We start from the raw sequence: 51,076 nt of genomic DNA on the forward strand, positions 1-51,076 counted from the left end.
ACTAGTTTCACTTTCATATATGGATCTTTTGTGTTTTGCCCTTTTTTTTTTTTCTTCCCAGCACTACCAGAATACTCACTTTTCTGTCTGACAACCATTTTAAATCTAACTTAAAGGAAATAACAAATTAAACATTTTGTATACAAAAAGCAATCACTGTTAGACACTCGGATGCTGACTGAGACCCAGACAATAAGAAACTCAGAGCCTCACAGCAGTAAGGCCAGCGAATGGTGTCATGCAGCAGATGGAGAACTCCTCCTTAGACACTAAGGCTAAATAGCAGGACTCAAGTAACATAAAGTTAATGGGACAGCTGTTGTAGGTTGTAAGTTATATGTGTCATAAGCCAAGGGCTACCTGTATGATAATGTGCTAATACTGGTGTAATTTGATGTACTGAGGAGCTCATAGATATTGTAGCAACCCCCTACTCCCAACAATGCAACTGGAGTCAACTCTACACAAACAGTGGAACGAGACTATTTTTCTATGACTCATTAAAATTCTAATTTATTTCATTTTTTAAAAAATGGCTGAATTTACGAAACACAGTGATAAGTAGAGAAAAGGGTGAGACTTCAGGTGAAAGCAAAACCAGCCAAACTAGTCTGACTGAGTACCAGTACAGAAAGTTTAGCAAACTGATGTTTGTACTGTTCTTAATTTAGGTAATTTTTTTCTTTGTTGAAACACAAGACAGGTTGTGAGAAAAGGTTCCAAGAAGTGTTTAATCATTTCGAAAACCTTTATCTTTTTTACGTAAAGTGAGACACATTAAGGGACTTTGTTCGTGATTACAATAATTATTTGGCACACTTCTTTCTTTCACCATGTGATTTATGGGACATTCATTCAAATTCATAGTAATTGGAAACAATTATACATATATTTCATGGCTTTCTTCAATGACAGAAGACTACTTTACTACTAAATTAATTATGATTATAACAGAACAACAAAGCATAACAAAACAGATATTCTTAAAATGTTTAGACACATACTGTGGTACAATGATACTATATACTGGCTGTATTGAAGACTGACTAATGGTACATGGGGAAAATACAGTATTTCAGTTCTTGCCTGGATTCGTTTATGCTGTTTCTGATGCTTTATCTTGAAGAGGCACTTCAACACCTTTTGTTTCCTTCAGTGTGCTTTTGGACCTAAAATCACAAATCATAAAAACACCCTTGCTTACAGTCCAAATGTCAGATTGCTTAACCTTCAAGGCTACTATGTAATTGATTCATAATAGGCTGAAATTCACAAAAACAGAATGTCCATTATCAATACTTACTTTTTGCTCTTCAGTGCTAATACAATCACAACTATAAGTATTATTGCTCCAGCAGAACCCATTAAAATTCCAATAATTAACCCTGCAACAAAACAGTAACAGTTAAACAACAGTTAATCAACATTCATTTAAATACTAAAAATGGGTATGGAACCCATGAAGGATGTATTGCTTTTTGTCTCATTGTTTTCCAAGCATAAGTTATTTGTGAACAGTATTACAAAAGACACAGCATTATTGTGTCCCTGGAATTTAAAATGTGGTAATACATACAGTATAATACTGTGCATATAATCTGAAAGACTGAAAACTAAATGTTTCTTTTTTTGTAACAGGAAACTTCAAGGGACATGCATATGGTGCTTACCGATTGGTGTATCGCTTTCAGTGTCAGGCTCTAGAGTGCCATCAAAATCATCTATGCGCAAACAGAGGGGGAAAAAATAATTATACTTCAGCAAACCCATTTTCCCTTAGATATTTACATTTTCAAAGTTCCTGTAGACACATTCATAAAGTAAATCAAAGAAAGTTGCATAATATCATGTATATAGAGCTGCATATTGCACAATAAATTATATTGATATGATTAATAATCTCAGCCATAGTCTGTCATGAGTAGTGTGTTCTTGGTGGCATGCAGTAATCTAGGTCACATCCCATTTCCCAGAATGTGAGTTTTACTCACTTAGGATTTATGAGGCTTATTCCAAAAAAAATCAACTGCCCAACCTTGTTATCCAACGAAACCAGTACTGAGCCAAAAAAATCATAATTTTGTAGTGTTGCATATTAGTTCTTCTAAAATATAAATATTTGTCCGATAAATGTGTTTGTTTTTTGGTGGTTGTCACCAAAGAGGGATTTTCCTTCGAGGCCTGTTTTTCAGTAGTGTAAATTGTTGTATAATCTTGCTATCACTGGCTATAAATTACACAAGTACAATAAAACCCATAATTCCATCTTTTGCCAGCTCATGCCAGGTCATTTCTCAGACCATACATGCCCCAGTATTTCACACTGTACTTTTTAAAAAATTATTAAGTTTGCATAAAATACAAATATACATTTTCCCATTCCAGCTACATGTTTACTGGCATGGAGTATGAAGTTTATTTAACTGGTGAAAGTGGGCACGTCTTAATGCATAACCTACCATGGATTCCCGAGCAGGTGGCGTTGCAACTGAGTTCATCAATGAAGCGATTTCCGTTGCCTCCGCAGCCAGAATATTTGAAATGTGTGCACCTCTCATTAATGGAATCATAGTGCCAGAGGATATAGTTATTGAAGCAGTGCCCATAGCTCTTCTGGAAATGACAGGCTTTGGTTTCTAAACAAAAGAAAGGTAATGTACAAGCACATAAAAATGAGATTCATATGTATAAAACCATGTCAGACCTCAAATTGTATTTGTAGTCAGTTGTTGCAATAATAACCAGACCACTGCATCGTTTAATCTAAATATTATGTAATGAACTGACAAATCAAAGAATAAGTCCACAAAGCACAATTGTAAAAAGTATGCTGATAACTATGATGAAAAATGGAAAAGACAGCAAAGTTACGATTCCTGAGAAGAGAACATCACAGTACAATGATTACAATTATTACAATATTCAAATGTTTTTTGCTTAAAGTTTATTGCCTTTGCCAACAAAATTGCATGTAAGCAGATATCAGTGTAGAATGACAATATTATGTCCCTGTTGTAAATTTCTGTGCTTTTACAGATTAAGATTAGTGGTTTATTCCAAGATGGGTTCGTTTAATATGGGATGCCCTCCCCAGATCTATCGATCAAACTGGACAACTCACTCATTTTGCCCACCTCCTCGACTAAGAGTCTGTGAGTGACGACTGACTCAAATCTGTCTTTTTCTCAGCACAAGCCACAACCCGGTCTTACAGATACATCCTGCATAACATCCTCACCTCACTACTGACTCTGCCCAACTACTTGTCCAGACCATGGTAACTTCCTATCTGGACTACTGCAACTCTCCCCTGTGTGGCCTTCCTGCTACTGCCATCAAACCTCTACAGCTGATACAAAACGCTGTTGTCTGAGTTGTGTTTTATTTGCCAAAGCATTCCCATGTATCTCTTATACTCATTTCCCTGCACTGGCTTCCTATAGTTGCCCAAATCAAATTCAAGACCCTAGTTATTGCCTACAAATGCATCAATAGAACTACTTCTAGCTATTTACAAGATCGATCAACTGCTACACCCCAACCAGACTGCTTTGCTCATGTACTTCTGCTGGCTTGGTGGTCCCACGCACGAAAGGTAAAGCACGGAGGTTCTCAGTTCTGGCTCCGTTGTGGTGTAACGACCTCCCTCTCTCACTCAGAACTGCTGGAACTCTGTCCGCATTTAAAAAGGGTCTGAAAACTCACCTCTTCCACACTCACTTCGCCCCTGATCTCTTAAGCTCACGTAAGGTGTAAACGTTCATGCACCGTAACTTTATAATCATCTCCAGATAAGCCTTTACACAGCCGCTACTCCTGTACTGTATGTAAATGTTTGTGTACCATAAAAAAAGAAAAATGTAGGAAGATTATTAGGATTCATTTATCCTGCATTTTATGCACCTACTCGAGTGATGAACATCGGTGCTTCAAGTGGAAAGAAACTAGGTTTACTGAAGAATGTCTGCAACTATGTCTCTTTCTCCTAACGTTATGCACAAATTGTATTTTCGCTGAGATGTACGTTGCTTTGGAGGAAAGTGTCTGCTAAATGAATAAATGTAAATGTAAATTATTATATTTTAAATATGATTCTGGATGAAAGATTAAATTCTTAACGAAAGCACAGGATTATCAGAACTTGGAATCTGGAAGGAAAACCACAAGGAAAGCAAGCACAAAAAATAGGACATCAGACTGTGGCCATTTACAATTCTATTAATATCACAGTAACAGTTTCTAACAGTATTTTTAAATATAGCATTATGCAAATGAGTATGAGGCTAGAAAATAGCTCACTGTTATACAACTGGATCTTCTAGCAATCTGTCTTACTTCACTGGTCCATCACATAGACTTTTTCCCCTTATCATGCCACTTTGACACAATGTCCACACACACATTGTCTGAAACCGCTTGTCCCGAGCAGGGTTGCGGTGAGCTGGAGCCTAACCCGGCAACACAGAGCGTAAGGCTGGAGGGGGAGGGCACACACCCAGGACGGGAAGCCAGTCCGTCGCAAGGCACCCCAAGTGGGACTCAAACCCCAGACCCACCGGAGAGCAGGATCCGGTCCAACCCACTGCGCCACCACGCTTCCCACTGCACAAATAAAATAGCCATAAGAGATATTGATTCTATTTGCAGTCCCACGACATGGCTTCATTGTGGCTCACCACAATCATATTACAAAGGTAATTCAGTCTTGAAGTGCCCTTTGTGAGCTGAACTCTCATAAATCGGGTGGCACAGCAAGTAGCGCTGCTGTCTCACAGAACCTGGGTGGTGTGAAAGGACATGGGTTTGATCCCCTGCTTAGTCTGTGTGGAGTTTGCATGTTCTCCCCGTGTCTCTGTGGGTTTCCTCGGGGTGCTCTGGTTTCCTCCCACAGTCCAAAGACATGCTCTTCAGGATCACCCATAGTGTGTGAGTGACAGAGACAGTGTGTGTGTTCTACTGATGCATGGATGAGTGACCCATTGTAAATAGTCTATCTAGCAATGTAAGTCACCTTGGTGAATAAGGTGTGTGGGCTGATAACACTGCATAGAGTTCATTGGAAGTCGCTCTGGAGAAAAGCATCTGCTAAATAAATAAGTGTAAATCATACATGTAATTACCATTAGTTTTAATGGTAAAATTTTTTTATGCATTCCTGAGTCTCAGAACTGACACCCATTTATGCTGAAACATCACCAAATCACGTTAAAATGGAGAGGTACTTCAATAGTTCACATTAATTTTCACAGCACAACATAACAGTGCACTTTCTTTTCATTCATTACTTGGTAAGATTGCATATCCAACTGCACTTGTTCAGCTATTTTGTAACTGTTGGCGTATCTGGGGTAAGGACTAATGAATGTTTACTCACTGCTATAAAAACCTATCCCTTAAGTAAGCAAAAATATACATGCCTGCATTTGATAACTTGTGGATAACTGACCAAAGCCCATATGACTGTATTCTAAGTTGACAACTTTACTACACACTTGTTAAAGGTGTAATTATTTTACTGAAGGATATACTTTAAATCCCAAAAATTATTCATCCTTTCTGAACTCCAGTTTTTTCAAAATCCTCTGTCACACTTGAAGCTTCACTAAGTTGCTGTTGTGTTTTCTAAACGAATCTTAAAATGACAATAAACTTGAAACGTGAAATAAATTGTTACTGTTGTAGAATTTTTTTCCTCACCATCCATGGGATAGATATCACCAGCTGTAGCGGAGCAGTTTCTCATGCACAGCTTGTCAGTGAAGAAACGATTTCCATTGCCGCCTTCCCCTTTGTACTGAAATGGTAGACATTTGTCTTGTGCCTTGTCGTAATAAAGACGCACTAAAGCTTTAGAGCCAGTTCCTGGATCCATGGGCAAGTCGCACAATGCTGCAAGAGTAACAAAGATGATCAAGTTAGAGGCGATGCCTTTATAACGTTTAAGTTTGACTTAAACTGGATATCCGCACTTCAGAATGTCAGTTGACGTTGTGTTCATGAAGCGATCCTGATTTTGGCTTTATGATACTGAATATAACACAGTTGATCCTCCCACATCGCGGGGGTTGGGGGCTCAGCCCCCCGCGACATGGAAAAACCGCGTAAAATTTTCAGGCCCGAATGTAGCGAAACAAAGGTAGCATCTCCAGTTGGGGGAGAACTTTTTTGAGATTTAACTAGTTTTAGGACATTTTTCAGGCTATTTGGTACTCGGTCATATATTAAAGTCAGTGTTAAGTAAGATCTCCTTTTCTTTTTTTGATAGATGGGCTAGTCGACTCATTAAGTTAACTCCATAATGGCGGCCAGCAGCAGCTGACATACCCGAAAAAAACTTATCAAATAACTTGATGATTTTCCCCTAAGTTCATCACTTTCCTCGATTTCTTGGAATCACTTTCTGAAACACTAGTAGCTTTACATTTTGAAGCCATGACTACGTCAGGTAGAACACGCAAAGTTTGCGAGATAAACGCGGGACACAAGATCACTAGATGGGAGGAGATGTTATACACGTGTCACTGACACCATTTTGATACTCTGAAGTGCAGATATCCAGTTTTTTTGCAAAGTCTAACTTTTTACAAAAGTTAATTTTTAAAAAAAATTGTGTATATTCATGGTATTAAAATGCATTAATATTATACATATTTTTTATGCATTTATGACTCACTAAACTTTTACGTTTTCTTTATCTGCTTTATCTCTTTGTCTGCTACGTGCGCCGTCGTCTGCAGTGCTACGCGGCTTCCTGCACAAGGTCACAAAGCTCTTAAAAATCCCCATGTAATTGTTTGTTGCCGACCCGCGAGAAAAATCGAAGCCTCAATGTGGGAGGGTTAGCTGTATTATGCTTTCCTAATATTATAACTTTCCTTCAAAGTGCATATGTGTATGCTGCATTACCTTGTGATAATGACAGAAGTAGGAATCAGAGGGTTTTTTTAAGTTCTAATATGTAGTACCCTTTTAAAATGAAAAATACATGAAAATTCCATGCAATATATAGTACTAGTAATTTCCTGCTTTCATTTCCACAATTAGGGCAGATAGGATAGAAGCTCAAATGGCACTGTGGGGGAGGGATGCATAGTGTCTCAGAACAGTACAAGTGTGATTTTATACAGTGTTTTTTTAGGAATTTAGCTGCATCTGCAACTTTTACCGAAACTACTCAGCAACTAAAGAGATCTGATTGCCTATTACTGTGCTTTTTTGATTGAACACCGATAAACAGGTGATGCACCAATCTCGATATTATGAGACAATTGATTGGTATTACAGATTAAACACTTTGTAAAACATTCTCCCAATTTAAATGTACACTGTCTCCCATGTATAAAGCACAACAGCAACACACTGAATAGGAGGTTGTGGAGATTATGTATTTTATTTTCAGTCATTTTAAAATAGAATTTAATGTTGCTTTGTAGCCGGGGGTGCGGTGGCGCAGTGGGTTGGACCACAGTCCTCCTCTCCGGTGGGTCTGGGGTTCGAATCCCGCTTGGGGTGCCTTGCGACGGACTGGCGTCCCGTCCTGGGTGTGTCCCCTCCCCCTCTGGCCTTACGCCCTGTGTTACCGGGTTGGCTCCGGTTCCCCGTGACCCCGTATGGGACAAGCGGTTCTGAAAATGTGTGTGTGTGTGTGTGTTGCTTTGTATTAGTCAAAATGTGTGTGTGTGCGCTACAAACTCTGTTTTCCTCTGCATATTAGCTGGGCTTCGTATTCTAAATGGTATATTTACATATAACACAATAACCTTTCATGTTTTCATAATTATTCCGTGAACCTTGTGTTACAAACATTTGAATGACAAAATTTTAAAGATATAAAGATTTGTCATGTTATGTATTTTTAATTGAATTTTTTCATCGTTCTATTTTCCACGGCCTCTCTCAAAACAAGGAATGTATTTCCTCTTGCCAACCATAGGGGCTATGTCCAAGACATTTACAGAAATTGTCCAACGAGTAATTAAAGGTATTGTCTGGTTATAACAGAGGTATTATTTCTATTATCACATTCTGTTGCAAAAAGGAATTTTTCTACATCTGTCAAAAGTGTTTTTGTCAAACAGATTCACCACACTACATGTAATGTATTTATTTATTTCCAGACATTTAAAAGTCTACATGGTAAAAATTAAGTTCTAGTGCAGTGGCAAATGGTGTTTGACATTTTTCAGGTGCTGGAAATTTACAAGAAAGCATTTTCCAAAATTTCTTTCAAAAGATTTCATGTTGCATTTCCAAAAACTGGCTAATATTATTGAAGCATAATTGCTACTATTGTCAGAGTTTCAGGAGGCCTTATTTTAAAAATTCAGCAAAGAAGTTCTGTATGTTTTACAACATAATAAATGAACATAAAACACAAATTGTCAAACCATTACTTGCAAAACCATTCGTTTCACAAGTATTACACTAAACCAATATACAACCTTCCTTAAAATGATTATCAAACAACACACAAACATATAAATGAAAAAAATGACATCAAAAACTTACACTCTTGAGTAAAGCCACTGTAGAATGTTGTAAAAACTATCACAAAAATAGGGAGCAGTTCCATTTTGCTGTTATAACAGGGAAATTTCTTTAAATGAACGTACAGTTGAAAAGCTGACAACGGGTGGGTGGGACATTATAACCTTTGTACTTTCCCTTGATAAGAATACTCGTTATAGAATGACTGATGTTTTATGGTTATTATCTACAACGTCAGTGAAATCTTTTATCATGGTTTAACATTTAACTGAATTATAGGTCTTGATATCCAGATGTACTGAACAAATGTGTAAAGGCATCATTCTAAATATTTGTTAATAATGTATTTCGATCCATATACATAGGGAAGGCAGGGACTGAAGTCACACCCCTCTCCTAGACTGATGACTGCGCCTCCAGAAGGCTCATAAAGATGAGCACAAAGTCCAACTAGCTAGCCCAACTCACGTATGTGAGCAGAGAAAACAAAAGAGTTTGAAATTTTTGGTTTTGAATTTCAGAGTTCACTTCTGTTATTAAAGAATACTGCTTTGGTTTTTCTGAAAATTTAAATTCTGTTTTGAGCACTGTTGTACATTTCAGTTCTCCATTCATTTTTTTCTTTTAGGTCATGTGCTGTAATGTCTGTGAATTATAGCAAAGTAGTTATATGTGGACACAGTAATTTTGGGGATACGGCGCAATCTGTAATTATTTGGACAGTAATGCTGTTTTCCTTTTGGCCCTGTACTCCTGCACATGAAATCTGTAATGAAACAATCACTGTTGAGGTTAAAGTGAAGACTATCAGGTTTAAATTGAGGGTATTTTCATTTATATTGGGTGAACTCTCTAGGGACTAAAGCCCCTTTTATACATAGGACCCCCATTTTAAGGATACAAAAGTAACTGGGCAATTGACTTCTCAGTTTGTTCCCCCACCACATTTAACTCTAGCGGTTAAAAGCACCGTAAATAACCCTGCATTTGATTCATGAACTTACATGCCTACATTTCAACATGACAATTAGGTTCTCCAAGAAACCTCAGACAAAACTAAAATGGATTAAAAAATACATCCATCGGCTCCATCTCCATCCGTCACTGTTAGACACATGGATTAAAATAGAGGTGGTTGTATGCCCCAGGTGTGACAAGTCCACCCCCAACCCCCCCACCGACCATGTCACAGTACACCATGTGGAATAAAGATTAACCCTGTTTCCGCATTACTGTACATTGCTATTGGCTGGTTCATCGCATAGGCATGTCCAATGTTCATCAGCTTTTAGACACTTTTGACTTCTATTATCAACCCAAGTAATAAAACATTTTTATCACTATATAGTAAGGTGAAAGAAAATTTGCCTGCATGTTCCTCTTTATTTACTTGAAACAATACTGGCTGACAAGATGAAAATGTTTCCCTAGTTTTTGTAGCAATTATATAGTTTGACATATTTGTCTGCTGAATTCTTAAAAAAATTATACCTAGATTACTGGATTCATGGCTTAAAATTGTTACAACCCCAAGGTTGTCTAGTGGTGTAACAAAGGTGTTATGAGTTATGAATGTACCAAGTTATGAGTTATGAACTGACAAGATAACAAATAGGTTGCATAAACAGGAATGTGTGTTTAATGTTTTGGTGAAAGGGCAATTAATCAAAGTGTACAAAAAAGAAAGAACCTGGGTGATGTGAGAGGACATGGGTTTGATCCCTTAAAACTGTTAACATGCACATTTTATTCAGTTGTTCTGTTTTACATGAAAATTTTGTGATGTCCAACACTCCTGTTTCCCGGAGAGACATGACATAAGGAGATATATGGGAATCTCACTTGGACTATCATTATGGTATCCTATTGACCTTCACCCAGATCTCCCCTCGATGTTTAGACTAACTGCAATTGATGTCTAAAAAGGTATGATGCGGTGACAAACAAGCTGACAAAGACATACTTAGGTGATTACATTTTTTAATGTTGGACAGTTTTCATTTGTCAAGATTTTCCTGAGAAAATAGCAGTGTGAGCTAGAACTCCAAATGTGATTTCAGTTTATTCTTTTCAGAGAATGAAATGGTTAATTTATTTAGCTAACATGGTTTATATTTTTATTTTTCACATTATTGTGTGTCACATGGAAGAGCCTGATTGGTTAGTGTGTGGTGCCATGACAACTACATTACTCACAGTGTTTCACTGTTCAGTAGTCAGTACTATTAAAGACTGCATCAGGCTGAAAGTCCGTCTCCAACCCTAGCACCTGCTATAATTAACTCAAATAATTTTAACATATATAAAGTGTGAGCATATAGTTTACATTATCATTACATAATCATTTCCCTGCAACAAGACCTGAGGAGGCCGGACCGCTGCGATACCAGCAGTGGATGCTGACTGAAGCCAATGACTGCCAGCCATGGATAAGACATGCCTATGTGAACAGGGACATCAAGTTAACAGTCATCTGCAATGCTATTATTAGTTGTAAACTGTCTTAAAAGTCTTTTGTAAACTAAAATGTCCAGGAGGGATGAGCAGCCACTGACACTTGAACCCCCAGAGGTTTTTTTTCCCCTTGACTTTCAGTTGGGAGTTTCTTGTTCCTTTCCTTCGTGGCCAATAGCATTACTTATAACTTTGATTAATGCATGGACAATGTAGTAATTTAGTATTATATCTAACTATCCTATTTGTTTGTCTTATCCCTTTGTTCAGCACACTGTGCCACTGTGTGAGAAGAGCACTCTATAAAAATTAATTGAAATGAATAGTACAAACTATCTATTTCATTATTGCTCTTTTGAATCCAGCTCACTGGATTGTGTTGGTCTGTCCCAGTGGACACAACACGTGGAAAAAAAGGTCATAAACAAGTAGAATATATATGGACATTTGGCGTAAAAGGCAATTCGAAATTACGTGGATATCAGAAGATTACAGCAGGTAGTCCGGACGGCTGGAGGAATCATCGGGACACCCCCCCCCGACTCTCCAAGAATTGTACTCGTCCAGAGTGAGAAAAAGGGCTGGCAAAATCATCCTAGACCCTTCGCACCCAGGCCACTTCCTCTTCGAACCCTTGCCATCTGGCCGGCGCTACAGGGCACTCAGTACCAGGACAGCCAGGCACAAGAAAAGTTTCTTTCCTCAGGCCATCTACCTCATGAACAGCTAAATGCCCCTATGGAGTAAACCGGTGCAAAAAAAAATGCTATTTATATTTATTTTTCACATCATATCTCTTATTTACTTTCCCTTGCATTGTATATAACATACCTGTACAAACATATAATATCTAGTGTCTATTTTGTATATTGTGTACTTTATATATTTTCTTTTTTTTATCTTTTATTAGCCCACTCTACTTTTATTATCTGTGTCTTGTCACTGTCATTCTGTCTGTGCTGTGGAAGTTTCTGTCACCAAGACGAATTCCTTGTATGTGTAAAAATACTTGGCAATAAAGTTCGTTCATTCATTCAGTATGTGTGTGATTTAAAATTATAGAGACAGTCTGCAGTTATATTTAAAAAAAAATCCGAGTTTTCCCTGGGGGAAAAAAAAAGTGTGAAACTGCGCAGTCTAGAGGTCAACACGCTTTTTGCGCAACAATTTGCCGCAATTACTCAAGTATTTACCTTCATCGTGTTTTACTCAAAAACTACGAAACAACGGCGGGGACTGCGACTTTACGATAAAGAAATGAAATTCTATTAACAAAAATAAGCCTGCGTGTTAACACCCAACTTTCTACTCGACACCCTTCCTGTATCGTACCTTTTATAGGTGTGACCCGACCGGTAGGTGGGCGTTCCTCTGCGCCCGGGACACCTATAAAGCCCGATGTAAGGAGGAGGGGCAGTTTGGCGGGGCAAACGAATGTGAATAACGTGTTGCCAGCTGTAACTCGCGGTAGCCGAATGGTTCCCGGAACCCTGTAATTTGGCTTTAGTCTAGTTTAAAGACAAAATGCTGCCCAGCGCAGGATTTTTCGCCACCGTCACGTGTCCTTTCCACGCGCGGGGTTTCTGCGAGCGACCCTTCTGCCCTTTCAGACATGATGATGCCGCAGAGCTGAGCAACTGGAAAATACAAGGTTCGTTCAACAGCTGGATTCTTCTGGTATTTCGGTCAGTGGACACCGATGTCTGTCTGTCTATGCCTGTGCGTCTTTGCTTGTTGTTTTGATTTGTTTGCTTCGCTTTGTAAAGAAGCCAGGCTGTTTTTCTTTATTCCTCTGTGTAAATTTTTGAAAATGGGCTGGTTGCTGTACAGAGAAAGGCTTTGGTCATGCATCTGAATTTTATAGCAGATATAACTTTTTTTTTCCTTCTAATCACTTATTAAAACACCTTTGAATTTCACTGATATACACTGCAGACTCCCCCATGTAACTGATCTGAAAAGATGTATAACCCCATGATTTCTACACAGGAGGTGGAAAAGCTCCTCTGCCTCTCTGCAAAGAAGGCTGTTGGGTAACTACAGAGAAAAACAGCTGCTTTTTGGAATTGGAGAGGATCAACAAAGAGATTGAAACAGTCAAGTGTGAGGTGGAGAAGGAGCAGCGGCGGCTATCCCATTACCAGACTTTTCAGGAGGACTGTGCTGGTAATGGCTCAAGCAATGATTTGAATCTGCATAATGGACTCAAAGGTAACTGTAATAAGATATTGCACTGTGTTCTAATTATATATAATCTATTGTAATTTGTGTAATGTGTAGGATGTATATGATGGACTGTTCCACACCACAGAAAAATCTGGACTATGACATTATGTCCAACTATTCTGCAGAATTACAGCCTAAGAGCGCTGTAGAATTCCCAAAGCCAACCTGCGATGGAGAGGAAAGGCAGAATCTTAAAAGGACACGAAAAAGCAGTTCTGAAAACCAAAGTGGGTCAAGAACTGATGTGGATTCAGATGAGGAAGGAGTCTTAATAATTGATATTCCAGCACTAGAAGAGCACAAGAAGAGGCCTAGGTCCACGAAGTGCAAGACCAACACAAAGGTACTGCTGGAAAGATCTGAAATTGATGTACCAGTACCCTTGATGTCTGAAGTGTCAGCTTCAACAAAACCTGACTTGGATGTTTTGACTTCTGCTATGGAATCTGGGTATTCTAACTGTGCAGACTCAGCAATAGTTAATCAGGGAGATTATGGTAAAGGAAAGCTCTTTGAAGATGTATCTCAGTGTCTGGAAAAACTTGAAAGTAAAAAAATGGCTTATTTGCCAGAGCATGAGCTTGTTAAAGGGAGCAAGATGTATGGTGTTTCAGAATGTTCTGGACTGATTTCAACCTCTTGGCCTGAGAAGACTCTGCTAGTCAAGCATACTTCTACTCCACCAAGCAAAATGGAGACTGTAATTCAGAATATAATTCCAGCTGATCCTTTTGATAAGGACTACTGCTTACAACAGAAACCAGTGACAAGTCGAGCTGCTTCCGAGGCTCTGAATGACGAATATTCCTCGGCTTCAGCCCTTAAGGCTAAGCATGAAGAGCAGCAAGACACGCAACAAGCTATCCCTTCAGCTGAAACCACTTGGGTGCCTGTGCTACCAGGTGTGTCGTGTGATCAAAAAACGGTAACACCGTTGAACTTTGCAGGGGCTCTTCTAGTAGGTACTGGTGATCACCAAACTGCTGATCACCAGACCACTAACCAGCTGACTCCTACTAATGTGCAACAGATCAAGCAACTTGCTGTTACTAATTACCAAGGTGCTGACATACCAGCAAAAGATTACCAGCCCATCTACAATCAACCAGTGGCTTCTACAGATGTTTTCCAACCAATATCCAAATCTTTGACGAGCACTCTACAACCAGCTTCTTGTGACTTTGGACTGTATGCTACACAGCCAAACAATATACCTGGAAATGCCAATCAAGCTATTGGAACAGGTTTGAGCTCTGAGGAGGACAACTGTTCTGACGTGGAGCTGTCGGACAGTGATCCTATGGAAGAATGTTACCGCATATTCATGGAGGCCAACCAAACTGAACCAGCACAAATCCAAAATGACATCCAGGTAAGTCAAATAACCTCCAGGGTAAATGGACCCTGTAAATGTAGAAATAACTCTGCCTCCCCCTGCAGACAGAGACTGTAGTTGTGGAGAAGACTGAAATGGAGAAGAAACCTCTTCCAGTTTCAGGGCCAAAGAAAAGAGTAGCACATGTGTCCAAGCATGAGGTATGTTGTGGCAGTGGGTGGAGTCTAGTTCCTTACTGTGGAACAGAAATTTTCTGTTATTTATAGTTGGAAATGAGTCATAAGTAAAGATGTGCTAGTAAAAATCACTGTTGTAATACTTGGCTGTATATATGGATAATATACTGGAAGCTGTATGAAACTCAGCTGAACTTATTAAAATGGCAGTTTTGTAAGACTTTCTGATTATGGGAAAGTGCCAGATAATCATAAATATTTCTGATGATTGGTATATTCATGAGCCAGTTCATTGTCACTACAAAATAGTAGTAGGAAAAGTAGGCAAATAGATTTAATTTATCATAATTGAATCTTTACTATATTAGAAGGTGGTGCCCTTTTTGTCAAATTTTGAACAGTTTGGATTCCAGCACCCAAAATTAATCACTAGAGCTGAGTGTCTTGAATTCTTGCTAAGGAGGCAGAAGAGGAAAATGCTATTTAATGAGTAAGAGGTATGCAGTCACACAGGTGACAGTTCATAATGGAACATGTGCTCATCCTGGACTGTCTGAGGGTTTGTTTTACAGGTGAGTAAAAGCAGGCAGCAAATGCTTGTTCCCTTTCAGAGAGCACACCTTATGTTGTCCACCTCCAAACTCCAACAGCTGGAGCAAAAAGCCACAGTGGCAATGGCCAGTGTCAAAGGGGGACAGACTTTCACTACTGTCACAAGTCTGCAGAAAAATCTGGAAAATGTAACTCCTTCCCCGTCGAAGATTCCTGTGCAAACCAGTAAGTGTGGGAAGCTTGAATCCTCAGAAAGGAGAAATGGTGGGTTATCACGAGATAGTCAAAAGAAATGTAAAGTCTTACAATTAGGGTGTAATTATCTAAATTGAATTTAATACTGACAGAGAAGTCATTGTTTCTTACATCTGTTTTTTACAATACAAACAGAATACCTGCACTTTTTTGGATATTCTTAATGTGTGGTATTAAGACTATGGACACTTTTGCACACTCTGAATATGGTGAAGGTAAATCTTTGTTTCAAGCACTTTGATTTTTGCCATATGCCAAACTTTTGTCTCCTTAGCCTGTGTAAATATCCTCCCAGTTGGAGCCACTATACAGTGGGCCAATGTGCACTTCATCCTCCCAGAGGGCACAATTGCTCTGCCCCTGAGTTCTGTCCCCACCCCACCAAGTGCTTCCAGCATTCATTCCCCTATGCCACTGCCTCAGCACCCTATTGTTACCCCTGCCAAGGTATTGTCACTTCACCTACATTAATATGCAGTGTTCAAGAGTCATGTAGTGTCAAAATGGGGAAATATGTCATACAACTGCACATGTATTTGAATACGTGTATATTTTGTGCATCTTTGGGAATTATAGCCCCTGCCCCAGCCAGCTGCTTCTAAGCGGAGGCCTAAAGTCCGTCCAGAGGCCAGTACCAAAGTTCCCCATGATCTTCGGCAGCGCTATGTCAACTTGTTTGTTGAGGAATTCCTGAAAACATCTTTTACTGTCCAAGATGCCTTTGAAAAGGTCTGTACACAAATGGCAATGTTTAATTTCAGTGACATCTATATTTTGTCAGTGGATAATCTACAGTATGTGGGGAGAAGTACCCTGCCACATTCCAACAGTTAATAGTTTAATACCAAAAAAGTAACAATGATCCCTGTACACTTGTAAATCATTCAATGTTCCTTTCTCTTGTTCCTGTCAAACCCCAATCCAAATTACCTTTTTTGAAGATATGAAATGCGGCAAATTACGCTTCTGTACTTGGTAGTGGCATGTATGTTGGAGTGGTCAATACCTGAAGTTATTTGCTCTATAAATAAAGCTAATAGATGATGGTTTTAAACTCAATTCTCATAATGGAAGAAATGTGATCTGCAGAGTTTCTTGGTTACACCTGTAATTTTGTCTTTATGTACATGAATTTAGTTGCAATTTCCCAATGTACAATTTCTCTTTCTATGACCCAGTACTTAGACAAAGTCAGTTGACTGCTACTTACATTTAGGCCCTAGCTGAAGAGAAGACCATATATGACCGAAGCATAAACAAGCTGAAGTATCTCAGTGTGGCTGTTAATGTGCTCAAGAGGCTCAAAAACCAGTGTGTGAACTCTCCTAAAAGTAAGTGTAAGGATAAATGTGTCTTCTGTAAACTTGTTCAGGTATGTAGTTTTAGAAGCCTTTTTTCCTTATGAAAAACACATTTTATTAAATATGTATTAAAGAAAATTGGTATATTGTAAAAAGCTAATTTCCAAAGGCCTAATGCATTGTTCTTGTTTCAGCCAGTACTGAGGCCACTGTTCTGGGGTCAAGGGGCCACATTTCTCTTAGTCCTCTACTTCTGCTGACCAGTGGTATGATCCTAGTCTTGTTTACCTTTGAAAACCAGATTTACAATGTAACACTTCCCATTGGTTTTAAATTGAATGACTTGAATTACTTTGTGCTGTTTAACTTGTTTTCAAATGCCATTTAATAAAACAAGATGCCCATAATTTCAGATACAGCGGTGGTTGCTTTGTACAACCAGCTGAAGGATTATACCTTATCTGAAGCTCTGCTCAAGGAGAATAACTATGCCTTTGCCCACCCGGACATACCTGGAAGGGCCATTCAGTATGGTAGCATCAGAAAGGGAGGCACTGACTGTAGGTACTTTTCCCAATTTCTCAGTTACTGCTAAACAAAATTCTAGGTTGAAATGAAGCTGTCTTTGAAATAGCACTAAAGAAGATCTGCTGTCGATGTGGAGCAACATTCTCTGTGAGCTTGACGGGGACCTATACCAGAAAGGAGGAGTGTAACTATCATTATGGGAAAGTAGTAGAAAATAAAGGTAAGTGGCCAAAATTTCATGTTTAGTACCACTTCACAGAAGTAATGTCTAGCTACCATGAGCTAGATACTGCTCCACTGTAGACTGACTGCAAATAAACACTTACTACAGACCAAAATAAATTCTAGTAGGCAAAAATTGTTTAGCTTAAACCTGTTGTATGTTAAATGCATTCAGATTTAGATCTTTCAGTAAGCAGAATTCTAAAAACATAATTGAAGGAAGAATCATCCATCAATGGGCAAAGAGCTGTGTGAAGAGTCCAGACTGTATATAATCACCTTTTAGTGTTTGATCTATAGCATGAGTACTCCAAGCAACACTTGTGGTATCAACTTTCTGGCATTTCAGTACCTGGTGGAGTAGAAACACGCTACAGTTGCTGTGAAGGTGCTGTTGGGACCCCTGGGTGCCAAGTATTCAAGGTAGTAGTCATGCAGTTTATAGTTCTCATGAGGCAGGTAGCCTCACCAGGGCTTTTAGGAAGCTTCATGATCTGAAGTCTGTTAATGCCTTGACTTCCTAGCTGCATGTGCATGATGCTCTCAGCCTTGATGGCTTTGTTAGGAGCATCCCTAGCCCTTCACTGGACAATGGCTGCCCTGGTGTGTTTGCACTGGACTGTGAGATGGTAAGGATTTGGCCACTTGACATATTTTACAAGACTGTTACAATATTTTGGGTTTTCTGAAGGGTCTTTGGGTGAGCACTACTAGTACCTATAAGAACCCTGTAAACCCTTTCATATTAGTTTTAATCAATTGCTTATCTCTAACAGGGGTCTCAAACTAGGATAGGCTTTTGCTCTTTCCATGTATGCTTATGTGGTTTTCTGTCTACATGTTTGGATCAGTGCTACACCACAAAGGGTCTGGAACTGGCCAGAGTAACAGTGGTCAATCCCAAACTGCAGGTCATCTATGACACGTTTGTTAAACCTGACAGTGAGGTCATTGATTACAATACCAGGTATGATTCTCTGACTTGCACTGAAACTGACTGGCCACATCTGTACACCAATGACAAATGAGTTGCCTGCAGGTTCACGGGAATAAGTGAAGAGGATCTCTCCCAAGCAAACTCATCTATTTCTGACATCCAGACATCTCTGCTCAGTTTCATTAATGCAGACACCATACTGATTGGCCACAACTTGCAAAATGACCTCTGTGCTTTAAAGGTGGGTGGTTTCTTAAAATTCATAGTTCTGGTACAATTAATCATGGCTGACTCATGATGTCATTTGAAGTTTACTTGCATAAATGGTAGTCTTTTAATGCTGAACAAATTCAGAATTCATTCAACTTTTCTAGCATTTATGTAATGGCCCTACAGCTGATGTATGCTTTTAGCTTGTTCACAGCACAGTTGTGGACACAGCTGTGGTATTTCCTCATTGCCTTGGGTTTCCTCACAAGAGAGCACTCCACAGCCTTGTTGCAGATCATCTCAGAAGGATTATTCAAAGTGGTAGGTTGAGGATCATTCAAACTTTGAAATCAGCAGATAAACATAGTGATACAAAAACTATTTAAGGAATTCTACTTGTGGTTGGAGTATTAATTCCAGTTTCAGTGGTCATAAGGCATTTTTTTAGTTTAAATCACACTGCACCATCTTCTAGGCTTTGGTTAGTTTTCTCCATAGGTCTTCAGCTTGCCCTTAAGATTCCCCACTGAGCAACATATGATTAAGAGTGTTAAAATGTTCAACACATGTCTGCCTCCACATACAAAAAGTGTCAAATTTTGTTGATAACCCATCCTGATGGGCATTGTGCTTCCTTTAGTTTCTGGGCATGACTCTGGAGAAGATGCCATTGCTTGTATGGAACTAATGCTGTGGAAGGTAAAGGAAGACTCCAAAGGGAAGAGATTGTAATGGGATTAAAGGATAACTTTACCTGCTCATGGAAGGCATTCCACTACTGACAAGAGAATTCATTCATGTACCTACATCTATTCCGTTCAGTATTAGTTGTGAAAGTTGGTTCTCCTATGTTGGTGTTTTGGATTACTTAATAGCAATGTCACATTTCTCTACTTCTCTTTAGAGTGTATTGCAATACCTATGAATATTGCAAGAAATAGAAGGGTGAATTAAACAATTTGCTGGATGTCAATTTTCAGACTGCAAAAGTAAAAGCATATGAAACGGCTCTAGTCTGTTTTTCATAAAGGGGAAAATTGTGGCAGGGTCCCATGTAAACAGATGTCTAAACACTATACAGTTTGGAATCTATCCCTCTTCAGTTATAACTTCAACTGTAGCAGTCTGCTACTAGTGTTACATGTGCTGTTGCATGGTGTACTTCTCTTCAGGTCATATTGCATGATGTTGTACAACTGTGTGCATAACTTAAAAACTTGTAGAAATGGGTGTCCCTGAATTACTTTACTCTAAAAGGTAAAGTATAAAGTATGGCTGGAAGTTAAAGACATGGACTAGCATGCATCTTGTAGGCTCCATTACTTTTTGTCAGTGCTTATGATTCTGTTCTCAGACACAGGCAAAATTTAATTTTAAGTAGAAGTGAGAGAACAATGCATGCTTGCTTTGAGTTTGTGCCAATGCATTGTGGTAAGTGATAACTTTATATAATGTTTTAAAAAAAAAAAAAAAAAATCTAGCTGAGGGGGCCATATTTCCCCTAACCTAAATTCTGTCATGCAGCATGAGATCATAATCAAGTATATCAAACATGACATGAATTCAGGTAATTTAGTACAGCAGCACATGGCTGACTTCTTCAACAGGGGCAAGACATGCTAGAATTCTGCACAAAAAGGGGGGGAACTCTGAGCTAAAGGGGAAGTGCAGCTGGCTCATGCAGCAAGAGAGTGACTCAGAATACACCAGTCTACAGCAGTAGGGCTGGAACACAAACAGTTGGAAGGGCTTATTTAATAGCCACACCAAAGCCCCCCTGAAAAGTTGTAACCAGTATTTGGTTATTTTAAACTACTCGCAACTCAAATTTTGTAAAGTTGTTAATGTCTTACCTGCAATTTAATCAGTCAAAGGTTTGCATAAACTTGTATGAATCATTTACTTTCACAAAACTTTGCTAAGTTTTGACTGGTCTACTCTAACTTTTGATGTACTGTACCTGAATGTCCACCACACTGAGATTTTTACAGCACCTGACCCACAAATAAGTGTAGGGACAGCTGTATTTATTGATTGTGACCCACTAGTATGAGTGACTTCAGTTACAAAAATTATTTTAAAAGTAGGTGAGGACTTCTGGCAATGGGGTGCTGTGTATAGCTTCATAAATAATGACTCCCAAGTCAGTGACTCCCCCCACTCAGCATGGTCTCCTAGGGACAACCACTTTGTCACAGGTATTATCGATGAAGCTGAAAAGCAGTTCAGTGTTTCAGGTTGTCCAGAAAATACGGGAAATGAACAGGAGTCAGCTTAATTTAACCGACTAGAGCCCCACGTGTGATCACTGCGCAGGCAAGACACCGTGGGTGGTGTGTCACAGCAGTATACACGTCGCTTGTCCCTCACATAACGGTTCCTATTCAATGAAAAACGATTACAACAGCTTCCGGAAACATCCTTTTTTTTTTTTTTTTTTTTTTTTGTAATTTAGCACAGTAACATTTTCTTTTCTTGCACCATTATCATCCACATCCATCACATCATATCCTCCGAAAGATCTAGACAAAGAATGGACGCAAGCGACAGCACAACCACACAGTGAACCCCACGTAGGTAATTCCTTATAACACAACTTCAGTCCCTAGGTACAGTTTCAGAGCCGTCATTCAACATAAAAAACAAGTAAACGGAATAAACATGTAAGGGCAACTGTATCACTGACAGTTTCAACCAATCACAACCACTGATTAATCATGTATATCACCGAAACAGAAAATCCAACAATAATAATCTTTTAAAAAGGGGGCAATGCTATATAATGATTAATGCAACGCCACATAGCTAAGTTAGTGGGAAGTACGATATTAAAACCAGTAGCGGTTGTGTTATACGGCGCCACGTGACGCTCCTGCGTTGCATTCCAGAATCTTAAATTTGAACAGTGAAGAAGCCCATGAGAACATTTATCTCTTGGCGGCAAATTTTCATGTCTTCTTAACCATTATAAAGCAGCGAGGTGTCTCTCGTTTACCGGGTTTATATCAATAAAACAAGAGTTCACACAGCACTAGCCACAAGTCTGAGGCGGGAAGCAGGAAGTGTGCCGCGCGCCTGTGTCACTGCTACTCGAGTCCGGCTGGACACAAGAGTTCTGCGACGTCGCTAACACTCACAGTACTGACGCAACCGCGGACAGGGCAAGAGCAAGTCCGCTTGCTTTTAAATGAGCGTTTTTGATTTATTTCGCAGTTTTTTCGGTGTCCCTGGTGGACGCTACAACGGAGACAGACAAAGGTACGGTGCTGTACTAAAATCTTGTCAAATGAGGCGACTAGCCAGCGGGCCGCGAACTTATAATATTTCATCATGTTTTTAATTTGTGTGTATGCGGCTGTTGACTGCGTTACGGTTCGGTCGTGTCGAGTTCTCAGTCTGAGTATTTTAGAGTTACAGCCAAACTTGTAAACACTCACTGTTTTGCAGGGACGGGCGGCACCGAATGGGTTGTGGCACAAGTTTTAATAACAACAGTCCCGTCCGGTACAGCCGGGTTTTGTCATTAGCCTAGGCAGTGCAAAGCCAGGCACATTCACTGCAGCAATGAATGTGCAAATTGCTCTTCTAATCTATGCGACGAGACGAGGCTCACAACAGGCAATAGTAGAGAGCTGTGTCCGCTGGAGCAGCAGGTCGCTTCCAAGCGCTTTCGTTTCGGAGCGGCGTTCGCGTTCATAACAGCTCAGCCTCAGCACACTTGTCTTACGATATGGACAGCTGTAGGTCCCATAGCGGGCGCGGTGGCGCAGCTGGTTTCGCTGGTCCTGCTCTGGCGGGTGTGGGGGCTCGAGTCCTTAGTTAGGGTGCCTTGCGATGGACTGGCGTCCCGTCCTGGGCGTGTCCCCTCCTCCTCCAGCCTTGCTCCCTGTGCTGCCAGGTTGGGCTCCGGCTTGCCGTGACCACGCGGTTTCAGACTGTGTGTGTGTGTGTGTGTGTATTAGTTACTGTAAATAACACAATTCTTTTTTTTTTGCCACACATATTGTCAGGGATTCTTTCTTTGATGGGATGACCCATGATGACGACGATGATGATGACGATGACCAGTGCGAGGGCGAATGCCACAGCGGTGGCTACGGGGGCCGGCCACAGGACTCTTTTGACGAGGCCCTAAGGTTCGGCTTCAGCTTCGGACCTTCTGGATTTTGGGTTCAAGAGCCCCAGTTGTTTGGTCACATTCTCAAGCAGATGGAGGAACTCTTCTCTCCAGGCTCCTGGGAGCAACAGCCAGGCTTCAGACATTTTGGTAATGCAGCACTGCTGTGGTCTTACCTGTTTCCGATTTTGTCTCTCCGCGTATCTTCTCTAGTCCACATTTCCTCTACTTAAGGAATTCAGGGTTTCTCCATTTATCTAAAAAGGGATGTATGTGCATTACAGACATCCCTCAGATTGAGCAGCCTCCTGGGGAGCATGGTGATGCAGTGGCCAAGGGTGGCTCTCTCAGAGACTTCATGCTTAAATCTCCAGACGGCCCCGTCCCTCCTGCATCCCAGCAGCCGTCCGGTCCGCCTTACTCGTTGCCTCACAAGGGGCCTTTTTCTAAGGTACAAGGAAACCCGCTTTTTCTATATTCCTGTAACTAAATTCACTTTGCAGAATGTGTTATGGGCTTGTGCAGCATTATTATGGTTGTCATTCTTGTCCTTGCACTTTTGATTGTCCTTTTTTTCTTTCTTTCTTTTGGTTCAGTTTAGTGACCTTTGGAGGGATGTACCAAAAAGGGGAGTGGAAATGGAGACAGATAAGAAGGACAGTGGTAAGAATTAATTTCTCTTGAATTCAGTTCTGCTGATGGTTTTCAGGATCAGCACTCAGGGATTACAGTTTGAGTTCAAGCAAACATGGCATCACTTGTCTCTGGTCAGCATGCTCATATTGAATGGGGTATTTGATAATTTATTCCATCACAGACTATCTGCTGTCTGATGGTACAAGAACAAGAAATTATATTTCAGATGCAATTATTGTGTAGGTTTTTATATATAATATCAATTAAATATATGTGTCAAAGGGGGTGCGGTGGCACAGTGGGTTGGACCGGGTCCTGCTCTCCGGTGGGTCTGGGGTTCGAGTCCCACTTGGGGTGCCTTGGGACAGACTGGTGTCCCGTCCTGGGTGTGACCCCTCCCCTTCCAGCCTTATGCCCTGTGTTGCTGGGTTAGGCTCCAGTTCCCTGTGACCCTGTATGGGACAAGCGGTTCAGACAAGTGTTTGTGTTTGTGTGTGTGTGTGTGTGTGTGTGTGTGTGTGTGTGTGTGTGTGTGTGTGTGTGTGTGTCAGTAGTGTTGTTATAAATACTGGGAGCATTTCTTAATGCTTACTGATTCATCCTGTGAATGTAGTCTTCTTATTGGTCACCAACATTCACAAACTAAATAATTTGGAAGCACTGCAGTTGTATCTTCGCTATCATTTGTCAGCTGAAATGATAAGCAGTGGGTCCTCTGCTGCTCAGCAAACTGATATTAGAAAATAGAAAGTGAAGAAAATGCGGTTTAAAAAAAAAAAAAAACAAACAAACTGGAATGCATTAATGTGTTTGAAAGCACAGAGCTAATATACTGGAATTATGAAAAAGAGAAGCAGCATCAAAGGTATTCCTTATCCCGTTAGTTCAAAGCATAAAATTACCAAAGACATACTTTTGCGATTTTCTTTGAAAATTCCTGTACAACATTTTGATGACTTCTTGCCTTCAGATTTGGACTCACTGGTGTCCTCAGAGGGTTTAGACCAGATATCACCTCCATCTACATCGTCTCAGCCCAAAATCAGATCTTTCTCTCAGTCAGTAACAATCACTAAGGTTGTGGCACCTGATGGGGTAAGTCAGAAGGATAGTGAAATTATCAGTATGTGGATGTAATACACCTGATATTGTCAAGTTTGACTAATAAAACAATTGTTAAATGATGTCCAATCCTGGTAGGGGGGGAAAAAAAAATCTGTAAGGACATGTAGTTTGTAAATTTCATACTTTATGAAATTTCCAGTAACAACCATAATCTAAGAACTTTGTGTTGCGGTGTCCTTGTTTTTTACACTCTCTTTGTTGGTGTGTATTAGAGTGTCGAGGAAAGGCGTACTGTGAGAGACAGTGATGGGAATGAGGAGACCACAGTCACACGTTCAAGGGGTTCTGGGGCCAGTAGGGGATCTCAGAAACGGCTTGATCCCCCAGCACCTGGTTAGTATTGAAGTTGAATTATGGTTCGCATGTAATGATGGGACACAAAGGTGAAGAGCCTCACAGACAATATGCCGTTGCATCCCAAAATGTGAAACTCTAGGGAAGATGGCAAGCGCATGTGAAGCAGTAATTCACTAATCTTGAGAGAACATTTGCTCACTCAGTTTTCAAAACTTAAAAAAAAAAATCAGAAATGTTTTTCACCAAAGCTCAAGTGATTTGAATTGTTTGCATAACTATATTTAAAAAAAAAAAAATGTTTTGTGTGTGTGATAATTTTTCTTGTGTGTCCAACTACATTTTTCATTGTAGTGTGTTGTAATGTCTCTTTAACATACCCAATTATAGAGAGAAAACCAAACTGCTGTATAATGGTATTAAGAAAACGCATAAAATGTTTAGTTCAACTTCCTTCTGCAAATTGTTAGATGTCATGCATAAACATTTAAATATTTCTTTGCTGATAATAAGAAAACATTCATTGTCAAATTGATGTTATTTAAAATATCAGATATAGAATTGTTTAAGAAATAATGATTCTTTTGCTTGAATTTTTCATGGGAGTAGTTATAAATTAGTACATTCAGGAAAAAAAACCTTAACTTTGTATTAATAAAGGATTTTAATTTTAAGTACTAATACAACACCCACCTGTAATTGACAATTTTCTTCACACTAGTTACTTTGTACATGAGCAATTATCAGATGTCTAGTTATATAGTTACAGAACAAGTAGATGTATAAAGTGGTGCAAACTGGATTAAGAAGCACTGTCTCAGCACATCATTTTGTCAGTGTCAAGTTGTTCATCTTTGTTGAGTGTCATGTAAGATTTGTAAATTTAACTTTTAGTTTACCTTGCTCTCTATCTGGTTAGTCAGCAATGGTTCTTATGCTTTTTTTCTTGTTAGTGTATGTGCTGTGGTTATTTATTGTTACAGACCCCTGCTCTGTGCATGTGTCTCCTCATTTAAGTTCTGCTGTTTTTTTTTCTTTTTGCTTCTAGATATCTTTTCACCTTCTGATGGACTACAGGATGATTTTTCCATTTTCTCCAAGTTTTTTGGTGGATTCAAACGCTGATGAAGAGCGGAAGTACTGTTGGGTACTTTCTGGATTGTTGCTGCTGTTCTCAAATGCAGTAATTCAGCATTTAGGGTCAGCAAGTTCTTTCATTACAGCCCAACTGAAGTCAGCCAGGATTAATGGTCTGTTACAATTGATAATGCCTTCCTTGTTGTAAAATACCTAAGGTTACATGATAGTTTGTGCTATTGTTTATTCATAACTTTGGAGCATTGCTTTGTAATCAAAGATGGTCTGAAATTAAGAAAGCAATGTGGTAAAAGCTTGCTAATGTAATATTTTCAGTGATTTATTTTACAAATATTTCTTTGACTCATTTAGATAACTAAATAAAGGAATCAAAATATTGCAATTCATCTTCTATTAGGAATGCCTCTATTTACATTCATTGCATTGTGTGGGATGAACATATCTACTGTATCTTTCTCAGGGTTTGGACTAAATTGAAAATGTTGAATATAAATTCTGTAGTATTAATTTCACAATCCATGTTCTTGTATGTTTTCTTATAAATCCATTTTTAGAATCCCTTTAGTTTTTGCTTCACAACTGTACCTTGGTTTGTTGTTTTCAAAAATACATTTTCCAGTATAGTTATTGGTAATTGCATTTTCTTCATTCTTGTGGCATGAAGGCCATCTGTGTTTTCACCTCAGCCATTTGCAGTAAAATGCACTCAGGCACAATCCAAGTAATTGGAGTGTGGGATGACCTTAATTCAACTAACTTTTTAAAGTCTTTATGGTTTGGGTCTGGTGGTAGAGAGTGTAGGTGACTGAAGATCACAAGCCTTTCAATTGTCTTCCTTGAATAGAAGTTTGGGAGAAAATATTTTGTCATTTAATAGTTTTAATGTAGTTCAAAGTCAATGAAAACAAAATGTTTTACAAAGTATTTATAGATCTTGGTAGAAACAATGTATAATCATTAAGAGAATGGTGAGGAATGTATGTGCATTTTTTGGAGCAGTATTTTGGTGGGGGGAAGAGTGCATAGTTTTCAGCACTAACATTGAGTAGAACTCCATCAGGCTTTGAGAAAATGAACACTAAATTTATGCGTATAGTTGACACTTTCCTCAAAAGCGACTCATTGTTAGGCTACCTACAGTTATACAGGTGGGTCATTTTTAGTGGAGCAATTTATGCTATGTACCTTGCTCAAGGGTACTACAGCTGAAGATAACTCAAACCTTCTGAATTCAAAGGCAGCAAATCTAAGATTTTGGGCACCTGGTAGTATGGTGCTATCTGCTTGTTTCCTGGAGAAGATACCTGGGGTCAACGTGTCTTGCCTGCCTGCCAAATCTCCATTGCGCTTTGGCTTTGTCAACAAGGCACCGACCTGCGTAATGACACCAGAACAGCTACCTTTACAGCTGACCAGTAGGTAATGTTCCATGCATTATCTGACACACTTTTCCAGCAGAATGCAAAATGTTGTATTCGCTTAAGAACAAAGAAGAGTGATTCTACTGCTTGTAACATTGCAGGAATTTCTCTAAAGGGACATACTGTACCTTCTGTGAGTAGGACTGTTTGTGCTTCCACCATAATGTCCTACCTTAGGTTCCCCTTTCCAGGGGCAAAACCGCCTACCCTGTCTTCCAGTGACATCACCTATCTAGGGCACCTTGTATTTGACCTAGATATGGGAAGACACTCCAGTCTGAAATGGAATGCCATTAATGCCAGCCTTCCTGCCTTGGATGCTCTTGTCTCAACCGTGACTCCTCCAAATCTATCCTAAAGCAGCTCAGGGCCATGTACAGGTAAGTGCTGGCTGTCACTTCTGCAGCATCTTCTCATTTTAACTTCTATCAGCTGCATGTGCTTTCTTGTTCAAATAGTTTCACTGTCATAAATGTATGCCGCAAATACTTCTCATTCTCATGGCATTTGTTTGTTGGTTGTGACCCTTCTGATTGGTCCTTGAGTACAATGGCATTACTTGGGTCTCTGCCCCTGCTGAAGAACTCCATACTCATGTCACTACCTCATAAGGTATCATATATTGCTGTCATAAGTTTGTTTTTACTGAGCTTTCTAGCATCAAATTCCTCTGCTTATACGTACAATCCAGTGGCAGCTTTAATCTTGATACAGTGACAAATCCAGGAAATATTTTGCTACACATTTAAAGAAAAAAAAAAAAACAATCCTAGCAGTCTAAGACCAGCTGCAAAATACTGTGAAGAATCCACATTTCTGTTCACATGAACACAGCGCTTGTATCCTTATAAAGGCAAGTCAGTCCCTTTCAAACAGGCTAGAAACTTATGACATAACTTACCTGTCCACATCAAACTGGTTTTTATATATTCTTAAATAACATGCACTGCTTATTCAATCATAAATATTTCTCAGCAAAATAAAGACAACATTTTTGCTTGATGCAGAAAAGGCATTTGACAAAATCAACTGGGCTTTCCTTTAAGTTCAAGAAAAACTTGGATTTGGAGAATCACTAGTTACTTTACACAGGGACACCAGGTGGTGATGCCCACTCCCTCCTCTTGATGTATTCATACACCTGCTCTCTGCAGCAGTTTGATATTCATGGCATACAGATTCATTGTATTTCACTTACAATAAGGCCTGTGCAGACAACACAATGTTGTCTTCACAAAATCCTTCTGATCGCTACCAGAAGCTATCAAAATAATAAACACATTCCCTGATTATTCAAACCTGCAATAAAATTGGGGTGGCTTTGGTAATCATTTACATTTATTAATTTAGCTGATGCTTTTCTCCAAAGTAACTTACAATATTAAGGTCAAAATTATCACAAGCTTACAGTTATTTACCCACTTATACAGCTCGGTAATTTCACTGGAGCAATTTAGAGTAAGTACCTTCTCAAGGGTACTACAGCTAGAGGTGGGGATTGAACCTGCAACCTTTAGATCCAAAAGCAGCAGCTCTAACCACCACCGCACAGCTGGAATCATCCATTTTTTTTTTTTTTATTTAAAAAAAGAAAAAAAAAAAAAACCTTCCCCCACCTTAAGAAGGTAATTTATTCCTGATTCCCTTCAGAAAACCAGTTACCATTAGTGTCAACAGAAAAAGTTTATGGATTGCTGAGCCCTAAAACTGACACCAATTTATGGTAAAATATCACCAAATGTCATTTAAAAAAAAGTTACTTTAACCATTGATATAACAAGGCAGTTTCCCTTCATTACTATATGGTTGTTTGTCCTCATTCACATTTCATAGCTATTACAAAACATTCGCTTAAGCACTTATAAAACATACATATGTGTTAACCTTTAATAGAAAAACTCAAAACAAACAAAATCTATGAAAATCCAAGTGAATTCGCACTGAAGTCTGCATCAAACAGGGGCCACGGTCACTAAGGCTACAGCAAGGGACACTATCATACAAAAGGTAATGGAGGTTAAGAAATTAATACAGCATGAGTCAAACTGTCACAGAGAAAGAGCATATGGTGGCTCTGGTCTCATGCTGCTCAGCTGTTGGAAGGAGTGTGAAATCTAATCTCAGCCTTTGTAAATGTAAAGAAATTTTGGTTTTAATTACAAGCTTTAGGAAAGCAATTTATCATCTCTACAGTCCTTGAGGATGGAGATCCCATCCACAGTGTAACCTGTCTCCCCCACCTCCAATTTTCTGGGATAGGCTCCTGACCACTATGAATCTAGACCAAGCAGTTATTGATGATGAATTAATGAATCAACTAAACAAATGTAACCAAAATGGTAATCAAGTTGATGCAACTGAATTTTTATCCTGTACATGAGAGGTATAACCTTATGTGAAGGTGAACCCAGGCAGTCAATGAGTTTTCTCCTGCATACACCCAGCAGTACAAAGGAACTGCTGTTGTATCAGTCTTGCTACTTAATATACTGGTGCATGCTCATATACATTTCCACACCATCTTAAGAAGCTCTGAGCAAATTTCCTTTCCATTTTACTCAACACTGATATGCCAGAGCAAAACTATTGTTTATATTAATAAACAGTCTTTTATAGCTGAATTTTATTTCTCCTTTATTAAGCAGGCAACAAGTTAAGAAATAGCAAAAAAAACTATAGCAAGGAACTAAGAGACATGCAGGTGGTTAACTGATTCTGATTATAAAACAAAAGTAAAAAGCAGAAGGACAAGACAGGCATAAAGTCTTTTGAAACCTAGAAGGTGTACCTGTGTTGGTAATGTGCCTGCCTGTCAGTCCTCCTTAAAGCTCACTGTTCGCAGTTCCATCAGTCACACAGTGAACCCAGTCTTAAACTAGTACTACATCCACCTAAATATCCCTTAGTCATTAACATACTGTTTTTTCCAAATCAGCTGAACGTGTGTTCTGAAAACAATGATCCATTGTGCCATTCTTTGTTGTATCTCACTTCTTCTTCTCTTCATCCTTCTTACCATCAGGTGGTTTTGTGCCAGTCTGTGAGGCCAGGGATCCCATTGCATTGCGGATGGCCTCATTGTTGGGATCCACACCTGGAAGATTCTCCAACACACTCTGGAGGAACTCTGGGTCCTGCATTACATCATAGTCATCTTCTTCCTGAGAAACATAGAGAAAGTGACAATGTGTAATGGAAGTAAAAAAGAGCTAGAAAAGGTGTCTTTTGAAAACATTGTACATATTAAGCACCTACCTTTGCAGAATCGGCTGTGTCCATTGGAACTCCTGTATCCATGGAAATAGATTCACCAAATTCTGTTCCAACAAATTAGAACAGGGGGTTGTGTGTGGTTAAATGCACAGAAAACAAGATTGTAGATACTTTTAGGGTGGCAATCTGTAACAATGGATAGCATATATCACCTTGCACAGAGCCTTTTGCCTAGCAATCAAAAAATTCCCATTTCCAATTCTGACCCTGCTGAATGAAGTACTCGACAAAGTTACTTTACTTGAATTGCTCTGGTAAGACTACATTGGCAAAAAATTTGATCCTCTTAACATACCTTTGTTAGATTATTAATCTATACCTTCCCTACGTATTCATATGTCTACAACACAAAGTGTGGGAAAAGAGGAAGGGATTGAATATTTTCCGAAGGCACTGCTCCTGTTACTGACTAGCCATTTGAGTACTTATGACACTTGACATGTTCACGTTTGTTCCCATTATTTAAGTTTACTTTAATGTACGTCTTCTACAATTAAAGCACTATATAAGAAATTGTATAATGTACATAATTCAGTGGGGGGGGAGAAATCGATCAAATCATCTTGCAGAAAGGTATCAGCTAAATAATTAGCAATAAGCATCACCCTGTGATACTGGCAAGCAAAGAGGGGTGCAAGCACCAACTACAGCACTTGTGTGTACCATGTGTGTGAATGTTGGATGTAAGTGTGTCCATGATGCTGTTAAAACTTACACACCTCCTCCAGCTCCCTGCAGAGACATCTGCATGGCATATGCGATCTGCTCCTCCTCAGTCATACTACTGAAGTCTGGCAGCATAGCTGTGCCAGATTCAGGCTGTGACACAGACATCTTTAACAGTGCCTCTTCTGACTCTGTTCATGCAGGACAGGGGGGGAAAAAAGAAAAAAAAGGTGTTAACACCATACACCCATGTCCAGTGACTGTTCTACATGGTTGTATAATGGCCAAAGAATAGAAGGATATTTTCACAAGACCACTTGCACCCAACAGTGCAAACACTGTTTCGTCATGTTCCAGTATTCTAGTACAATAACGCCCTCATTTGTAAACAACAGGCTACTAACTACCCAGTATATAAAGAACTAAAGGTCTCCAATCGAGGGCCACAACACAATTCTCCGTATTAAGATTAAGTCATCTCACCATCTCCAGCAGGGGTAGAGATCCCAGCTTCTGCAGCAGAGGCAGCCGCTGCCCTGCGAGCTTCCTCCTCTTGCCGCTGTCGCTGCTCCTCCATTGACACACGCAAGGCCTGAAGGAGGTGGGTGTGGGAGGTGATTCAAAGAGTTACTTCCATTGAAACATTACTCAACCTTTCAAAATAAGATTACAAGCAGAGGAATAACATTTCTTCTCATGCTTTCAACCTAACTTGCTTCACTGAATCCTATAATGCTAGTGACAACAGTTGTGACAATAATATTCATTAATTTAGTAGACACTTTCTTTCAAAGCAACATATTCAGTATGTAGGTATGGATGTATGTATTGTTACATTTTTATTGACTGCATCATGGTAAAAGTGAATTTGGAACTACAATTAGTTACAAATACACTTCCAGTCTGAATAGTGTTCACTGAGGAGTCAGGCCAGATTATTTTAAAGCTGAAAGAAAAGTTTTGAAATATGGTAAACCTCCTTACTCCATCACCAACAGAATCTCAATATCTACATACAGCATCCATGCCTGGATTTCCAGCAAAGTATCATTCCCAGATTTCAATCCTCTCAAAGTCAAATCTGACCTTCACACCAAGCCACCACCTTCTTTTTTGATCACATGCTTTCTAGTCTTTTACAGTCCATTCTTCCACTCATTCCTTTGATTTCTTATACCTTTTAAATTCCTCACTCTCCTGATCCTTGGTATCTGCATTCAAAACACCACACTCACTAGTTTTTTTTTTTTTTTAAATTTATATATAATTTAAAAAAAAAGAAACCTCCCTAGATCAAACTTGAGTCCAGGAGTAAAAGCCAGTCTTCTTGCCTTTTTCTTAAAATTCTAAACATGCAGTCAACAACCAGCTATCAGCATTCCTTGCCTAGAATAATCTCCTTGATTATCACTTTGGATTCAACATCAGCCATTTCACCAGGACTGCCCACTCTAAAGTGTTGTAAGATCTTAATCAGGTTAGAGATGCCTCCTGCCTCAATCTCAGACTTCTCTGCAGTATTTGACACTCAGCTACCTGATCCTGCTTCCACCTCTACAACAACTTAGTATCAGAGGATCAGTACAGAAATGGCTTGAGCCTTGTCCATCAGATGGATCCCATCTGTCTTTCTCAACTGGTGCTCTGAAGGGCTCAGTGCTGGGATCCTTACTGTTCTCCATGTACGCCATTTCCGTTGGCCATCATTACCTCATGAGTTCTGACACACAGACAATGCCAAGCTCTTTTCCTCCTCTTGCCACCCTATTGCACACTAATTATGCAACTTTATATCTCAGACAGCTCTGCCTGGATGGCTCTCTACCTTCTACATTTCAGTGTTGAGACAGAGATCCTTCATCTCTCAAGCAGATCCATCCACTTGTCAGAAATTCTGTATCAAGCTGGGCCATTCACTTAAGAGTTTATCAGTCAAGAACTAGTAAGTTTGACTCAAATTTCTGCTTCTCTCGGAATAAAAACATAACCTAATCCTGCAGATAATTTCTGCACAATATCCTTTTCATATTATGCATAAATTAGTGATATACAATGCATCCCTTTCAAATCCACTTCTCTCATGAGCTCCTAATATGCATTTCCTATAAATTCTACAGGCAACTACTCAATTAATGTACACTAAAAAAAAAAAACCCTGGTATTGAACTAACTTATGAAAATTACATGTTTGCATCCATAACTTACTGTTGTAAATGCACATTGCTTTGGAAAAGAAAAAAAAAAAAATCTGCTAAATGAATAAAGGTAAATTTACAGAGCTGTTATTACTATACTGTAGTTAGTCAATGTGATGAAAGTAGACAGCAGTGACAATGCTGTAAACTGCAATACAACATGGCAACATTAATGTTGTTCAACCCGATTACTGGTAGCTGTGTCTGAAGTATAACATCCGTTTGTGGGATTTTCCTCTGAACTTAAAGTGAGCCTCACCAGTGCCAGCTCAGGGTCAGCACTTGGGTCCACCCCAAACTCAAAGTCACTGGCTCCTAAGCCCAGCATGGAGCCACCCTCTCCAGCCAAAATAGGAGAGGACAGGAGAGCATCAGCCAGGCTTGGTCCAGGTGGCACAGTCACCAGGTGAGAGCCTGTACCCTCTTTTCCATTGAGGGTGTTGATGAAGGCTGTGAGCTTCTCTGTGTTCAGCTCCTTAAAAAAAAAAAAAAAATCACACACACACACACACGAGTAAGGCAAGTGTGACCACAGTACTGTAAATGCATAGTGCAATGAGTACTATGAAAAATGTGTCAATGGACTACAGACAGCATTTCACTGCCTCATTTACCTCCTCTCCAAAGTTGATCACATCCACGTTGACTTTCTCTTTTTTCAATCGTTTTGCAAGCTTGACCAACTGTTGGGCAAAATACACGGAGAGTGCAGTTAATACAGCTGCAAAAAGGTTAATCTTGAATCTGGTAATTACTGTCTAGTTTGGATGAAAGGTTTAGCTAACCAGGAACAGGGCTGAGGAGCACAGTTCTCACATAACTGAGAGACACAGGAACTCACTTCTTTCTCATGGTCATCCACCGGACTTCCCACAAAGGCAATGATACGCATCTTGTGATTCTTTCCCTGTCTATGTTTTAGTGCCAGCTGCACAGAAATAGAGACAGGTCAAATAGAGGCAACTAGAAGTAATTATGGGTGTAAACAAACAACATTACTTATCACCATAGGGTAACTGCACCATATGATAAATATTTCTAAAGATCCAAGTAAACTGGCCTTATATGATATTTAATCTAAGGTTGCACTTAATTTAATTGTACTTGCTTTTTAATTCAGGATTTTTCCTAATGTAACTATAAGAATGCATGTGATAATTTAACATTTAATTTTGTGATGCTGTATGTGCAGCAAGCATTGTACTCTAAGAAAGACCGCGTGTAGACAAACTCACATGAGCCACTCGGATACCAGTGCAGAAACTGATTTTGCCCCGCGGCTGAACAGCATGTAGTTTGGAGAGAATGCGTCCCGTGTCAGGGGTAAGTGTGGTCAACACTTCACAATTACTGCACAAGGACAAGTACAAAATTAGTAAACACACATACAGAGAACATATTAAAGACTAATATTTCCTTAAGTGAGAATAACACAATAATCATGAGACAAACAGATTAAGAGTTCAGCATAACCTTAACCCTGTTCAGTCACTTGTATTATGGGAAATGTGCCTCCCTCAAATTCAACCATATGGGCCCAGAGACCCAGGCACTTCATTTGAAGTGCCATTAGAACCCATAGTCTAGAAAACTTTCACTTAAGCAAAGAATATGAACAACAAAAACATGAGATTTCTACAAACATTTCTGTGATGCTTGTCTTTATACTTGTAACAATGTCCACAGAGTCTTTCTACAGAGTGCTATATAAGAACAAATTGTACTGAAATGTTTTTGTCCGACAATCCCGAGCAGCAGGTACATCACTGCAACAACAAGTACAGAGTTACACACATAAAGCAAAGACAAAAAGTGCCACAAAGTCACTTACTTGGCCATTGTGATTAGACCCACATTGTTCTCAGGGTTACTGCGAGTCTTAGAGTGACAAACAATGTTGACAGCATCCTGCTGGGCCTGCAATCTCGTGGGCAGGAAATCTCCATTACGCATGTATTCACTGTTGTCCACACTGTAGAGCAAAGTCCAGAGCAAGTATTACAGAGCTAAATCGATTAAGGATTGTGCTGATGATTGTAAGAGCATAAATTACCCATGGCTATTTTATACATTTCCACATCTGTGGAATACGCAGAAGGGGGGGGCGCGATGGTGCAGTGGGTTGGACCGGGTCCTGCTCTCCGGTGGGTCTGGGGTTCAAGTCCCGCTTGGGGTACCTTGCGACGGACTGGCGTCCCGTCCTGGGTGCGTCCCCTCCCCCTCTGGCCTTACGCCCTGTGTTGCCGGGTAGGCTCTGGTTCCCCGCGACCCCGTATGGGACAAGCAGTTCAGATAGTGTGTGTGTGGAATATGTAGACTTATACAGAGTCCAAAAAGGGATGGAAAATGTTTTCAGAGATCAGATGATGATGCTGAAGTAAACCTTGCAGTGATTACCATTAACTAAAGCTTTCGTTTACAGAAAGCAGTCAAATTTATTGCATAACCGGGCAAATCATTTTGCCAGGATAAATTTAACTCGAATCGCATTGGAAATCCCCAGAAGTTACTTAACACTTACTATGTCCTGAAGTATTCAGTGTATATTTAAATTAAATCATGTATAAAATGTAAAAATAACACAAACAAGCCACAAAAATTATTTTTGTAATTTCAGGGGCATTTGCTGAACAATACACAATGAATGGAAAAAACGGCAACAGAACACTGTGCTGCAGCAATCTAAAATATCATCAATATCAAATCAAATATCAATCAAATACCAAGTGACAGCAGACAGTATCTGTACACACGGCCTAGTCTAGACTAGGCTGAAATAACATGTATGTACTATATTCAAGTCATACTCTTAAGCTATCTTAAGTAAGGTAGTTAAAATTAGGCTAAACACTTTTTTTGTGCTAAGTAAGAGCATTCTGAAATGGAATAAGGCTTATTAAGAGATGGATTCGCTATCAGTTAAAGAGAACTTATCGTGCCTGACGAACGAAGCGGTTGAGGCAAAGCTCTTGAGGTAGCAAAGAGGTGTTTGTCAACCACCCGCGTACGTTTTCAGCTACCAGACATTACCGCAACATCAGAGCTAGAAGGAAGTCGCCAGTTAACCGGTACTAAAGCATTTTGTAGAGCTTGCTTTACCACCTACTGCTATGTGAACATTTCTAAATGACACTGGAGCCCTAAGGAGCGACCAGAACAATGTTCAACGAGGCCGGTCCAGTAATGACTCAGGGAAACAACATCTCGCGCCTCCTCGGTGCACTGCCAGCTGCTTTTCATTCTCACCCATACGCCTATTTCCGCCGTAAAATAAAGTTAAACGGCAGAACACCTTCCCATTACTCAAAATATTCATGTTAAACGTAAAAATCCACAAACTTTCGAAAATATCTGTGTATTTCTTACCAGACCATAGTACTCTCAAGCACCATTTTGGAAAGTTTTGCGTCGATTCTGACGAAGTTGGAAATGCCTGTTTTCATTGGCTAAGACACGACTCCCAATCACTAACCCGGATGTTAAAATTGTTCTCGCCTCTGTGGATCAGGAATTGATCCCGGTTATGAGTCGCAGAGCTGGGAAGTATAACGTGTCAATAATGCAAAAGTGTGTTGTGAGACCAGTCCATTTTTCAGTACCTTGTGCATCCGATCAGATTGTTCAAAGTGACTGAGAACAGCGTGTGTGAGGACAGTTGGTAGACTAGTAGTAGTGGTTACAACTGTTGGCTTTGGACAAGTTGATCCAGGCTTCAGTCTCTTGCTGTAGAGTCAGAGTGTAGTTCCCTGAACTGTTCCAGTAAAAAAAGTACTCAGCTGTTTTATTTAACGAGCAACTCATTGTAAGGTGTTCTGGAGAAAAGTGTCAGCTAAATGTATATATATAAATGTGCACTTTAAATCCACAAATACTCAGTTAAGTGCCAAAAGTTTGAGCACAGTTGGCTTTGAGTCATGGCCAAGGTGGGTCACACTGGTTAACCTTGAATGTACTTTTATTTCATAAGTTATAGCCTCTGCGTATTGAGTTACATTACATTTACTCATGCTTTTCTCCAAATGACTTACAATGTTAAGTTACTTACCCATTTATACAGGAGGAGGGTCATTTTACTGGAGCAATTCAGGGTGAATACCTTGCTCAAGGGCATTACAACTGGAGGTGGGACTCAAACCTACAACCATTGGGTCTAAAGGCAGCAGCTAACCACTACACTACCAGCTGCCCCAGCAGAGTTAATGCCTTCCATGATAACACATTTGAAGGGAAATTTTATTTTGTATTTTTTTGGGATTTAATAAATACTTTTCAAAGGATTTTTGTTATGTTTGGACAAGTGCAAAATGTAAATAAAAATTATAATCTCATTAATGATTCTTGCTATATTTTAAGGGACACGAGGGTCTTTAAGGACGAACAGTTGGAGAACCATTTGCCATAAAATCTTTCTGAAAAAAAACTAGATTTCACCCAGTTTTTAGTCGTGTATACAGCATTGTGTGATGCAGGTTTGTGTTTGGTTGGTCAAACAATCCCTTGTAAATCACACACACACACACACACACACACACACATTTTCAGAACTGCTTGTCCCATACAGGGTCACAAGGAACCGGAGCCTACCCGGCAACACAGGGCGTAAGGCCGGAGGGGGAGGGGACACACCCAGGACGGGACACCAGTCCGTCGCAAGGCACCCCAAGCGGGACTTGAACCCCAGACCCACCGGAGAGCAGGACTGTGGTCCAACCCACTGTGCCACCGCACCCCCCTTCCCCTTGTAAATCATTTGTATGTAAATCATTTCATATAGATTATATCATATATTATGTTCCTGCATAATGCAGAATTCCTTAAGAATATTGATTAATGTATCTGATAAATGTTATATTCAACTAATTTTAGTCCCTTTTTATATATTTTTAAAATGTATTTATATAACACTGTACTGAGTTTGTCACAAAAACATTGCATTTTTCCAGACTGAGACAAGTTTAATGCTTTGTGCTCTTATATACACGTCAGCAATATATGAACATTGGTGCACATGGTGGAAAGAAACAGACTAACTTTACTTAAGAATCACACGTCTGCAACTATGTCTCTCTTTCTCCTAATGTAATGCACAAATTGTATTCTCTGAGATGTACATCGCTTTGGAGAAAGGTGTCTGCTAAATGAATAAATGTAAATTTATATAGGTATTATATGAGCTTAATGTGTTATTTCATTAAAAAGTAAATAGTTGAATTTTTTTTTTCTTCCAGTACTGAGACTGAATTTGTAAAGATCAATGTGAAACAGTTAAAAAAAACAAACTTTATGCATTATTAAAAATAATCTATTAATTGCTATTAAGATAGGGTGGTGCGGTGGCGCAGTGGGTTGGACCGGGTCCTGCTCTTCAGTGGGTCTGCGGTTTGAGTCCCGCTTGGGGTGCCTTGCGACGGACTGGCGTCCCGTCCTGGGTGTGTCCCCTCCCCCTCCGGCCTTACGCCCTCTGTTACCGGGTAGGCTCCGGTTCCCCGTGACCCCGTATGGGACAAGCGGTTCTGAAAATGTGTGTGTGTGTGTGTGTGCTATTAAGATACTGTATTACCAATTTTTTACCTTCAATATAATTCCATAGATGGAGCTGCATGCCATGAATTACCCTTTGCATTTCCAGACTGACTCCACTAAAAGACATGCTGTACATAGGTCACATTTTTTTGCCATTGGTAATCAGCATTGCATTCAATTTGTGTCGCTTATCACTGGCTGGAATTTATTTTGCGCTGCATCGGGAACCATCAGTTTCACAATTTGGTTTATTTTGTAAACAAAAGAAACAGTTTAAAAAAAGATGGATCCTGCAGTTAACAGCTTTAGATCACCATTTATTGCAGTAGGGTTTTACAGTCATTGACAGTTCAGTCAAAAAATAATTAGTGAAGCCCTCAGGTGTGATAAAACCAGCATTAACAGTTGTTCGCCAAGACCGGAGTTGAAAAACTGGCTGCATAATGTTAGAAGGATCAAAGGCTACTTTGCGTCAGAAAAGGATCCCTGTTGTTCTGGATCAGACTGTATGCTCTTGGTTATTCTCAATTTCCAGATCATAAGTGCACACATTTATCTAATAGTCAACAGTTAGTCTTTTTTAAGGATTTATTTTATGAGAAGTAAGGCATATCACTGAGGGTAATCACAAGTGATGTTAAATCATAGGCATGATGTCATTCACATATCTTTTAAAGGCGAAATTCACACTCTTAGCCTATAATTATTGCCTACAATGATCAGCTCAGGATGGTGCATCAAGTCGAAACGAGGTAAACACAGTGTTGTTTATTGTTGTACCTCCCGCATTTTCCTAGTTTGGAAAGTCTGTCTGTGCCGTCCTACACAGAGCCTTAGTGGTTTGACAGTAGTGAGTGAAACACCCAGCCTTCACACAACTGTGAAGCCAAGTGTTTCTTTTGCCCACAGGTTTAATGGTTTTAGGCAAGGAGTGAAAAAGCAAGTCTGCTCCACGGCTGAGGATGGAAGACATTTGAAGAGATTAGGAGGGCGTTCACCACATGCGCTAAAAATGACTACAGAACTACTTCCGGTCAGAGAGGAAGCACACACACACACACACACACATTTTCAGAACCGCTTGTCCCTTACGGGGTCACGGGGAACCGGAGCCTACCCGGCAACACAGGGCGTAAGGCCAGAGGGGGAAGGGGACACACCCAGGACGGGACGCCAGTCCGTCGCAAGGCACCCCAAGTGGGACTCGAACCCCAGACCCACTGGAGAGTAGGACTGTGGTCCAACCCACTGCACCACCGCACCAGAGAGGAAGCATAAAAGTCTCAATAATATGGACGATATACAAGAAATCGCTAGTAGATGGCACCACTCACATTTCGCCTATTACGAACATGAAAAACAATTTACCTTCAAACACGCTCAACATTTGCTCAAACTTCAACTCAAGCAGAATCATAATTAACCAAATAACTCACTGTAACAGCGCAGTCTGTTTGTAATGCTAATGTTGTTGAGTCTTTCAGAGAGAGCAGGAAAGATTATTTCCGTGGCTTCGAGAAGTACAGTACAGTGGTCACTGGAGTCCTTCTGCGTTCTGTCCTCTAGGATTGCAGCATCATGTCTCTCTGAGATACTGTTTGATCATCTGATCGCTGGCTCGGCCTTTATAAGACGGAGAACCTCCATCTTAACTCATCTCTTGCGCTATCGCAGCCAAGCATAAAAGCAGCAAGTCTATGCACGCTGAAGCAATTGCAAAATCTTCATGGATGCTTCCTCTAAAAGATTTATCGAATTCACCTGTATCTTGAAGCGCACTCTAATCAGCTCCTGAACCAGGCTATGATGAGATTTCCCCTGAACGACTGCAATTCCAATTCTCTCGCTCTCTCCTTTCACTCTATACAGTCATTCCATGTATCTCCCCACCTTGTCTCTTGTTATTGACTTTCTGTTGCTGCCCAGATCAAGGTCAATACTCTGCCTATAGCCAACAAGATGAACAAAGTAGCAGGACTTGACAGTTACCTGTCATGACCCCAGCTGGTGAAAGCTCCAAGGTCTGCCAGAGGCACCACCTGAGATCCATGTAATTAAGCCAACACAACTGCTTTCATTTAATGTGCTCAAGCTGGGCAGCACGGTGGCACAGTGAGTAACGCTGCTGTCTCACAGCGCCTGGGTGGCGCGAAAGGATGTGGGTTTGATCCCTGTTCGGTCCGAGTGGAGTTTGCATGTTCTCCCCCTGTCTGTGTGGGTTTCCTCCCACAGTCCAAGGACATGCTGGTCAGGTTTCCCCATAGTGTGTGAGTGACACAGAGAGAGTGTGTTCCACTGATGTATGGATGAGTGACCCATTGTAAGTAGTGTATCTAGCAGTGTAAGTCTTTGGGTGCTCTGGTTCCCTCCCACAGTCCAAAGACATGCTGTTCAGGTTTCCCCATAGTGTGTGAGTGACACAGAGAGAGTGTGTGTGTTCCACAGATATATGGATGAGTGACCCATTGTAAGTAATGTATCTAGCAGTGTAAGTCACCATGGTGAATAAGGTGTGTGGGCTTGTAACACTGCACAGAGTTTGTTGGAAGCTGCTTTGAAGAAAAGTGTTTGCTAAATGAATGTAAATAATCAGTTCCCAGCCATATGAAGGGGTTAAAGTCACATCACTAGTTTGTGGATTCTTGATCAGCCTTTTATGACCATTATTTAGTGGCTCTTGTTCATTGACTTGTTTCTCATGCTTCTTTTCCAGTCTCAAGCTCCTGTCCTTTCTATGCCAGTCCATTGTGTCTAGGTCCTGTTTATCACCCTCTCTTTGCCACACATCGTTGTATTGTCTCTGTTCACCCAACGCTACTTTGCTTATTGTGTAATATCTTGTGTGCCTTTTGTTTCTTGTCCATCATATCACCCATACACTTTAATTCCTGGTCAGCACTGTACACTTGTATTTACTCTGCGGTTGGGATCGTTGCACTTTGCGTCCGTGTCTGGCTGGTACAGTAAAACACATTCATGTTCATTTTACATCCAGATGTTACATTACCTATACTTACACCCACACCCCTGGAACAATGCTACATTCCTCTACCTCTGCACTTATCCTGCTCTATGATGTCCAGAATTGAAAGCCTATCAGGTTTTAGTTTTTATTTCACCACACTGGGAAAATCTCCCCTTTTCTTATAGTTAGTAAATCCCTCCCATCGATCAAGAAGGGTCACAAATCCCTTATGTTTCATAACTTTCTATCCAGACCTCCTGAGAGCTACACAAATTTATTCAGCAACATCTTTGAGTATTTAAATATTTTTCTATTCGTATGTCAGTTTTATAAGCAGCAACTTGAGTAATATTTACCAAAAAATTGTGGTATTCAACAGAGAAACTGTGCTTTGATAATCTAAAGGTCTTTGTTAAATTGTTTTTATGTAAAGTGAGATGTACTGTATGTAATTTTGTGTGCCACAGTCATCACGTGGTCTTTGGCTGATAAGTTTGGGTGCCTTCAAAAACACCTTGGATTATCTTATAAGGTTGAAGATTCTGCTCAGTGCTTCTTGTTTCTGGAGATGTGAATAGTTTTTTCTTAAGATATGGAATTTCACACCTGAGCAGAGGTGCTAAGATGTTACTGTGAAAAGTTTCTTTAACAAAGGTTATTTTACAGTATTTTTTAAAATTTTTATTTTAGCTTAAGGTCCTGATTTTTCAAATTCTTTTCTTGAAAATTTGGACATCAGAGGTTTTGCCTGAATATTCACTTGAAAAGTACATTATAAAGCTTTTGCAGTTTGGTGGATGTTTTGATTCGAAATTGTGCATTTCTTTGTTACCTTTCTATGAATTCTGTTGTTAAAATATTAAACTTAGTTATATTTTGTTCTGTGGTATGTTTCTTGCCATGAATTCCCAACCACCCAGAACTCAAACCTACTAAAGCTCATTTCAGTCTAATGGTTCAGGTGATTACTATTATTTTTGCATCTCAACAATGTGTCTGTTTTTTAACATGCAGGTTTATACATTTACATTTATTCATTTAGCAGATGCTTTTGTCCAAAGCAACATACATCTCAGCAAAAGTACAATTTATGGATTTCATTAAGAGAAAGAGACATGGCTGCAGACATGTGACTCTCAAGTAAACCTAGTTTGTTACCTTCTGCTTGCTGCACCGATAAAACACAGGATAGACAAATCTAATAGAAAAATAGACAACTAGAAATAGACAAATTTAACAAAAATTAAACCTATCCAGAATTCACCGTCTCAGTATCAGTTTAATCACGTGCTGCTTTATATTTAAACTCACAAGGAAAAAATAATTCTTATTTTAAACCTTTTGTATACTGTCATCAAATGGATGTCTCTGGGCCTCCCAGGTTTCACACTGAGCTAAAAGAGAGGAAATATTGGGAAAGTGTTATTAATATCATATGCTGCTCATATTTCATTCCAGTAAAATGGTGTGACAATCATTTCCTTTAGAGATTAGGGTATGTTTATGGCATCTTGTAGAACTGTAGCGAGAGAACTGGTTTCTCATTGTGTTTTTCAAAACACAATGAGAAATATTTTATTTAAATTCAGAGCTTGTTTAAAACCCAGTACGAAGAAACCCACTCTGAAATCTGGGACGAGTCAAATAACAATTATGAGGACTAAATTATAAGGAATGTCTCACCAGCTGGGGAAGTCTGGTGCCCTCCAGGAATTCATGTAGTTCTGAATACTGGCGATGACTGTGTTGTTTCCAGAGATTTTCCCACAAGCACCGCACATCTTGCCTGACAGGGTTGCACTGACGGTGACACTCAGGTCAAGCGATAAACTGTAGGTCACAAGTAAGCCTGACTGGTTTTCTATGATCAGGTTTTTGTCTGAGACTGTAATTGAAATCTCGTTGTTTAGCATGATGGGCAGAGACACCGTTTTTCCATTAACCTGCGGACAAAATTGGAGGAAAAAAGTAAAAATAAATTAATTAAGCAAAAATGTGAATTCAAGGTTTCTGACGTGAGTTCATTGTACAAAGTCAGGGAGGCAATTCATTAGAGACTCCTTGCACCACAGGCAACAGAAATATAACATGCTCAGTGTAGCATGATGCTGGAATGATACGTTCAAAGGGCAACTCACCCAGACGCTATGTTTGCTGTTGACAGCGATGGCCATGTCCTCGAAGAATGTGTAGACAGCAGCAACAGTTGCAGTTCCACTCTGTCCACACATCTGCAGATCTGCAACCACACGGAACCATTCCGCCACTAAGGTATCGTCACACACCTCCACAATCTCATAGGCTCCCGCGGAGGTGAGGGTGCCACTCATTCCACTGAAGAGTGTGAAGACGCCACCAGCCTGCAGCAGGCACTGGTTCTGATAGCAGCCTCGTACGCCTTTCTCGATCCGGCATGTTTCGCTAGCCGTGCACTGCATTGTCTCACACACAACAACTCCAGACGGCTGACAAGTGCAAACCTCATCACAGTTTTCTGTGATAATAGATTCACCAATCTGAAAAAAAAAGCACAAACACAAAATAATGACAATAACATTCCAAGATATCAAATTTTAGTGTTAAAATCAAGCATCATCCTGCCTCCAAATGTGGATGTTATGGATCATAATTATCATTAGAAACAGTTTTCAGACAAACCTTTAACCTTCAGCTAAAGAATATAATTAGATTTCTACCGTGAATTCCCTATTTTCCCTTTACCTTGTAGGTCAGGCCATTTGCGTAACAACTGCACTGATCCCAACTGACACAACCAGTTCCATTGAAGAAGTAGCCAGTGTTGCAAGTACAGCCTTCTACACAGGTGGTAGGGCAGTTTACGACGTCTGTGAGGCCGGGACAAGTAGTGGAGCAGGTTTCATCACAAATTTCATAGTGACTGTTCACAGGGCAGGACAAGGCTGGAAGAGAGGCAAGAGGCTGCTCAAGAAACAGTATAGTGTTCTTTCAGTGGATACAAAAGCACGAAAGGTTAAAAATGTATTCATGTTAAACCAAAAATTTGAAAAATGCTTATTGGTTTTATACCAGTAAAATTACAGGATAGCGCTGTGTGCATGAATTCTTAGTTAAACATTTATACATTTGTTTTGGTGTGGTTTTCAGTGAAGGCCGAGGACTGCTGGTTCGTCTGCAGTTCTGCGGGTAATAATATATTGGGCTGATACTGTATGTGTGTGGGGGAGTACGCTGTCTCCTCGTGCTGCAAAAATTTGTTATGGATTTTTCCAGATACAAACATATTCTATTTTATTTATTTGTTTCATTTCTACGGGGCGGCGCAGCGGTTTGGCTGGGTGGTGCCCTCTGGTAGGTCTGGGGTTTGAGTCCCACTTGGGGTGCCCTGCGACAGACTGGCGTCCCGCCCTGGGTGTGCCCCCTCCCCCTCCAGCTGGATTAGGCTCCAGCTCGCCGTGACCCCGCTCGGGAGAAGCGGCTTCAGCCATTTCTTTGCTGTTCTCTGTTCTAGAATTTCTCTGCCGCAGTCTGAGAGAATCTGCATTTCCATGCCCAGTCATTAGCTGAGAGTAAATTCCCTCAAACAGAACAGCAGGATGGGACCGACGTGATTCAATATACAAAACTTCTACTACTTGTTGTTTAGCGCTCGTGTCTGGTGTTCATGAGTGTTTGTAAACTTGGTAAAAGTGACTTTTCAGCTATAGGAGCTGTTAAAGTTACAGAGACTTCTGCTTGGAATTAGCTGGTAAACTGAGGACCCAATGTACGCACAGTATGTGTATGTTCATCTGCTATTATGTTTTTTTCAGGAGGGTGTTTAGCCATATTGAAAACAAATAAAATATATTACCACGATACAGGGGTTTTGGAACTACAAAGTAATAAATGAGTGAGTCTCATTTATCTATTTTGACACCTTAACGTCAAAACAGTGAGTGAATACTCACGACAAAATGATGGTGTTCTCCAGCTCTTGATTTCCACTTTAACGTTTTGACAGTTGGCCACATAGGCAGCAATGCTGCTGCAAAGGACTTTTCTGTCACCCTCCGACATGCACACATCATAGACACAGTCTCTGAAGAAGGAGCCTGGGTCGATCACTTTTTGGCAGGCGGCAAAGGGGCCGTTGGGATTTACGATGATATCACACTCCTCTTCATACACAACCATGTCCTTCTTGCACTTGGGACAGAGGTCTCCTGTGCAGCCATCATCACATATCACACCAGGTGTGCTCACCTTCCACATTGCTCCAAAGGTTGAAAGGTTCTTAGTAGTCTTTCCATCGGGCAGCTGGAAGTCATCATTTTTATTGCCATTAAAATTACCACATAGACCACATGTCTTTTCTTCGTAGTCGGCTGGTACGGCAATGGTGATGTGATACACAAGGTCATACTTTATAGTTACGCCAAAATCTGTCTTGATAACATCATAGTAGCCTTCCTGGTAGGCTTGGATTGCTCCATTGTTGATGCTCAGTGGAAGGTTTACTAGAACTCCATTTACCTGAGAAATGAATTGATCAAGTTTTACTGAACGTGAGTTTAATCTCTTTATGTTGAATGATTACATTTATTCATCTAGGTGACACTTCTCTCCAAAGCTACTTTACAATTGTTTATCCATTTACACCACTAGGCAATAATGTAGTGCATTGTGCTTAACAGCCACATAATGTGGAACAAAATGACATTTTCTTGACCTACACTGGACTGCTATAAATTAAATGAGTATAGGACTTCTTGTTTAACTAGAAGAAAAATCTGCATTGCAAGGCATATGTAACTTATCCTAACAGATAGTATATTAGCAAATGGATTAAATTCTGCTAACCATAATCTTTCCAATTTGGTTCTTCCGCAGAATCAGAACGTTGCCATAGGCCTCCAGAGCTACTAGCTTGGCAACAGAAACATTTCTGTTTGGAACCATAGGATACCACTGCTCATTCTCCACCACCACTGTGAAGGGGGTTAGCTGAGTTCCTTCCAGGTAGCAGCCTTTGGCTGCAACATAGGTGCAGGTGCCTTGAAAGTCATAAGTAGAATTGTCAAATGTTTTATAGTGAGGGTCACCAACGATGGTGCAGACGGCCTTTCCAACTGGATAGCAACCCCTAACGCCATTCTTCACTTCACACTTTTCGTTGGCACTGCAAGAGAAGTTCTTACACTCCGTCTGAAAAACAAATATCCCGTGAGGTTTAAAGGACCTGAAAAACTATTCACTCGGCTATGAATGATGCAGTCTTAAAAGTAATGCACCCCAACCTTTCCATCTGAAGTGCATTTGCATTCTTCTTGACATTGTCCATGAGGATAAAAGGTCTCCCCGAAGCTGTAGTATCTACCATCATAGGTACAACCACATTTTTCAAAGGGCACACACTGATTTCCGCTCAGGATGAAACTTTTGTTGCAGGTGCACCCTTCCTGGCACAATTCTTTGCAACCAATATGTGGAGATAAATTGTCACACGTAGCTGGGCAACCACCGGAACACAACTCATAATGACTGTTGGCAGGGCAGTTCAGTTCTGTAAGTGAAAAATACATGTAATATTGTGTTTAATGAATGTAATGCAGATGGAATCTACAAACAAGATAATGAGAATTATCCCCGGTACTCACCGCAGAAATTGGGAGTTCTCCATTCATCCAGCTTGACACCTTTGCTCTGACATGCTGCAGTGTAAGCAGTTAGGGTCTTGCACTGCATGGCGTTCTGGCCTTTGTAAAGACAAACATCATACAGACAGTCCTGGAAGAATCCACTGGGATCCACTGTGGAGAAGCAGTTACTGAACGGCCCTTGGGGGTCTTGCAGCAGGCCACAGTACTGATTAGTCTCATACTGAACTTTTTGGGTAATATCACAATCAGGGCAGGGACCCTTACAGCCATGAACACAGCCAGGGATTTCTGCCACACGCCAGCTCTGTCCAAGCTCTGTCCCATTGGCAGCAATCTCACCATCCTTCATCTTCATGTCATCCTTGGGGTTTTGGTTATAATTTCCACAAAGTCCACACATTGCACCCTCGTAAGTGCTGGGGACAATAACAAAAGCCACACTGTTCCAGTCAAAAGAAATCTTCACTCCAAAAGAAATTTGGACCACAGCAAATAATCCGCTCTTGTATATCATCACATTCTCATCCGCTAGTGTCACAGGGAGGTTGGCAAGTTCACCATTCACCTGGAGAGCAGATAAAAGTGATGTCAGATTTATACACCAGAAAATCAGTGGATTTCTCTGGAAAATGGACACTTCTCCAGCATCCAGTATTCAAAATAAAACAGCACAGGAGGAATTCACTAAACCAGAAAACCTGCAATTAGTCAGCTCTGGGAGTATAACTGTAAACAGAGGCCTCAGCAGTTGACTTATTTATTAAACATAGCATCAACTTTTTTATTTTATTCATGCCATTTACATATTTGCAGGAGGTCCTTATTTCAAGCCTAACTGAGAAATATACACTTACCATCACCACACCTGGGTACTGTTCGCTGATAACAATGGTCTGTCCATACACCCTGACTTCCACCAGCTTGGTGGTGGAGCTAACCCTGTTGCCTCGGAAGTCATTCTGCACCAGGACATCAAAAGGCTCTAAGGTGGCATCTTTGGAGCAAACACCAGCCATCTGGTACACACAGGTGCCCTGGAAGTTGTATCGCTGGCCATCAAAGGTAAGGTAGTGAGGGTCACCAGATACTAGACAGGTGGCATAAGACGTAGGGTGGCAGTCTCTGATTCCATCAAGCACCATGCAGAGCTGCCCACTCTGGCAGCTGGTCTCTTCACAAGTGACTTTGCCACCAGTTTTGCTGCACTGGCAGCGCTTGCTGCAGTTGCTGTCACCCCAGAATGACTTTCCGGCCTGCACGTAATGGCCCTCGTATTGGCAGCCGCACTCAGAAGGAGGCACACACTGGTTACCACTGCGGATATAGCCTTCATCGCAGGCACAGGTCTCCACACAGTCAGTGTTGCACATGGATGGTGCAGAAGGGTTATCACAAGTAGTAGGGCATGGGTTTCCACACAACTCGTAGTGACTGTTTTCCGGGCACTGAGGATTGGCTGAGAGCACGAATAAAAAATACATTTAAAGAAATCAAAATATCAAAAGAATGTTAGTAATATTGTTAAGAAATAGTATACCTTTTAATGCAAATAACATGGCATATTACGTGAAGGTGTTCTAACAGAATAAATGTTTAATACTAAAAGACGGAAGGAAATTGAATTTCTGATACTGGACTTTTGATAAACCAAATTATATATTGAAATCCTACATTATATAATTGTTTTTAACAGTTACTCACGGCAACGAGCAAGTTTCCGCCAGTCAAGCACCTTAATGCCCGCACGCTGACAAGCATCGGTGTAAACTTGCAGAGTATCGCACAGGTACTTCTTCACACCCTCGCCCATACAGAAGTCATACAGGCACATTTGCTTGTAGAACTTGGGCTCAATGACAGCATTGCACCTTTTGAAGGGTCCTTCCATGATGCGAGTGAGGAGGCTACAGAAGATCTCTCCCTCCAAGTGACCTAACAGACCGCTCTTACAGTCTTCACATTGGCCTGAACACTCATCGCCACAGTTGGCATCACCTGGTGCACCCTGGACTCTCCAGCTCTTGCCCAGTGCCACCACGCTACTAGCTTCAGAGCCATTTGGAGTTGTTAGGTCATCTCCCTGTTTGCCATTGAAATTTCCACAGAGGCCACAAACCCTGCCTGCAAAAGTGTCTGCCACAGTAATCGTTATGTACTGCTGCCAGTCATATTGCACTGTCAGGCCGAAGTCTGCCTCCATGAAAAAAGACATGCCACTCTGGTACAGCTCCACTATGTTGTTGCCCCTTTCCATAGTAATTGGAAGGCTCCACACCTCATAATCAACCTGCAGAATTTGAATTTGAAAACTGTTACTTGCATGTATGCTTTGTAAAACATGAATAATAAATAAATAAATACACAATATAATACAGAATACAATACAGAAATAAATCATTACACAGATTTACTAGCACATTACAGTGGGTCCCAGACTTACAAACTTTCGAGTAGCAAAGGTTTTGCCGTTATAAACATTTTTTAAAATTTCTTATAATCATGGTTTTATTTGTCCTTACTGCACTCGCATTGTGTATTTGTGAATTTTGTGTGATGCATAGGATCTCGGAACCGCAAATGAGCACAAACACCATACTCTGGCTCTGGCCAAGGTGCTTTACTGTGCTCTCCTTTTACACTGTGTCATGAATAATAAGAGAGAGAACCAGTCCCCTGTGCTGCTCTGTTCTGGCTCAAAAAGTCCTGCAGTTTCAATTCCCCAACGGAACTGCCCTAGTTGCTGATATTTACACACACACACACACACACACACACTGGCTAAAGCCACTCGCCCCAAGCAGGGTCTCAGCAAGCCAGAGCCTAACCTGGCAAACACAAGGTGCAAGACTGGAGGGGGAGGGGACACATCCTGGATGGGACGCCAGCCTGTTGCAGGGCACCCCAAGCGGGATTCGAACCCCAGACCCACCAGAGAACGTGACCCAGCCAAGCCCACTGTGCCCCCATCTGAAATTTGCATTACATTTTTATTTATTTAGTAGATGAGGGGGGAGTGGTGGTGCAGTGGGTTTGACTGGTTCCTGCTCTCCTGTGGGTCTGGGGTTCGAGTCCTGCTTGGGGTGCCTTGCAACGGACTGGCATCGCATCCTGGGTGTGTCCCCTCCCCTTCCAGCCTTACACCCTGTGCTGTCAAGTTGGGCTCTGGCTCCCCGTGACCCAACATAGGACAAGCGGTTTCAGATGATGTATGTATGTATATGATTTTCAGAATAATCACAAGTGTATTTCACTAATAAACAGAGAGCTACAGATACAGGTGTGCCCTCCTAAATAAAGTCACTTAGTGTAAAACGACCATTTGTACTGGTGCACATTACAGAAGGAGTTGCATGTAGAATTACAAATAAACAAATTATAGTGCCGATAAGCTCATGGCAGCCTTCATGTTTCATTTGACTTACAAATTTTTCAGGTAACGAACCAACTCTCAGTCCCAA

General features: G+C 40.4%; 3 protein-coding genes across 3 annotated transcripts; 2 read left to right on the top strand and 1 right to left on the bottom strand.

Annotated features, from left to right (window-relative positions):
* The first annotated feature begins 12,373 nt into the window (after positions 1-12,373).
* LOC108926577 (RNA exonuclease 1 homolog) lies at positions 12,374-19,687 on the top strand. The gene is made up of 17 exons (XM_018739317.2): positions 12,374-12,592; positions 12,931-13,152; positions 13,293-14,539; positions 14,608-14,703; positions 15,330-15,495; positions 15,761-15,933; positions 16,063-16,215; positions 16,703-16,817; positions 16,982-17,053; positions 17,201-17,347; positions 17,422-17,535; positions 17,887-17,960; positions 18,062-18,166; positions 18,389-18,504; positions 18,577-18,715; positions 18,888-19,005; positions 19,325-19,687. The coding sequence occupies exons 1-17, from the start codon at positions 12,466-12,468 to the stop codon at positions 19,414-19,416; spliced, it is 3,276 nt and encodes a 1,091-aa protein (XP_018594833.2). The 5' UTR covers positions 12,374-12,465; the 3' UTR covers positions 19,417-19,687.
* A 2,068-nt stretch (positions 19,688-21,755) lies between these two features.
* hax1 (HCLS1 associated protein X-1) lies at positions 21,756-26,337 on the top strand. The gene is made up of 7 exons (XM_018739310.2): positions 21,756-21,942; positions 22,695-22,951; positions 23,086-23,252; positions 23,398-23,464; positions 24,408-24,532; positions 24,775-24,895; positions 25,905-26,337. Exons 1-7 carry the CDS (start codon positions 21,872-21,874, stop codon positions 25,979-25,981), a joined length of 885 nt encoding a protein of 294 aa, XP_018594826.2. The 5' UTR covers positions 21,756-21,871; the 3' UTR covers positions 25,982-26,337.
* A 2,653-nt stretch (positions 26,338-28,990) lies between these two features.
* LOC108926527 (26S proteasome non-ATPase regulatory subunit 4) lies at positions 28,991-36,933 on the bottom strand. Its single transcript, XM_018739252.2, has 10 exons — positions 36,876-36,933; positions 35,341-35,481; positions 34,745-34,859; positions 34,351-34,437; positions 34,124-34,192; positions 33,769-33,984; positions 31,798-31,906; positions 31,368-31,505; positions 30,631-30,692; positions 28,991-30,536 (listed from the first exon to the last, which is right to left on the bottom strand). The coding sequence occupies exons 1-10, from the start codon at positions 36,899-36,901 to the stop codon at positions 30,363-30,365; spliced, it is 1,137 nt and encodes a 378-aa protein (XP_018594768.1). The 5' UTR covers positions 36,902-36,933; the 3' UTR covers positions 28,991-30,362.
* Between the last annotated feature and the right edge of the window lie 14,143 nt (positions 36,934-51,076).

The sequence above is a fragment of the Scleropages formosus genome, chromosome 7 (assembly GCF_900964775.1).
Source record: "Scleropages formosus chromosome 7, fSclFor1.1, whole genome shotgun sequence".
NCBI lineage: Eukaryota > Metazoa > Chordata > Actinopteri > Osteoglossiformes > Osteoglossidae > Scleropages > Scleropages formosus.

What these genes read in the sequence shown, in the direction of transcription:
- LOC108926577 (XM_018739317.2), top strand. Translation starts at nt 12,466, where the DNA reads ATGCTGCCCAGCGCAGGATTTTTCGCCACCGTCACGTGTCCTTTCCAC. An exon ending in GTGTGTGAACTCTCCTAAAA is followed by an intron (nt 16,818 to 16,981) that starts GTAAGTGTAAGG and finishes TTCTTGTTTCAG; the next exon opens with CCAGTACTGAGGCCACTGTT. An exon ending in CAGAAGGATTATTCAAAGTG is followed by an intron (nt 19,006 to 19,324) that starts GTAGGTTGAGGA and finishes TGCTTCCTTTAG; the next exon opens with TTTCTGGGCATGACTCTGGA.
- hax1 (XM_018739310.2), top strand. Translation starts at nt 21,872, where the DNA reads ATGAGCGTTTTTGATTTATTTCGCAGTTTTTTCGGTGTCCCTGGTGGA. An exon ending in TACAACGGAGACAGACAAAG is followed by an intron (nt 21,943 to 22,694) that starts GTACGGTGCTGT and finishes ACATATTGTCAG; the next exon opens with GGATTCTTTCTTTGATGGGA. An exon ending in AGGTTGTGGCACCTGATGGG is followed by an intron (nt 24,533 to 24,774) that starts GTAAGTCAGAAG and finishes GGTGTGTATTAG; the next exon opens with AGTGTCGAGGAAAGGCGTAC.
- LOC108926527 (XM_018739252.2), bottom strand. Translation starts at nt 36,901, where the DNA reads ATGGTGCTTGAGAGTACTATGGTCTG. An exon ending in GGTCTAATCACAATGGCCAA is followed by an intron (nt 34,860 to 35,340) that starts GTAAGTGACTTT and finishes GTCCTTGTGCAG; the next exon opens with TAATTGTGAAGTGTTGACCA. An exon ending in CTCTACCCCTGCTGGAGATG is followed by an intron (nt 31,506 to 31,797) that starts GTGAGATGACTT and finishes CTGCATGAACAG; the next exon opens with AGTCAGAAGAGGCACTGTTA.